The sequence below is a fragment of the Staurois parvus genome, unplaced genomic scaffold, assembly GCF_062004578.1.
Source record: "Staurois parvus isolate SC_StPar_1 unplaced genomic scaffold, SC_StPar_1.0 ptg002910l, whole genome shotgun sequence".
NCBI classification, from domain to species: Eukaryota; Metazoa; Chordata; class Amphibia; order Anura; family Ranidae; genus Staurois; species Staurois parvus.
In genome coordinates this window covers 1-62,796 of record NW_028320706.1, presented here as the reverse complement: position 1 = coordinate 62,796, position 62,796 = coordinate 1, and the positions used below count along the sequence as shown (strand labels likewise).

Here is a 62,796-nt window from a genome sequence, read left to right as displayed (position 1 = left end):
TGGTTGAGGATCTGGTAATTGAAGATCATGTTAATTGGTTGAGGATCTGGTAATTGGTTGAGGATCTGGTAATTGGTTGAGGATCTGGGAGTTGGTTGAGGATCTGGGAGTTGGTTGAGGATCTGGGAGTTGGTTGAGGATCTGGTAGTTGGTTGAGGATCTGGTAGTTGGTTGAGGATCTGGTAGTTGGTTGAGGATCTGGTAGTTGGTTGAGGATCTGGTAGTTGGTTGAGGATCTGGTAATTGGTTGAGGATCTGGTAATTGGTTGAGGATCTGGTAATTGAAGATCATGGTAATTGGTTGAGGATCTGGTAATTGGTTGAGGATCTGGTAATTGGTTGAGGATCTGGTAGTTGGTTGAGGATCTGGTAGTTGGTTGAGGATCTGGTAATTGGTTGAGGATCTGGTAATTGGTTGAGGATCTGGTAATTGGTTGAGGATCTGGTAATTGGTTGAGGATCTGGTAATTGGTAGAGGATCTGGTAATTGAAGATCATGGTAATTGGTTGAGGATCTGGAAATCGAAGATCATGGTAATTGGTTGAGGATCTGGTAATTGGTAAGGATCTGGTAATTGGCTGAGGATCTGGTAATTGGTTAAGGATCTGGTAATTGGTTGAGGATCTGGTAATTGGTTGAGGATCTGGTAATTGGTTGAGGATCTGGTAATTAGTTGAGGATCTGGTAATTAGTTAAGGATTTGGTAATTGAAGATCATGGTAATTGGTTGAGGATCTGGTAATTGGTTAAGGATCTGGTAATTGGTTGAGGATCTGGTAATTGGTTGAGGATCTGGTAATTGGTTGAGGATCTGGTAATTGAAGATCATGGTAATTGGTTGAGGATCTGGTAATTGGTTGAGGATCTGGTAATTGAAGATCATGTTAATTGGTTGAGGATCTGGTAATTGGTTGAGGATCTGGTAATTGGTTGAGGATCTGGGAGTTGGTTGAGGATCTGGTAATTGAAGATCATGGTAATTGGTTGATGATCTGGTAATTGGTTGAGGATCTGGTAATTGGTTGAGGATTTGGTAGTTGGTTGAGGATTTGGTAGTTGGTTGAGGATCTGGTAGTTGGTTGAGGATCTGGTAGTTGGTTGAGGATCTGGTAATTGGTTGAGGATCTGGTAATTGAAGATCATGGTAATTGGTTGAGGATCTGGAAATCGAAGATCATGGTAATTGGTTGAGGATCTGGTAATTGGTAAGGATCTGGTAATTGGCTGAGGATCTGGTAATTGGTTAAGGATCTGGTAATTGGTTGAGGATCTGGTAATTGGTTGAGGATCTGGTAATTGGTTGAGGATTTGGTAATTGAAGATCATGGTAATTGGTTGAGGATCTGGTAATTGGTTGAGGATCTGGTAATTGAAGATCATGTTAATTGGTTGAGGATCTGGTAATTGGTTGAGGATCTGGTAATTGGTTGAGGATCTGGGAGTTGGTTGAGGATCTGGTAATTGAAGATCATGGTAATTGGTTGATGATCTGGTAATTGGTTGAGGATCTGGTAATTGGTTGAGGATCTGGTAGTTGGTTGAGGATCTGGTAGTTGGTTGAGGATCTGGTAGTTGGTTGAGGATCTGGTAGTTGGTTGAGGATCTGGTAATTGGTTGAGGATCTGGTAATTGAAGATCATGGTAATTGGTTGAGGATCTGGAAATCGAAGATCATGGTAATTGGTTGAGGATCTGGTAATTGGTAAGGATCTGGTAATTGGCTGAGGATCTGGTAATTGGTTAAGGATCTGGTAATTGGTTGAGGATCTGGTAATTGGTTGAGGATCTGGTAATTGGTTGAGGATTTGGTAATTGAAGATCATGGTAATTGGTTGAGGATATGGTAATTGAAGATCATGGTAATTGGTTGATGATCTGGTGATTGGTTGAGGATCTGGTAATTGAGGATCATGTTGATTGAGGATCTGGTAATTAGTTAAGGACCTGGTAATTGAAGATCATGGTAATTGGTTGAGGATCTGGTATTTGAAGATCATGTTAATTGATTGAGGATCTGGTAATTGGTTGAGGATCTGGTAATTGAAGATCATGGTAATTGGTTGAGGATCTGGTAATTGAGGATCATGTTGATTGAGGATCTGGTATTTAGTTAAGGATCTGGTAATTGAAGATCGTGGTAATTGGTTGAGGATCTGGTAATTGAAGATCATGTTAATTGATTGAGGATCTGGTAATTGGTTGAGGATCTGGTAATTGAAGATCATGTTAATTGATTGAGGATCTGGTAATTGGTTGAGGATCTGGTAATTGGTTGAGGATCTGGTAATTGAAGATCATGGTAATTGGTTGAGGATCTGGTAGTTGAAGATCATGGTAATTGGTTGAGGATCTGGTAGTTGAAGATCATGGTAATTGGTTGAGGATCTAGTAATTGAAGATCATGGTAATTGGTTTGAAGATCAGGTTTTATTGATTGAGTGTCAGGTTAATGAATTAAGCATCACGTAAATTGAGGATCTGGTAATTGAAGATTGTTATTTGACTGAAGATCAGGTTTATGAATTGAGGGTCGGGTTAATTAAAAATCAGGTTAATTGATAGATCAGGTTAACCGATTTAGGATCGGGTTAATTGGTTGCGGATCAGGTTTTTTTGATTAAGGATCGTATTTATTGGTTGAGGATCAGGTTAATTGGTTGTGGATCGGGTTAATTGGTCGTGGATCTGGTTTTTTTAATTAAGGATCGTATTTATTGACTGAGGATCAGGTTAATTGGTTAAGGATCAGGTTAAAGAATTGAGGATCAGGTTAACTGGTTGCGGATCGTGTTACCGTATTGAGTATCAAGTTTTATTGATTGAGGATTGGGTTAATGAATTAAGGATCAGGTTAACCGATTGAGGATCAGGCTAACAGATTAATTAAGGATCAGGTTAATTGATTGGTTGAGAATCGGGTTATTTGATGGAGGATTCTGTTTCTTTTATTATAAAGACCTCGGAGTGAAGTTGTTTTCGGATACACTGTGCTATAGCAAGCGAAGTTAGGATCGGTCCCTTTTTTGCCTCCCGTGGTGCCCAGGTAGACCTCTACCAATCGACAGCGCCCTTGGCCTCCTGTTCACACCGTTAATGTGATTGATGCTGTGGGAGCCGGTGAGCCCTGTGAGAAAGATCTCCGTAATTCCTCATCCAGCCGCCCTCTCCCCACAACAATCAATATTTACTAAGTTAGGCTTGTCAGGAGGCTTCATAATCTAGATGGATGGGCCTGGCGGAGCCTTCGCTTGTGTTTTCTCCGAAGGCCTCGTGAATTCGAATGTATCGGATGTACAATTATTTATAGATTAACGGGAGCTTTCCGATAAGTAGACGATGAATTTCTGGATAACAAGGCATCTGAGATTTTTGTCCTTCATTTCCCTTTCTTATTGGATAGGGAGGACACAAGAGTTCTCAGAGGCAAAATGTTTTTTTTTGGTGGGGGGGGCGGGTCCCTCCAATATCTGGCGCCTAGCAATTTGCATAGCTTGACAGTAACTTTTACTGCACCCAAATAATGGGCCCCCTCAAAAAAAAATAACTTGGGGTCCGCACAGGGGCGGACTGACAACTTATGGGGCCCCCGGGCAATAGGGGATCATGGGGCCCCTGTGTCCTTGCCCAAACTCAAAAAAGCCTATGAAAAAGATACCAGGGGCATCTCATGGGGCCCCCTACTGACCCCGGGCAGTGCCCGAGTCTCCAAATGGTCAGTCCGCCCCTGGGTCCGTTTTTAGACTGATACTGCCTATTTGTAGGCATCTCATGGTGCTTTCAGGTACTTTTAATACAAGTTGGTACAAATTTTAAAAAAATTTATACAATTTTTAATAAAAGTAATCAAAAAAAGTTTAATAAAAAGTTCATAATAGGAATTTTAATAAAACTTTTTTTTACCAATCTCCTTACACGTTCCCATAAAGATCCCTAATCCATTTGTATCTGAAGCCTTGCCTTCTCCACAATTTGAGCCCCTCCCTGTTATCTCGCTGTCCAATGAGTGTGCTGCTGTAAGCCCCACCCTGTTGCTCTAATGAGCTCTACTATTGGCTGTTGAGGGTCTCTTGCTATCTGCTGTGTTCTGATGATGCTCTTTCGTGCATTTAATCACACATGCACATCTAACTGAATACAAGGAACCCCCTTGGCCAAGCAGATACGGACCCATACGGGTTGTCCACGACACAGCAAAAAAGTAGGGTGGTAGTGCTAGGCTTTCCTTTTGCTCAATATGTGTGCTGATGATGCTCTTCCATTTGTCTCATGACACATAAACAGCCAACTGAATATAAGAAGCCCCCCTCGACCAAGCAGATATGGACCCAAATGGGTTATCCATGACACAGCAAAGAAGTGAGGTGGTAGTGCTAGACTTTCTCTTGCTCAATATGCATGCTGATGATGCTCTTCCATCCATATAATCACAAATACACAACCAACTGAATATATGGAGCCCCCCTTGGCCAAGCAGATATGGACCCATACGGCTTGTCAATGACACAGCAAAAAAGTAGGGTGGTAGTGCTAGGCTTTCCCTTGCTCAATATGTGTGCTGATGTTGCTCTTCCATTTGTCTCATGACACATACACAGCCAACTGAATACAAGAAGCCCCCCTCGACCAAGCAGATATGAACCCAAATAGGTTGTCCATGACACAGCAAAAAAGTGGGGTGGTAGTGCTAGGCTTTCCCTTGCTCAATATGTGTGCTGATGATGCTCTTTCATCCATATATTCAGACACAGCAAACTAAATACAAGGAACCCCCCTTGACCAAGCACATATGAACCCATATGGGTTTTCAATGATACAGAAAAGAAGTGAGGTGATAGTGCTAGGCTTTCTCTTGCTTAATATATGTCCTGAGGATGCTCTTCCATCCTTCTAATTACATATGCACAGCTAACTGAATGCAAGGAACTCTCTTGACTAAACAGATATGGACCCATATGGGTTGTCAATGACACAGCAAAAAAAGTGAGGTGGTAGTGCTAGGCTTTCTCTTGCTTGGTTTGTGTGCTGATGATGTTCTAACATCCTTCTAATCACACATACATAGCCAACTGAATACAAGGTACCGCCCTTTGACCAACCAGATATGGACTAGTGTGGGTTGTCAATAACACAGCAAGGAAGTGGACTGATAGTGTTAGGCTTTCTCTTGATGTCTACTGTGTTCTGACTATGCTCTTCATCTTCTAATCCCACCTACACAGCTAGGTGTATACAAGGAGCACCCTTCAACCAAACAGATATGGACCCATATGGGTGGTCAATGACACAGCAAAAAACTGAGGTGGTAGTGCTAGGCTTTCTCCTTCTCAATATGCATGCTGATGATGCTATTCCATCCATCTAATCACACATACACGACCAACTGTATACAAGGAGCCCCCCTTGACTAAGCAGATATGAACCCAAATAGACATGGACCCAAATAGATTGTCCATGACACAGCAAAAACGTGAGGTGGTAGTGCTAGGCTTTCTTTTGCTCAATATGTGCTGATGATGCTCTTTCATCCATCTAACTGAATATACGAAGCCCCCCTTGACCAAATAGACATGGACCCAAATAGGTTGTCCATGACACAGTAAAGAAGTGAGGTGGTAGTGCTAGACTTTCTCTTGCTCAATGCGTGCTGATGATGCTTTTCCATCCATCTAATCACACCTACACAACCAACTGAATATATGGAGCCCCCCTCGACCAAGTAGATATGGTCCCAAATAGGTTGTCCATGACACAGCAAAGACGTGAGGTGGTAGTGCTAGGCTTTCTCTTGCTCAGTGTGTGCTGATGATGCTCTTCCATCCATCTAATCACACATACACAACCAACTGAATATATGGAGCTCCCCTCGACCAAGTAGATATGTTTTTAAAATCGTAAGCGTTACAAAAATTAAATTGCTATTCTTGTTTCCCTTTTTAAGCTTTCCATACCGCCATCTCTTTATTATTTGCATCTATTTTCTCTTATCACCCACTGCGGGGAAACTGCGTCATGGCCGTAGGTATTGTGTCTATGATGTAAGATGTGTCCATCTGCACCGCTGATAATACATGACCCCTTTCCTGGACCCTCAGCATCAGGAATTACTCATGTTTCCCTCGCTGCCATATTCTGTACGAAGCAATCTGAAATCTTCATTTCTTTGTTTTTATTTTTTTAGATTTAAAGCAAATGTAGTGTTTATGCCCACATGGAAGAAAAATATATTTGAAATATATTGTAAAGATATTGTTTCCAAATATATTGACATACATTTGAAATGCTACAATTTTGACCATATTCAAAACATTTCAAAATATATTTCACTAAATAAATAATAAAAAAAAAGTGTGTGTGTATATATATATATATATATATATAACAAACTGCAATGCCCATTTATTTTTTCAGCCCATAAACTTCATGGACAACATGTTTACCCATATGGAAGAAAAATATATTTGAAATATATTTAAAAAATATTCTTCCCAAATATATTGCCATATATTTGAAATGCTACAATTTTGGTCATATTCAATACATTTCAAAATATATTTCACTAAATAAATAAAAAAAAAAAAAAAAGTGTGTATGTATGTATGTATGTATGTATGTATATGTATATATATATATATATATATATATATATACAGTTGCAAGAAAAAGTATGTGAACCCCTTGGGATTACGTGGAGTTTTGCATGAATTGGGCATAAAATGTGCTCTGAACGTCATCTAAGTCACAACAATAGAAGAACACAGTCTGCTGAACATAATACTACACAAACATTAGATGTTGCCATGGTTTAATTGCACATAACATGTAAACATTCACAGTGCAGGGAGGAAAAAGTATGTGAACCTTTGGACTTAATAACTGGTTGACCCTCCTTTGGCAGCAATAACCTCAACCAAACTGTAGTTGCAGATCAGACCTACACAACGATCTGGAGTAATTTTGGACCACTCCTCTTCACAAAACTGTTTCAGTGTAGCAATATTCTTGGGATGATTGGTGTGAATCGCTCTCTTAAGGTCATGCCACAGCATTTCAATCGGGTTGAGGTCAGGACTCTGACTGGGCCACTCCAGAAGGCGTATTCTGTGCTGTTGCAGCCATTGTTTTGTTGAATTACTTGTATGCTTTGGGTCATTGTCCTGTTGCATCACCCGTCCTCTGCGGAGCTTCAGTTGGTGGACAGATGGTCGTACGTTTTCCTGCAAAATGTCTTGATAAACTCTGGAATTCATTTTTCCATCAATGACAACAATCCGTCCAGGCCCTGAGGCAGCAAAGCAGCCCCAAACCATGATGCTCCCTCCGCCATGTTTCACAGTGGGGATGAGGTTTTGATGTTGGTGTGCTGAGCCTTTTTTTCTCCACACATAGTGTTGTGTGTTCTTCCCAAACAACTCAATCTTGGTTTCATCTGTCCACAGTATATTTTGCCAGTAGTGCTGTGGAACATCCAGGTGCTCTTTTGCAAACTTCAAACGTGCTGCAATATTCTTTTTGGACAGTAATGGCTTCCTCCGTGGTGTCCTCCCATGTACTCCATTCTTGTTTAATGTTTTCCTTATTGTAGATGTGTCAACAAAAATGTTAGCATGTGCCAGAGATTTCTGTAGGTCTTTAGCTGACACTCTGGGATTCTTCTTTACCTCATGCAGCATTCTGCGCTGTGCTCTTGCAGTCATTTTTACAGGATGACCACGCCTAGGGAGAGTAGCAACAGTGCTAAACTTTCTCCACTTGTAGACAGTCTGTCTTACCGTGGACACATGAACATCAAGGCTTTTGGAGATACTTTTGTAACCCTTTCCAGCTTCATGCAAGTCAACAATTCTTGATTGTAGGTCTTCTGAGAGCTCTTTTCTGCGAGGCATGGTTCACATCAGACAGTGCTTCTTGAAACCAGTAAACCCAAAACAGGTGTGTGTTTTTTAAGGGCAGGACGGCTGTCAGCAACACATCCAATATCATCACACTGATTGGAGTCAAGGTTGGCTCACTCCTGGCTCCAATTAGCTCTGGGAGAAGTCATTAAGCTAGGGCTTCACATACTTTTTCCTCCCTGCACTGTGAATGTTTACATGTTATGTGCAATTAAACCATGGCAACATCTAATGTTTGTGTAGTATTATGTTCAGCAGACTGTGTTCTTCTATTGTTGTGACATAGATGACGTTCAGAGCACATTTTATGCCCAATTCATGAAAAACTCCACGTAATCCCAAGGGGTTCACATACTTTTTCTTGCAACTGTATGTATATATATATATATATATATAAAACAAACTGCAATGCCCATTTTTTTTTCAGCCCATAAACTTCATGGACAGCATGTTTACCCACATGGAAGAAAAATATATTTGAAATATATTTTAAAAATATTCTTCCCAAATATATTGACATATATTTGAAATGCTCCAATTTTGGTCATATTCAATATATTTCAAAATATATTTAAATATATATATATATATATATATATATATATATATATATATATATATATATATATACACACTGTATGTTGAAATGCATTTTTATTATAAAATATATAAAAAATATTTTTAAAAATACATTTCAAATATACTGTAAGTCTTTAAATATACAAATCTAAACATTTTTGGAATGTATTTACAAATATAAATAAAAATATAAGTTAAAATAACCTTTTTATATGTTAAAGAATAAAAGAGTATATTTAAAAAAATATATTTTAACAAATCTAATTTTTAAATATACTTTTCAGATTTTTTTTCAACGTATAAAAAAGTCATTTTAACAGATATCTTTACATATGTTTGTAAATACATTTCAAAATTTTAGATTTGTATTTTTAAAGACATACAGTATATTTGAAATGCATTTTCAAAAATATTTTTATATTTATAAAAACATTTCAACATGCAGTGTGTGTATGTACGTGTATATGATTATTTATATAGATAGAGATATATATATATATATATGTATATAGATATATGTGTGTGTGTGTATGTATGTATGTATGTATGTATGTATATATATATATATATATATATATATATATATATATATATATATATATATATATATATATAAAAAAATTTTTTTTAATATAGTGAATATGGCCAAATTGTAGCATTTCAAATATATTTCAATATATTTGGAAAGAATACTTTTTAAATATATTTTTCTTCCATGGGGTGTATTTTTCTTTATTTAATTTTAATTTAACATACAGGTGAAAACAACATTTTAAAGCTCATGTTTATTTTGCATATATTGTACCTTTCTTCTTGCCCCCCCACCCTCCATAAACATAATGATATTTAATTTTTATTACATATTTTATTTTAGACCTAGTGATGTCATCACTGGGTCTCCGTGCATCTCTATGCAATGCAGGCAGATCATGGCTGGTGGGAAGGGCTTTGAATAGCTTCCTGAAAACATCACAGGACCCTGCCTCCGTACTCCTCTCAGCGCCCTCAGCGTTGATGCAAGCAGTAGGAGGGGTGATGCAAATATTAAAGTGCTTTGATGGGAGGAGTGAAAGTTCCATATGCAAGCCGACCGTCCTAGGTAATGCCCACATGGGATGCTGAGCCCGAGAATGAAAGAATTTAAATCCAATGAATGAAAGGGGAGGGACAGTCAGGCTGGGGGGGGGGGGGGGAGGAAAGCACTTAATGATGACGATGTCCTCCAGCCAGGAAATGAGGCGGAGCTCTGCCTGACTTGCTGCAGCTTCTATTCGCACATTGTGAGAAGCTCACAGTGTGCGGTGAAATCACAGTAAGCCATTTCAGTCCAGGAGAGGAGCTGATACACCTGTGCAAGACTGAAGGGGAGGGGTTTAAAGTGTACCTGTCATTTCTCTGGAAACAGCTAAGACTTTGGTGGGCGGAGTTGGGAATCCAAGACCTGCAGATGAAGGGAACAGATCTGGTGTACCTAGAAAATGAGGATATCGAAGAGGAAGGTTAGCTTGATGTTATCAATGCCAGGATTGGGCGCCGCTAATATTTTACAGGGGGCTAACAATATTTAATGGGGGGCTCACAATATTTTATGGGGGGCTACTAATAGTTTATGGGGGTCTGACAATTTTTTTGGGGGGGCTGTTAATATTTTTTAGGGAGACTGACAATATTTTATGGGGGGCTGACAATATTGTATTGGGGGGCTGTTAATATTCTATAGGGGGCTGACAATATTTTATGGGGGGCAACTTTTATGGGGGGGACTGTTAATATTTTATGGGGGGGCTGTTAATATTTTATAGGGAGACTGACAATATTTTATGGGGGGCTGACAATATTGTATGGGGGTCTGTTAATATTCTTTGGGAGGGACTGACAATATTTTATGGGGGGGCTCTTAATATTTTATGGGGCGGCTGACTATTTTTTTTGGGGGGCTGTTAATATTTTATTGGGGGGGCTGACAATATTTTATGGTGGTGCTGTTAATATTTTATAGGGGTACTGACAATATTTTTTTGGGGGGGCTGTTAATATTTTATGGGGGGGGTGACTATTTTATGGGGGGCTTTTAATATGTCATGGGGGGGCTGACAATATTTTTTTTTTGGGGGGGTTGTTAATATGGGGGGGGAATGACAATATTTTATGGTGGGGCTGTTAATATTTTATAGGGGGACTGACAATATTTTTGAGGGGAGTGATAATATTTTATGGGTGGGCTGTTAATATTTTATGGGGGGGACTGACAATATTTTATGGGGGGACTGACAATATTTTTTTGGGTGGCCGTTAATATTTTATGGGGGGGCTGTTAATATTTTATGGGGGGACTGACAATATTTTATGGGTGGGCTGTTAATATTTTATGGGGGGGACTGACAATATTTTTTTGGGTGGCCGTTAATATTTTATGGGGGGGGCTGTTAATATTTTATGGGGGGACTGACAATATTTTATGGGTGGGCTGTTAATATTTTATGGGGGGGAACTGACAATATTTTATGGGGGGGGACTGACAATATTTTATAGGGGGGCTGACAATATTTTATGGGGGGGGATTGACAATATTTTATGGGGGGACTGACAATATTTTATGGGGGCGCTGACAATATATTATGGGGGGCTGACAATATTTTATGGGTGGGCTCTTAATATTTTTAGTACGTTTTTTAGGTCACATTATTTGAAATTGGCAAATGCCGACCTTTTTTTAAATGTTTGTTCTGTGATTGCCATGGCGGCATCTTGTGTTTGGAGCTGCTGTGTGCGTCTTGGAGTCGCATTGACGGCACAAAGTAGGATTTTGCCTTTTTGGCGCCGTGTGCGTCACCGAAGCTTTGTTAGAAATTCTCCCAGCTCAGCGATACCCTCAAGGTGCGGCGGCGTTCTCACTTCCTAATATAGCGCTTTGTAGAAAAAAAATATTGCTCATCTCTCCGCAGACGGCCCCGATAGAACGATGTCTCTGGAAAATACCAAACTTGGATGAAATCTGTGTCCCGCTTTGAGCTCCATCTCTGGTGTCTGTCACATAATCCCACAATGATCTCCTTCCCACCTGTCCTTCTATAGTATGAGGACTGAGGGGGTGTCACCGCTCCTGCAATCCTGCCAAGTTTAAAGGGGAACTCCGGCCTTCAGTCTTGCCTATGGAGGTTTCTATAGACCTGTCCTGTTTCTGTTGTCCGGGAACAGTACAGTGAGTGAGCATTAACACACTAAGACCCTCTCTGCCTCTGGACTACAAAACACCTCCCCCTTATGGAGAAGGTGATATGTAGTCACCCTAGGACCCTCTCTGCCTCTGGACTACAAAACACCTCCCCCTTATGGAGAAGGTGATATGTAGTCACCCTAGGACCCTCTCTGCCTCTGGACTACAAAACACCTCCCCCTTATGGAGAAGGTGATATGTAGTCACCCTAGGACCCTCTCTGCCTCTGGACTGCTGTCAGTTAGCATTGCTTCCTTTGATCTCCACAGACTACAAAACGCCTCCCCTCTTAAGGAAAAGGGTGGGGGTGCTATGTAGTCACCCTAGGGGCCTCTCTTCCTCTGGACTGTTATCAGTTAGCATTGCTTCCTTCAAACTTCAAAGACAACAGAACACCTTCCGCGTATAGAGAAGGTATTATGTAGTCATCCTCTCTGCCTCTGGACTGTTATCAATATTCGATCTTCACAGACTACAAAACACCCCCCCTTGGAGAAGACAGTGAGGTGTTATGTAGTCACCCTAGGACCCTCTCTGCCTCTGGACTGTTATCAGTTATCAATATTCGATCTTCACAGGCTACAAAACACCCCCCCCCCCCCCTTGGAGAAGAGAGTGAGGTGTTATGTAGTCACCCTAGGACCCTCTCTGCCTCTGAACTGTTATCAGTTAGCAATGTTCCGGTCCATCTCCACAGACTACAAAACACCTCCCCTCTTAAGGAGAAGGGCAGGGGTGTTATTTAGTCACCCTAGGACCCTCCCTACATCTGGACTACAAAACACCCCACCTTGTGGAGAAGGTGATATGTAGTCACCCTAGGACCCCCCTCTGCTTCTGGACTGCTGTTAGTTAGCATTGCTTCCTTCTATCTAAAACATACTACAAAACACCTCCCCCTCTTAAGAAGGGCGGGAGTGCTATGTAGTCACCCTAGGACTCTCTCTTCCTCTGGACTATTATCAGTTTGCATTGCTTCCTTCAGTCTTTATAGACTACAAAACACCTTCCCCGTATAGAGAAGGTGTTATGTAGTCATCCACTCTGCCTCTGGACTGTTATCAGTTAGCAATGTTCGATCTCCACAGAATACAACCCCCCCCCCCCCCCCATGGAGAAGAGAGTGAGGTGTTATGTAGTCACCCTAGGACTCTCTCTGTCTCTGGACTGTTATCAGTTAGCATTGTTCTCGGCAATCTCCATGTACTACAAAACACCTCCCCCTCTTATGGAGAAAGGAGGAGTGCTATGTAGTCACCTTAGGACCCTCTCTGCCTCTGGACTGTTATCAGTTACATTGTTCCTGTCAATCTCTATGTACTACAAAACACATCCCCCTTCCTTGGCGTAAGGAATTGGTCACAACAGTCAATACCTCCCCCCCGAAAAAAAAAATATTGCATCTTTAAAACAGCAGGAAAAGCTGATACTGTGCTGTAGTGCATGCTGATTGGAGGAGAGAGCGGAGTGGCAGAGCGGTGAGGTCATCAGTCTGCTGTTCCTCCTTTCTCTGGCTGGGGGGGGGGGGGGGCGGGACCAGACCTGTAACTGTGATTGGTGTTAAATCAGGTCTCCTGTCCTGCCAGATGAAGGCTGTGATGTGTGACGGAGCTGTGTAAAATCCAGGACTGGATGGACAGGAATGCCAATTCAGGTGAAGTTGATGCTGGCTGAATCACCTCCCGGGCCGATCCGCATCCCGAAATACGCAAAGGATTGAGTCGCGATTCGCATAGGACGCCATTCCCCGCGTCCGCCTTGTACCCTCTGAACTGCCAGACGCAATTCTAAATCCCGCCACCAGGACTTTCCCACTTCTTAGCTATAGACTTCATCCATGGAGGAGGAGCAGGAGCACTTTCTAGTGGCTGGAGGTGTTCCAGGCAGTGCAGTCAGCATCCCTTGCTAAACGACTGATGTTATGAAATAGTACACCAGCGTTTTGGCGTCATGAAGGACCCCTTTCACAAGGCGAGGTTTGCAGGGTTTTATTGCTGTCTGTGTCCCCATCGGGAAAATTCTTCCCCGCCCCCCCTTCCTGTCCCAGTGCCAAGGACTCACAGGGACAGGAAGTGATGGTAAATCTCTTTGATATACAGGAGGGAAATCTCCCCAATGGGGCGCAGATGACAAATACCTCTGACTTCCTAATGTGTCCACAGGACAGGAAGTGGAGGGAAATCTCCCCAATGGGGCGCAGATGACAAATACCTCTGACTTCCTAATGTGTCTACCGGACAGGAAGTGGAGGGAAATCTCCCCAATGGGGCGCAGATAACAAACAGAACCTCTGACTTCCTAATGTGTCTATGGGACAGGAAGTGGAGGGAAATCTCCCCAATGGGAAGCAGATGACAAATCTAGCCTCTGACTTCCTGTTGTGTCTACGGGAAAGGAAGTGGAGAGAAATCTCCTCAACGGGGCGCAGATGACAAATGGAGCATTTGATTTCCTGTTGTGTCTACAGGACAGGAAGTGCAGGGAAATCTTCCCAATGGGGCAGAGATGACAAATAGAGCCTCTGACTTCCTAATGTGTCTACGGGACAGGAAGTGGAGAGAAGTCTCCCCAATGGGGCACAGATGACAAATTAAATAAAGCCTCTGACTTCCTGTTTCTACAAAACAGGAAGTGGATGGAAATCTCCCCAATGGGGCACATATGACAAATGGATCCTCTGACTTCCTGTTGTGTCTATGGGATAGGAAATAGTTGGAAATCTCCCCAATGGGATACAGATGGCAAACGGAGCCTCTGACTTCCTGTTGTGTCTACGTCACAGGAAGTAGAGGGAAATCTCCCCAACGGAGCACAGATGACAAATAGAGCCTCTGACTTCTTGTTTGTGTCTACGGGACAGGAAGTGGAGGGAAATCTCCCCAGTGGGACACAGATGACGGGTTCTAATCATTCCCCACACTAGCCAATACAAAAAAGGTTTGGGCTTTAGATATGCCGAGTACTCTAAATATTTCCCCTTTAAAGTGTATTCACTTCAGATGTAAGAAGTCATTTCCTGCGTTCTTAGAAATCCCGTTGAAGCCGGTGAATTCTCTCGTCTTTACAACCCTCCACTGTGATGGTAGCCAGGAAACGCCAGCAGACAATGGAGGAAATCTGATTAGATCGCTGAAAGTGAGAATTTCGGGAGCCATGGTTGACTCAGCATGGCTAGTCTTGTGACTCCTTTGTACACTTTCACTTTTATCATCCAACAATAAGAGGTCATGTTGGAAAGGAGTCAGTCAGTTCAAAAAGTGAGGTCAAGGAGGAGGCACTACAGAGTGCTGTTCATGACCTTTGCTAGCCTGGAAGCCTCCTCTGTGTGCCTCTCTGAACTAGTTTCACTTTGTTACTAGAAACTTGACTTCTGGGCTAAGCTCCAGCCACTGGACTTACGGGTTATGGGGGAGCAGTTGACCTCGCATGATTCACTGCACCTCTTCTCCATCCAGCACACCTTCATGGGTTGGAGAGGGTGACCTCGCATAATGCAGTCCATCATCCCTTCCATATAGATCTCCATCGTAGAGGATAGACGGGGTGACCTCACACAGTGCAGTCCATCAACCCCTCCATCCAGCACACCATCACAGGTTGGAGGTGGTGACCTCATATGATGAAGTGCATCACTCCATCCAACACACCATCACGGGTTGGACAGGGTGACCTCACATAATGCAGCTCATCATCCCTTCCATATAGATATCCATTGTAGAGGATAGACGGGGTGACCTCACATAATGCAGTCCATCATCCCTTCCATATAGATCTCCATTGTAGAGGATAGACGGGGTGACCTCACATAATGCAGTCCGTCATCCCTTCCATATAGATCTCCATCGTAGGATAGACTGGGTGACCTCACATGATGCAGTTCATCAACCCCTCCATCCTGCACATTATCACAGTTTGGACAGGGTGACCTCACATAATGCAACTCATCATCCCTTCCATATAGATATCCATTGTAGAGGATAGACGGGGTGACCTCACATAATGCAGTCCATCATCCCTTCCATATAGATCTCCATTGTAGAGGATAGACGGGGTGACCTCACATAATGCAGTCCGTCATCCCTTCCATATAGATCTCCATTGTAGGATAGACTGGGTGACCTCACATAATGCAGTCCATCATCCCTTCCATATAGATCTCCATCGTAGGATAGACTGGGTGACCTCACATGATGCAGTTCATCAACCCCTCCATCCAGCACACCATCACAGGTTGGAGGTGGTGACCTCATATGATGAAGTGCATCACTCCATTCAGAACATCATCTCAGGATAGATGTGGTGACCTCACATGATGCAGTGCATCATTTTTGTCATCCAGCATTTCATCACAGGATGGAGGGGATGACCACACATGATCCAGTGTATCAGCCTCTCTATCCAGAACGCCATCAAGGAATGAGTGGGGTGACCTTACATAATACAGTCCATCAATGCCCCTCCACCCAGAACACCATCGTGGGATGAACTGGTTGACTTCATATGATGCAGTGCATCACTCCCTCCATCCTGAACATCATCTCAGGACAGACATGATGATGCTGACCTCACATGCAGTGCTTTATCTTTTTCATACAGCACTTCATTGCGGGATGGAGGGGATGACCTCACATGAGACAGTGCATCAATCCCTCCATCCACCACACCATCATGGGATGGACAGGGTGACATCCCATAATGCAGTGCATCAACTCCTCCATCCAGCACTCCAAGGCGGGATCCAGTGCATCAACCCTCTATCCAACACACCATCATTGGACGGACAAGATGACCTCACATGATGCAGTGCATCACCCCTTCCATCCTGCACTCCATCAGAAGGATGGAGGGGGATGACCTCACATGATGCAAAGCTTCACTCCTTCCATCCTGCACACCATCACAGGTTAGACAGGGTAACCTCTTATCGGGAGATGGGTGGGTGACCTCTTAAGATGCAGTGCATCAACCTGCCATTGTGAGATGGAGGGGTTGACCTCACATGATACAGTACGCCACCACTTTCATCCATGGTTGGACAGAGAGGGTGACCTAATCAGCTCTGGGTAGACTTGTGTTGGATGGTGGTGGAGCTCACCCAGGGTTGGTAATGTTACCCCCTCCATTCTGCAGAGCTAGGACTGCACAGGAACAGAATTACAGGGTAGCACGGAGAAGGTTTTTACGAGTGGGTTGACGGGAGTGCTTTCAAAAGACGGTCACTTTGCCCTGTTTGGTTTGGTTGTACTTGAATACGTTTAAGTTTTTAGACTTCTCTTCACATGCCGAGGTTCCTGTGCACAGAAGCAGCCCACATATCATCGAGATGCCCCAGAGGGACACTATCAGTACAGTATTGATGGAATAAAAATCTCAAGCACTAAAGCATTGCTTAGTCAGGGTTCCAGTGCCAATTAATGTGCTACTTTGCTCTGTGTGGTAGAGACAAAGTCTCTTGCGAGAGTGAGAAAGCCTCTTTAATACCTTCATCTGCTTGTTTATTGCCTCGAACCGCTACTTGCAACCCCCTAAAATTCCAAACAAGTTTTGACTCTCAAAGAGCCGAAACTTGCTCAGGGCTAAAGATTAGAATAGTTAGGTTCCTTCAGTTTCAGAAGAGAATGCCTTGGAGGCGACTTCATTATCATTTTCAACTATATCCAAGGGCAGTATAAAGATTCGGCAAATGTACTTTTTATCCCAAGGACTGTACAAAGGGACGTCAGTTGCACGTAGAAGAAGTCATTCCTAGCAGTAGTAGTAGGTCACATTCATCTAGACTTGCTTTGGAATGTTGAAGATATTTTGCTGAGGAAGATATTTTTATGAGTATTTATTCAGGTGGTTTCAATTGTAAAAGTCTGGATGTAATGGAACCGAAGACTACATAGAGCAGCCTTACCCAACCAGGGTGCCGTAGGACCCTAATGTTCCTCCAGAGGTTGTTAGGGGTTCCTTGTGCTGTGAGCAATTTCTTAAGTAAGTAACCATTGAAATCAATGAACTTTTTAGCTATATGAAAGGGGAGCATTCTTCCCACTGACCACCAATGGAAGGAGCATTCTTCCCAATGGCCGGCAATGTAAGGGGAATTCTTCTCAATGACCACCAATGTAAGGAGCATTCCTCTCAATGGCCACCAATGTAAGGGGAATTCTTCTCAATGACCACCAGTGTAAGGTGCATTCTTCTCAATGGCCACCAGTGTAAGGAGCATTCTTCCCAATGGCAACCAATGTAAGGAGCATTCTTCTCAATGACCACCAGTGTAAGGGGCATTCTTCCCAATGGCAACCAATGGTAAGGAGCATTCTTCTCAATGACCACCAATGTAAGGAGCATTCTTCCCACTGATCACCAATGTAAGGGGCATTCTTTCCACTGACCACCAATGTAAGGGGCATTCTTCTCAATGACCTCCAATGTAAGGGACATTCTTCCCACTGACCTCCAATGTAAGGAGCATTCTTCCCACTGACCACCAATGTAAGGAGCATTCTTCCCACTGACCACCAATGTAAGGGACATTCTTCCCACTTATTAACAATGTAAGGGGCATTCTTCCCACTGACCACCAATGTAAGGGGCATTCTTCCCACTGACCCCCAATGTAAGGGACATTCTTCCCACTTATTAACAATGTAAGGGGCATTCTTCCCACTGACCACCAATGTAAGGGGCATTCTTCCCACTGACCACCAATGTAAGGGGCATTCTTTCCACTGACCACCAATGTAAGGGACATTCTTCTCAATGACCACCAATGTAAGGGACATTCTTCCCACTTATTAACAATGTAAGGGGCATTCTTCCCACTGACCACCAATGTAAGGGGCATTCTTTCCACTGACCACCAATGTAAGGGACATTCTTCTCAATGACCACCAAAGTAAGGGGCATTCTTTCCACTGACCACCAATGTAAGGGGCATTCTTCTAAATGACCACCAATGTAAGGGGCATTCTTCCCACTTATTACCAATGTAAGGGACATTCTTTGCACTGACCACCAATGTAAAGGGCATTCTTCCCACTGACCACCAATGTAAGGGGCATTCTTCCCACCGATCACCAATGTAAGGGGCATTCTTCCCACTGACCACCAATGTAAGGGACATTCTTCCCACTGACCACCAATGTAAGGGACATTCTTCCCACTGACCACCAATGTAAGGAACATTCTTCCCACTGATCACCAATGTAAGGGGCATTCTTTCCACTGACCACCAATGTAAGGGACATTCTTCTCAATGACCACCAATGTAAGGGGCATTCTTCCCACTCATTAACAATGTAAGGGGCATTCTTCCCACTGACCACCAATGTAAGGGACATTCTTCTCAATGACCACCAATGTAAGGGGCATTCTTTCCACTGACCACCAATGTAAGGGACATTCTTCTCAATGACCACCAATGTAAGGGGCATTCTTCCCACTTATTAACAATGTAAGGGACATTCTTCCCACTGATCACCAATGTAAGGGGCATTCTTCCCACTGACCACCAATGTAAGGGACATTCTTCCCACTGACCACCAATGTAAGGGGCATTCTTCCCACTGACCACCAATGTAAGGGACATGCTTCCCAATGATCACCAATGTAAGGGCATTCTTCCCACTGACCTCCAATGTAAGGGACATTCTTCCCACTGATCACCAATGTAAGGGACATTCTTCCCACTGACCACCAATGTAAGGGACATTCTTCCCACTGATCACCAATGTAAGGGACATTCTTCCCACTGATCACCAATGTAAGGGACATTCTTCCCACTGACCACCAATGTAAGGGACATTCTTCCCACTGACCACCAATGTAAGGGACGTCTTCCCAGTGCCCAAAAATGACAACTGTCCCAACCTATAAGCAGCCTCAGCAGTAAGGTGCACATGGCTGGTTATAGGTTGGGACGGTTGCCATTTTTGTGTAGTTGGCTACTCTGGACGCACTGGATGCCTTTGCTGTCATTTGTGTAGCTGGATGCCACGTGTGTCCTTGTACCATTTAAGGAGGGATGGGCTCCTCCAGGCACACCTGCCCTTCACCTATCCCTTGATACATGTGCTCCTACTATGGAGGCTTTGAAAATTTTCGTTAGGTCCACAGTATACAGAGGACCCTTGACATGGGACTGTGGCTTACGCGTGTATTTGCAAATGTGTGCACACTAATGAAGGCCATAGACGGGTCCTTTATCGGCCGAATTTTTGTCCGCAGGAAAAATCGTCTGATATTCACGTTAGTGGGGCAATAACGTCGGCCGTTTTTTTCAGATCTTCTCGTTTATTTGTATCGGGAATGCTGGAAAATCCACAAAAAACGTCCGTTTTTTGTGGACATTAGTGGCAGAATCGGTGCCAGCAACGACCGATTTTTTGTTTATCGGCCGAAAATGACCCGCCTATGGCCAGCCTAACCCTCTGTTTTTAATGTAGACGGGGCCATATTGGTTGTTTCTCAAGCTGGCCGGTAAGTGTTGGTGGCATTTTTCCCAGTGGCCACCAACGTAAGGGATGTCGCAGCTGTGGCACCCAATGTGGCATCCATGTCTGGCTGAGAGTTGTGCATAGACAGCCATTGCTAATCTCTTTTTGAAAATGCTAGCTGCCTGGCTGCCACACCGATCCATTGGGATCAGTCAACGGCCTGAAATAATTCTACAGATCAAGGGTTAAGACTTCACTTGCCGCATGATTGTTTGGGAGGGGGGGGGGGTGTGTGCAGAGCTTAAAATATACTGAGGCCACTTGGCTGTGAGACTTGTTGGGTTGAGACTTCTGCTTTCTTTTTATAGGACGGAAACCAAACACATTCTTCTTCATTATTGGATTAGGACAGCTGTGCCTCCCGCATTGATCCCTGAACGCGTTCCGTCCCGAATGTTCGCATCCATCTGCTCTTTATTACTGAATACGGATGGATGACGTTCTATGGGGGGTGGGGGGCTGAACCTTAAATGACTTCACTCCTCTTTCCTCAGTAAGCTGATGGCCCTCTGAAAAGCGATCTGCGGTGGATTGCTTTTTAGAGGGTGACATATCGGGTGTTTCTGGAGCTGCGAAAAAAATAAAATGCTTGCTATTCAAGGGTATATACCCCCCCCCCCCCCTTCCTGGGGAGATCAAGCTCACTGCGTCTTTTGAGTCACATGTGCATGCCAAACAGAAAACGCACTAGGAATCTGAAACGCATCAAAAAATGCATAAGGATTTTTAATGCGTTTTTGTAAGCTCCGACAGCATGCATGCCGCAACCACAGAGGGCAGTGCCTGCTGCTGAACCTGGGTAATGCAGTTTTACGGAGCTGCACTGCAACTGCGGGGCGTTTTGTGGCGCTCCTCCATCCCTTTGCATTTGCAACATAATGGATCGCTTTTTGCCACGGACGCAATGCATCATGACCGCGACATGCGGGGGAGTTGTGGAGAAATCAAAATGTGATGCGCTTTCAACAGAGATTTTTTCTCAGAGAATAGGTGCAAGAACTCCTTTCTGAGTCACCCCTTGTCTCCGCCCCCTATTCACATCCGAGCACCGTCCTGTGGTGTCACCCCCTACCCACATCCGAGCACCGTCCCTTTGTTCTGCCCCTACCCACCTCTGAGCACCGCCAATTGGTTTCGCCCCCTACCCACCTCCAAGCACCGGCCCTTTGTACCGCCCCCTACCCACCTCCAAGTACCATCCCTTGGTTCCGCCCCCTACCCACCTCCGAGCAACGTCCCTTGGTTCCGCCCCCTACCCAGCTCTGAGCACCGCCCCTTGGTTCCGCCCCCTACCCAACTCCAAGCACCATCCCTTTGTTCTGCCCCCTACCCACCCCTGAGCACCATCCCTTGGTTCCACCTCGTGGTCATCTCCGAGCACCGTCCCTTGGTTCCGCCCCCTACCCACCTTTGAGCACCGCCCTTTGGTTCCGCCCCCTACCCAACTCCAAGCACCATCCCTTTGTTCTGCCCCCTACCCACCCCTGAGCACCATCCCTTGGTTCCACCTCGTGGTCATCTCCGAGCACCGTACCTTGGTTCCACCCCCTACCCACCTCCAAGCACCATCCCTTGGTTCCACCCCTTACCCACCTCCAAGCACCATCCCTCGGTTCTACCCCCTACCCACCTTCGAGCACCTTCCCTTGGTTCCACCCCCTACCCACCTCCGAGCACCTTCCCTTGGTTCCGCCCCCTACCCACCTCCGAGCACCATCCCTCGGTTCTACCCCCTACCCATCTCCCTGTACTGCTCCTTTTAGAGAATACAGATCCAAGTATCATTTTGTATGGAATTCTGTTAATTATTACAAGAAAAGCAGTACAATAGATCCCTGTAGCCAACAACAATAGACCCTCCCCCCCCCCCAGCAACAATGGACCCCCAAAACAAAATACCACCCGAGCAACAACAGATCTTCCCTGAACACATAGATCCCTTCCAGCAACAATTGTCCACTATGCAAAAACAGATCCCCCCCGGTGACAATAGATCCCCTAGCAGCCAGCATCAGTAGACCCTCCAGCACACCCTTGCTATTACATACATTTAGGGCCAGTTCACACGACATGCGTTTCAGTTGCTTTTTTTGTGCCTCCAAAAACGCACAGAAAGTAGGTCATATGGTTGTCAATGTCATAGTTCACATCAGTGCTTGCAGTTCCAGTGCGTTCCGGTTGCAGAAGAAAAAGTAGAACAGGCTGCATTTTTCCTGCACAGAACTGCACTGGAACACATCAAAAATGCACCGGAACACATCAAAAACGCACATGTCCATATTTAACGAGAGGGGGAAAATGTACCAGAGCGCCTCAAAAACGCATTAAAGTGCCGAAACACATCAAAACCGCTCATGCGCAAACGCATACAGAATGCATCTGGCCTGTTTCTATAGTGTTAACCGGCCCTCAGTGCTGCGTTCCAGCTGTAAAGAAAGCTCTGGCTCCCAAGGGCCAAGGGGCCCCCCGACCGCCGCTAGTCTACATAAGGCCGTTCCTTCCCTCTGCAAGGGTCGACAACGCACTGCGAGAGACCGAAGAACGCACATGGCCTTATTTTTGGAATGAAATACATTGTGGCGCGCTGCTGCGCGTTGGCATGCGCAATGAATCGCACCGCACTGCCCTCGCACGCACGTTACGTTGCTGCGACGCATGGGCGCAACGGCGCTGTTACAGTAAATGAAGAGAACTTTCCGATTTCTCCTTCATAGAGCCGCCAGCTGACTGCAGGTTGTTCCTGATTGGCTGGAGCGGCTTGTGTGCCGCCGTGCTGTGATCTGCGGCGCGCACAACGCATGCAATCAGCACACAATGCTGCCTCTGGGCTGCTGGGAGCCAATGATGGAGGGTTGTCACGGATTCCCGCAATTATTCCGCCGATTCTGAGCCTCACGCTGAGAACAGCTGGGCCGTTACGGAACGAGGAAGAGCCAAGGAGGGGGTCAGTAGGATGTGGAGGCAGGATACAGAGCGGTCCCAAGAGCTTACTATCTACTTTGGATCGCACTTTGGATCGGGACGCGTTTGGCTCCATTTAAATGTTACCAAAAAAAAATGTTGGCGCCGTTGAAGCCTTCCCTCTACCCCCGACTCCTCTCCTGGACATACAATATTGTCAGCCCCCCCCCCCATAAAATATTGTCAGCCCCCCAAAAAAATATTGTCAGCCCCCCCCCATAAAATATTGTCAGCACCGCTATGAAATATTGTCAGCCCCCCATAAAATATTGTCAGCCCCCCATGAAATATTGTCAGCCCCCCATAAAAATATTGTCAGCCCCCCATAAAAATATTGTCAGCCCCCTATAAAATATTGTCAGCCCCCCCCCCATAAAATATTGTCAGCCCCCATAAAATATTGTCAGTCCCCCTATAAAATATTGTCAGTCCCCCCCAAAAAATATTAACAGCACCACCATGAAATATTGTCAGCCCCCATAAAATATTGTCAGCCCCCCCCATAAAATATTGTCAGCCCCCCATAAAATATTGTCAGCCCCCCTATAAAATATTGTCAGTCCCCCATAAAATATTGTCAGTCCCCCTATAAAATATTGTCAGCCCCCCCATAAAATGTCAGCCCCCCCATAAAATATTGTCAGTCCCCCTATAAAATATTGTCAGCCCCCCCAAAATTGTCAGCCCCTCATAAAATATTGTCAGTCCCCTATAAAATATTGTCAGCCCCCCCATAAAATATTGTCAGCCCCCCAAAAAAATATTGTCAGTCCCCCTATAAAATATTGTCAGCCCCCGATAAAATATTGTCGGCCCCCCAAAAAAATATTGTCAGTTCCCCATAAAATATTGTCAGTTCCCCCATAAAATATTGTCAGCCCCCCATAAAATATTGTCAGCCCCCCCCCAAAAAAAAAATATTAACAACACCGCCATGAAATCTTGTCAGTCGTCCCCCCAAAAATATTAACAGCACCGCTATGAAATATTGTCAGCCCCCCATAAAATATTGTCAGTCCCCCCATAAAATATTGTCAGTCCCCCCATAAAATATTGTCAGCCCCCCATAAAATATTGTCAGTCCCCCTATAAAATATTGTCAGTCCCCCAAAAAAATATTAACAGCACCGCCATGAAATATTAGCAGCCCCCCATACAATATTGTCCCCCTCCATAAAATATTAGCGGCCCCCCATCCTGACAATGATAACATCACGCTAACCTTCCCCTTTGGTATCCTCATTTTCTAGGTACACCTGATCTGTTCCCTTCATCTGCAGGTCTTGGATTCCCAACTCCGCCCACCAAAGTCTTAGCTGTTTCCAGAGAAATGACAGGTACACTTTAAACCCCTCCCCTTCAGTCTCACACAGGTGTATCGGCTCCTCCCCTGTACTGGAATGGCTTCCTCTGATTTCACTGCACACTGTGAGCTCCTCACAATGTGCATCAGAAGCTGCAGAAATCCATTCCCTGGCTGGAAGACGCCCAGCATCATCTAGCTCACGGGTGTCAAACTACAAGTTCCAGGAGGCATTGCAAGATTGACAGTTACAAGCATGACTCCCAAAGGCAGAGGCATGATGGGACTTGTAGTTTTGCAACAGCTGGAGGGCCGCCAGTTTGACACCCCTGTAGCCCTTAACCCCTCCCCCCCACCCTAGCCTGACTGCCCCTTTCATTCATTGGACCGCAGTTCTTTCGAACCAGGTACGCTCTGAATCCAAAGACAGCCTATCCTAAGACCGCCCACTCCTCCAGACTGGACAGGACCCGCCCATCAAGACATTTTGATCTTTGCATAACTCCTCCCACTTCTTGCATCAGTTCTGAGGGGTCTTGTGAGGAGTAGTGAAGCAGAAAGCTGTGTGCAGCACCCTCCCACCAGCCATGATCTGTCTATATTGCATAGAGAAGCACAGAGACCTGGTTATGACATCACTAGGTGCTGTGGAAGTGAAGAGGGGCGTTCAAAAAAAAAAAAAAAAGTTCAACGTTTCAGGATCGGCAGCAGCAAGCCCGCCCAACACGACTCGTTCAAGCGAACAGGGGCAATCGCAGACAAAACGGGCCGCAGTACCGCCCAGCCGCCTGTCACTCACCTCCTGAAAGCAACTCGAACACAGATCCCTCTTCAGAGGAGCGACGGGTTTAGGCAACGGTCATAAAAGCCAAAAAAAGAGATTTGTATAAAACTCCTCCCACTGCTAGCATGGGGGGGGGGGGGGGAGGATACTGAGGCAGGGTGCTGTGATGTTTTCAGGAAGCTATGCACAGCACCCTGCCAGCCCCTCCCACCAGCCACGATCTGCCTGCATTGCATAGAGGAGCGCAGAGACCCAGTGATGACATCACCAGGTCTAAAATAAGGGACGTTTGTAAAAACGTCATCAGCATGTTGAGAGTGAAGGCAGACATTTCAGCAGTCATGTGACATCCTCTGCTTGCAGCCGGCGCCGCCTGTTGCAGCAATCTCGGGCTCTGCGATTGGACGGGAGATCCTGGGACAGGTGCAGGGGCGGACTGACAACTCATGGGGCCCCCGGGCAATAGGGGATCATGGGGCCCCTGTGTCCTTGCCCAAACTCAAAAAAGCCTATGAAAAAGGTACCAGGGACACAGGGGTGGACTGACAACTCATGGGGCCCCCGGGCAAATAGGGGATCATGGGGCCCCTGTGTCCTTGCCCAAACTCAGAAAAGCCTATGAAAAAGGTACCAGGGGCATCTCATGGGGCCCCCTACTGACCCCGGGCCCTCGGGCAGTGCCAGAGTTTCCAAATGGTCAGTCCGCCTCTGCTATGCAGTACTTTAGAAATCGGTGCAGCTCCGACCAAGTCAGAAATCGCACCAATATAACCGCTGTAATTGCGGACAATAGGGTACGACTCGGACTATGATTTGCAAGCCGCCTGGCATGCAAATCGCATGCCAAATCGCACCCGATGTGACCGGGGGGCTAAGTCACACGATTTCAAAGTCGGGTTTGGTGTGACGGGGGTGTTGGTGCGCAGTGCGATTTTTGTGATTTGAAATCGTGCCGGAAATCGCATCTAATGAACACGAATGTCGGCGTCTTAACCCGTGCGATTTGCTGCAGGACGATTTCTAAAGTAGCTCTGGCGTGACTTTTTCTGCAGTTTTGTTGCAATTTCACATTCACAGAATATAATGGAAATCGCACTGCAAATGGCAAGAAATCAATGAAAATCTTCACAAGTAGCAATAGTCCCCGTTCACATCAAGTCCGACTTGGAAATCGTGCGACTTACAGTGAAGTCGCACGATTTCAAAGTCGGGGGAGATGCCGATTTCAAGTGCGATTTGCAAGACATCTGATGCAGATATCTATGCAAATCGCACGAAAGTAGTGCATGTACTACTTTAGAAATCGATGCGACTCCGACCAAGTCGGAATCGCACCAATTTGACCGCTGTATCTGCGGACAATAGGGTGCGACTTGGCATACAATTTGCAAGTCGTCTGGCATGCAAATCGCATACAAAATTGCACCTGATGCGACCGGGGGCATAAAGTCAGAAAACTTCAGAAATCGCACCTAAAATTGCACACAAATCGCAAGATTTTAAATCGCAGCGGTGTGACCAGTGACTTGAAGTAATGCAGGAACTACTTTTGAAATCGCACTACATCAGATCGCACTGATTACGGCCGTGCCATAGAAATACATGAGATGCGACTTCAGGTGTCATTTGTAAATCGCATGTTACATCTGAAGTCGCACCGGTGTGAACCAGGGCGTACATCCTGGTCACATGGATGTAAATTAGCATGCGATTTGAATGCCATGCGACTTGCAAATTGCATGCCAAGTCGCACTCTGTTACAGCAGCCATCGGAGTGGTTCCTACTCGGTCGGAGCCGCACCAATTTCTGAAGAAGTCCATGCGCTGCTTTTGGTGCGATTTGCATAGACCCGTGTCAGCTGTCTTGCAAATCGCACCTGAAATCGGCATGTCATCTGACTTCAAAATCGTGCGACTTCACCGTAAGTCGCATGATTCCAAAGTCAGGTTTGGTGTGACTGGTTAGTGTCCAGTCATAACGGTGCGATTTTGGGATTGAAATTGCATCTAATTAATGTGAATGTCAGCGTCTTAACACGTGCGATTTGCTGCAGGACGATTTCTAAAGTAGTTCTCGCATGACTTTTTCTGCAGTTTTGATGCGATTTCACATGCATAGAATATGGTGGAAATCGCACTGAAAATTGCAAGAAACAATTTAAAATCTTCAGAAATCGCACCTGAAATTGCGATGAAATGGCACATAAATCTCACGATTTTAAATCGCATCGCTGTGACTGATGACTTAAAGTAATGCAGGAACTATTTTTGAAATCGCATTACTTCAGATCGCTGTGATCAAGACCGTGCCATAGAAATACATTTGATGCGACTTCAGGTGCAATTTGTAAATTGTTTGTCACACCTGAAGTTGCACCGTGCGACCCACCCTGGTCACACTGGATGCGAATTGGCATGCGATTTCCATGCCATGTGACTTGCAAATCGCATGCCAAGTCGCACCCTATTGTCCGCAATCACAGCGGTCATATAGCTAAAATTGCACACAAATCGCAGCGGTGTGACCGGTGCCTTCGGGAGTGAGCTTGCAATGCTCGCAGGACCCCATGGCCGCGCTCCCAGCATGCACTGTGCCTGCGAGTCGCTGCGGTGTATTTTTACAAGGTGTCAGAATTGGGACGGGTCCAAGTCCACGAGCCGTACAAAGAGGAAGTCAAGTGTCTGTGGATGGGGGGGCGATGGTCTCTGCACTGATAAGAGGACACAGGAGGGAGGGGGGGGGGGCGCTCTCTGCGCAGAACAAGGCGGCCATTCACTGCGATAATGACTCGTCACCATGGCGCAATGTTCTCTGCGATTTCTTTTTTTTTTGCCCTACATTCAGAGAAGCAATCATCACTGCAATGTGAAACATTGAACCTGCATAGAGGAGCGACACCCCTGCGTTCACACTGTACATCATCGCCTGCGCACCGTACATCATCGCCTGCGCACCATACATCATCGCCTGCGCACCGTACATCATCTCCTGCCCACCGTGCATCATGGCCTGCACATCATCTCCTGCGCACCGTACATCATCGCCTGCCCACCGTACATCAATGCCTGCACATCATCTCCTGTGCATTGTACATCATCGCCTGCGCACCGTACATCATCGCCTGTGCACCGTACATCATCTCCTGCGCACCGTACATCATCGCCTGCGCATTGTACATCATCTCCTGCGCACCGTACATCATCGCCTGCGCACCGTACATCATCGCCTGCGCACCGTACATCATCTCCTGCGCACCGTACATCATCTCCTGCGCATTGTACATCATCTCCTGCGCACCGTACATCATCGCCTGCGCACCGTACATCATCGCCTGCGCACCGTACATCATCTCCTCCGCACCGTACATCATCGCCTGCGCACCGTACATCATCTCCTCTGCACCGTACATCATCGCCTGCACACCGTACATCATCGCCTGCGCACCGTACATCATCGCCTGCGCACCGTACATCATCGCCTGCGCACCGTACATCATCTCTTCCGCACCGTACATCATCGCCTGCGCACCGTACATCATCTCCTCCGCAGCGTACATCATCTCCTCCGCACCGTACATCATCGCCTGCGCACCGTACATCATCGCCTGCGCACCGTACATCATCTCCTCCGCACCGTACATCATCTCCTCCGCACCGTACATCATCGCCTGCGCACCGTACATCATCTCCTCCGCACCGTACATCATCGCCTGCGCATCGTACATCATCAACTGCGCACTGTACAGAGTTTTGCCTGTTTATGCGGCTCTGACGCGTTTTACATCCGTTTTTGCAATTTCAACTTTTGCATTTTGTTTTGGTTATAGAAAAAGCTTTATATACTGTATAATGATCACTTTTCGGTCGGGGGGGGGGGGGAGGCGTATGGAAATCCAGTGTTGGCCAATGTATGAGCAAAGGCAATTTTGTTGCATGTTCGGATCTGCTAGAACCAGGGCTGTCTTCCAGGGGGAATGTGGGGGAATGCGGCGGGACGCAGGGGGAACGCGGCAGGACGCAGGGGGAACATGGGGGAACGCAGTGGGATGCAGGGGGAACATGGAACGCGGCGGGATGCAGGGGGAACGTGGGGAAATGCGGCCGGACGCAGGGGGAACGTGGGGGAATGGGGCGGGACGCAGGGGGAACGTGGGGAAATGCGGCGGGACGCAGGGGGAATGCGGGGGAACGCAGGGGGACGCTGTTCCTGCACAAAATGTATGTCATGGCAAGATGTGGTGGAGTGTACTGGAGAGTCCTTAGTGCTGGGAGGGATCTATTGTTGCTAGAAGAGATCTCTTATTTCTGGGAGGGATTTGTTGTTGCTGGGAGGGATTTATTTTTGCTGGGAGGGATGTATTGTTGCTGGGAGGGATGTATTGTTGCTGGGAGGGATGTATTGTTGCTGGGAGGGATGTATTGTTGCTGGGAGGGATGTATTGTTGCTGGGAGGGATAAATTGTTGCTGAGAGGGATTTATTTTTGCTGGGAGGGATGTATTGTTGCTGGGAGGGATCTGTTGTTGCTGGGAGGGATCTGTTGTTGCTGGGAGGGATCTTTTGTTGCTGGGAAGGATCTGTTGTTGCTGGCAGGGATCTGTTGTTGCTGGCAGGGATCTGTTGTTGCTGGGAGGGATGTATTGTTGCTGGGAGGGATCTGTTGTTGCTGGGAAGTATCTGTTGTTGCTGGGAAGTATCTGTTGTTGCTGGCAGGGATCTGTTGTTGCTGGCAGGGATCTGTTGTTGCTGGCAGGGATCTGTTGTTGCTGGGAAGGATCTGTTGTTGCTGGGAAGGATCTGTTGTTGCTGGGAAGGATCTGTTGTTGCTGGGAAGGATCTGTTGTTGCTGGGAAGGATCTGTTGTTGCTGCCAGGGATCTGTTGTTGCTGCCAGGGATCTGTTGTTGCTGGCAGGGATCTGTTGTTGCTGGGAAGGATCTGTTGTTGCTGGCAGGGATCTGTTGTTGCTGGCAGGGATCTGTTGTTGCTGGCAGGGATCTGTTGTTGCTGGGAGGGATCTGCGGTTGCTGAGGGTGATCTGTTGTTTCTGAGAGGGATCTATTGTTTCTTACTATTGTTTCTGGGAAGGACCTATTGTTGCTGGGGATCTGTTGTTGCTGGGAGGGATCTATTATTTATGGGAGGGATCTGTTGTTGCTGGGAGGGATCTATGAACACACAGCGATGCAATGTTTTGTTTTGAGTAAACCCCGCAGTGACGGAGGATTGAGCGGTGGAGTTCTATTGTCTAAACCAATTCCATGTAATACTCCTCGTGGTCATAAAATAAAAACGGAGAACAATAAATCGGTGTGAATGATCCGACTGCACACAGCAGCAGCACCTCATGTAGTGTGATCCCGGAGAGCGACTTCCCCGCATTCTGCAGAGACTTCTCACTTCCCACGGCGTCTCCAGAACAGGAAGTGACAAGATTGCCGATATCGGCCGCAGACTGAGAACAGAACTGAATGGAACTGTTCCCTGATCTGTCCTAAACAATGAGAGACTGAGATACAGGAGACGGTCAGAGACTGCAGACACGGTACAGGAGATGGTCAGAGACTGCAGACACGGTACAGGAGATGGTCAGAGACTGCAGACACGGTACAGGAGATGGTCAGAGACTGCAGACACGGTACAGGAGACGGTCAGAGACTGCAGACACGGTACAGGAGACGGTCAGAGACTGCAGACACGGTACAGGAGATGGTCAGAGACTGCAGACACGGTACAGGAGACGGTCAGAGACTGCAGACACGGTACAGGAGACGGTCAGAGACTGCAGACACGGTACAGGAGACGGTCAGAGACTGCAGACACGGTACAGGAGATGGTCAGAGACTGCAGACACGGTACAGGAGACGGTCAGAGACTGCAGACACGGTACAGGAGACGGTCAGAGACTGCGGACACGGTACAGGAGATGGTCAGAGACTGCAGACACGGTACAGGAGACGGTCAGAGACTGCGGACATGGTACAGGAGATGGTCAGAGACTGCAGACACAGTACAGGAGATGACCAGAGACTGCGGACATAGTACAGGAGATGGCCAGAGACTGCGGACATGATACAGGAGATGGTCAGAGACTGCAGACATGATACAGGAGATGGCCAGAGACTGCGGACATATTGCAGGAGATGGTCAGAGACTGCGGACACAGTACAGGGGATGACCAGAGACTGCGGACATAGTACAGGAGATGACCAGAGACTGCGGGCACAGTACAGGAGACGGTCAGAGACTGCAGACATGCTACAGGAGATGGTCAGAGACTCCAGACATGTTTCATAAGACAGTCCTAGCCCCCTGTGAGGAGACCCCTGGGTGTCACACATGACAAGAATCCAACCAATGAACTGCTGGAATCCGATCCAAATACAGATTTTCCCTTCTACTGCCAGCGGAGGCCCCGGAGGCTGCACCAGGGAGTGTATTTATAGAAACTGTGCAGCAGGAGAAGTGAGACTACCTGCCGACCCCATCACTGAGAAGTGACACCAGAGCCTGGGAAAGGGGAACTACAGGGAGAACTGACCACCACTGACACCCCCGAGACAGGAAAAGGGCAGCTGGCACACTAGACTCCGCCCATAACCGAAATGTCGCTGTTGGCTGGAGATGCGCCATGTGTGCCAAAGGCTCCATTCACATCTGAGCATGTGCAAGAGCGAGCAGAAAGCGCATGTCACACGTGTCAAAATGTGCAAAGCTCCACCCCTCCCAAAAAAATGTAGGTTCTTCTTTGGCGCATCAGTCACGCGTAAGGCAGCCAATTCACATGAATGGACCGCCCCATGTGTGCAGCGCGCAAAACACGGGGAAAAAAACGCACATGTAGGGCCAGTTCACACGACATGCGTTTCAGTTGCTTTTTTTCTGCATCCAAAACGCACAGAAAGTCAGTGATATGGTGGTCGGTGTCATAGTTCACATCAGCGCTTGCAGTGCGTTCCGGATGCAGAAAAAAAATAGAACTGGCGGCATTTTTCCTGCACAGAACTTTACTGGAACGCGGTAAAAAATGCATCAAAAGCGCACCAAAACGCACTGGAACGCGCCAAAAACGCACATGTCCCTATTTAAATTGAAGAAAAAGAGAGGGGGGGGGAAAGAACTGTGATGCATTAAAAACGCGCATGCGCAAAACACATTTGGAACGCATCAAAAATGGTCATGCGCAAAACGCATTCGAAATGTATAAAAAACGTGCATGCGCAAAACGCATTCGGAACACATAAAAATGTGCATGCGCAAAACGCATTCGGAACGTGTCGAAAATGCGCATGCTCAAAACACATTCGGAACGCATCAAAAACGCGCATGTGCAAAAAGCATTCGGAATGCATCAAAAACGTGCATGCGCAAAATGCATTCGGAATGCGTCGAAAACGTGCATGCTCAAAACGCATTTGGAACGCATCAAAAATGTGCATGCGCAAAATGCATTCGGAACGCGTCAAAAATGCACATGCTCAAAACGCATTCGGAACGCATCAAAAACGCGTGTGCGCAAAACTCATTCGGAATGCATCAAAAACACGCATGCGCAAAACGCATTAAAGACGTGCATGCGCACAACGCATTCGGAACGCATCAAAAAGGCGCACGCCCAAAACGCATTCGGAGAGCATCAAAAACGCACATGCGCAAAATGCATTAAAAACGTGCGTGCGCAAAACGCATTCGGAACGCATCAAAAAGGCGCACGCGCAAAACGCATTCGGAGCGCATAAAAACGCACATGCGCAAAACGCATTCGGAGCGCATCAAAAACGCACATGCGCAAAATGCATTAAAACGTGCATGCGCAAAACGCATTCGGAACGCATAAAAAAGGCGCACGCGCAAAACGCATTCGGAGCGCATCAAAAACGCGCATGCACAAAATGCATTCAGAACGCATCTGGCCTGCGTTTCTATGGGGTTAACCGGCCCTCAGTGCTGGGAGTGCCGGAAGCCCGGAACTGCGTTCCAGCTGAATTAAAGGCTCTGGCTCTCAAGGGCCAAGGGGCCCCCCACCGACACTAGTCTACCTAAGGCCGCCCCCTTCCTTCCGCAAGGGTCGACAACGCACCGCGAGAGACCAAAGAACGCACATGACCCTATTTTTGGAGTCAAATACGTTGTGGCGCGCTGCTGCGCGTTGACGTTTGCAAATGAACATCACCGTACCGGCTGCACTCTTCCTGCACAGATCTGAGCTGTAAAACACATCAAAAACGCACCAGAATGGAGGTGAGAAGGTTGAGCGGCTGTCCTTGTTCAGAAGGTCAGTCCATCGTGTAGGGCTAACCGTACGCTATACAATCTGATTGTACAACCTCCTGGTCACGCTGGGTGCCGGGGGGTCAAGGTGGCCGTGAATGCCCCGACCTGGCTGGCGGCACAGTGCAGCTCACAGCGGTGCCAGGAGGGAAGCGGAACACGTGAACGTAACATCTCTCTTGTGTTTTGTCCGTCTCTCTGTTAATAAATCATTAATGCGGCTCATCGATCTTTTCCAGACCTTCGTTGGCGGTGACACCGGGTGCGCCGGGTGCGTGGAGTGCAGGGATGGCGTTCTGAAATTCACCGATCTGTTGGAGGCGTAAGTAGACGGCCCCCCGCCGGGCGCGCCGAGATTTCTGTTTCTATGGACTGGTCTGTATTCTGTAGGTGGAAACGGCCCCGCCCTCCCGACAAACCAATCACCACAATCCTTCATAGAAAAAAAGTTTTGGCTTCACTTGGCGGCAGTCGCACCCGAGTGTCGCGTTTTTATGCTTTTTTTGGGCGTTTGTACGCTCGGTTTTGCACGTTTTTGTACAGCCATTTTGCAGTGTTTTTTGAGCTTTTGGCATTTTTTTATTAGCCAATTGAGAAAAATATCATCTCTTGCATCATTTGTTGCTAGGTGGTTTTCAGCTTTTTTTTTTAGCTTTTCTATCAGCTTTTATTTCACTTTCGTTATTAAGTATTTATTGTTATTCTGGTTATTATTATTATTTATTGTTGTTATGGTTATTATTATTATTTTTGTTAGAGTCAAGGTTAGGGGTTAGGATTAGAGCTTGGGGTTACGGTTATTATTAATAATACATTGTTATTCATTTTATTAATATTAATAATAAGCACCCCAATAAAAACATAAATAAATATTAAAATATATTATGTTTTTGTTGTTAGGGTGTTTATTATGATTATTAATAATTTGTTTTTATTTATTATTATTATTTTTATTAATAAAAATAATAATTTTTATTATTATGTTTTTGTTGTTCGGGTGTTTATTATGATTATTAATAATTTGTTTTTATTATTGTTATTAATAATATATTATTATTCATTTTAATATTAATAATAAGCACCCCAATAAAAACATAAATAAATATTAAAATATATTATGTTTTTGTTGTTAGGGTGTTTATTATGATTATTAATAATTTGTTTTTATTATTATTATTGTTATTAATAATATATTATTATTCATTTTAATATTATTAATAATAAGCACCCCAATAAAAACATAAAAAAATATTAAAATATATTATGTTTTTGTTGTTAGGGTGTTTATTATGATTATTAATAATTTGTTTTTATTATTATTATTGTTATTAATAATATATTATTATTCATTTTAATATTATTAATAATAAGCACCCCAATAAAAACATAAAAAAATATTAAAATATATTATGTTTTTGTTGTTAGGGTGTTTATTATGATTATTAATAATTTGTTTTTATTATTATTATTGTTATTAATAATATATTATTATTCATTTTAATATTATTAATAATAAGCACCCCAATAAAAACATAAATAAATATTAAAATATATTATGTTTTTGTTGTTAGGGTGTTTATTATGATTATTAATAATTTGTTTTTATTATTATTATTGTTATTAATAATATATTATTATTCATTTTAATATTATTAATAATAAGCACCCCAATAAAAACATAAAAAAATATTAAAATATATTATGTTTTTGTTGTTAGGGTGTTTATTATGATTATTAATAATTTGTTTTTATTATTATTATTGTTATAAATAATATATTATTATTCATTTTAATATTATTAATAATAAGCACCCCAATAAAAACATAAATAAATATTAAAATATATTATGTTTTTGTTGTTAGGGTGTTTATTATGATTATTAATAATTTGTTTTTATTATTATTATTGTTATTAATAATATATTATTATTCATTTTAATAATATTAATAATAAGCACCCCAATAAAAACATAAATTATTATTATTATTATTAATAATAATAATAATAAGAATAATTAGTTTGATTTTTTTATTAGGGTGTTTATTATTAATATTAATAATAAGGTTAGGGGTTAGGATTAGAGCTTGGGGTTAGGGTGTAGGTTAGGTGTCAGGGTCAGTGGTTCATTTTATTTATTATAATATGAGAAATAGAGAAAAACCCCCCCCCACAAACTAAATAGAACAAAAGCTGCACTCCTAACCAAAAAAAAGGTAAAAGAGTGAATAAATCAAAGAGTGCACTAAATATAAATAAAAAATTGTTAGTTATGTCCGCGATAAAAAAATATTATATAAAAGTCCATTTACCATCACAAAGCAATTAAACAGTTCTGAAATCTTGTATAAATCAAACACCGTGCAAAAAAAAATCCACCACCGAATGAAATGGGTGCACTCAAACTGTTTAATTACTTTGTGATGGTGGATGGACTTTTATATAATATTTTTTTATCACGGACATAAAAAATTATTTTATTGTCTTCTTATTAAGCATTTATATTTTATTTATTTTTTTGTTAGGGTTTTATTATTATTATTATTTTTATTAATAATAATTTTTATTATCATCATGTTTTTGTTAGTGTGTTTATTATGATTATTAATAATTTGTTTTTATTTATTATTATTATTTTTATTAATAATAATAATTTTTATTATTATTATTATGTTTTTGTTGTTAGGGTGTTTATTATGATTAATTATTTGTTTTTATTATTATTATTAATAATACATTGTTATTCATTTTAATAATATTAATAATAAGCACCCCAATAAAAACATAAATTATTATTTTTAATACATTGTTATTCATTTTAATAATATTAATAATAAGCACCCCAATAAAAACATTTATTATTATTATTATTATTAATAATAATAATAATAATAATAATAATAATAATATTAATAATAATAATTTGTTTTGATTATTTTATTAGGGTGTTTATTATTAATATTAATAATAAGGTTAGGGGTTAGGATTAGAGCTTGGGGTTAGGGTGTAGGTTAGGTGTCGGGGTCATTTTATTTATTATAATATGAGAAATAGAGAAAAAAACCCCCTACAAACTAAATAGAACAAAAGCTGCACTCCTAACCAAAAAAAGGTAAAAGAGTGAATAAATCAAAGAGTGCGCTAAATATAAATAAAAAATTATTAGTTATGTCCGCGATAAAAAAAATTATATAAAAGTCCATCCACCATCACAAAGTAATTAAACAGTTCTGAAATCTTGTATAAATCAAACACCGTGCAAAAAAAAATCCACCACCGAATGAAATGGGTGCACTCAAACTGTTTAATTACTTTGTGATGTTGGATGGACTTTTATATAATATTTTTTTATCACGGACATAAAAAATAATTTTATTTATTGTCTTCTTATTAAGGATTTATTTATTTATTTTATTTATTTTTTTGTTAGGGTTTTATTATTATTATTATTATTATTATTTTTATTAATAATAATAATCTTTTTATTATTATTATGTTTTTGTTGTTAGGGTGTTTATTCTCATTATTAATAATTTGTTTTTATTATGATTATTATTATTAATACATTGTTATTCATTTTAATAATATTAATAATAAGCACCCCAATAAAAACATAAATTATTATTATTAGTAATAATAATAATAAGAATATTAATAATAATTTGTTTTGATTTTTTATTAGGGTGTTTATTATTAATATTATTATTATAATTAATAAAATGAATAATAATGTAATAATAATAATTATTATTATTAATAAATTGTTATTCATTTTATTAATAATAATAATAATAATAATATTACTAATAATAAACACCCTAATAAAAAATTAAAACATTTATTATTATTTTTTTTATTATTATTATTATTATTATTAATAATGATTTATGTTTTTATTAGGGTGTTATTATTATTATTATTATTAATAAAATGAATAATAACAATGTATTATTATTAATAAAATAAAAACAAATTATTAATAATCATAATAGTAAACACCCTAACAAAAAATAAAACCATGATAATAATAATTATTTTTATGCTTTTATTTTTTGTTAGGGTGTTTATTATTATGATTATTAATAATTAGTTTTTAATTATTAGTAATAATACATTGTTATTCATAATAATAATAAACACCCTAATAAAACATAAATTATTAATAATAATAATTTATGTTTTTATTAGGGTGTTTATTAATAATATTATATTATTATTAAGAATAAAATGAATAATAACATTGTATTAATAATAATAATTAATATTAATAATACATTTTTATTCATTTTATTATTAATTATAATAATAATAATGTAATAATATTAATAATCACCCTAATAAAAAAATCAAAACAAATTATTATTTATTAATAATAATAATAATAATAATAATAATTATTATTAGTAATAATAATAATTTATGTTGTTATTAGGGTGTTTATTATTAATATTATTAAAATGAATAAGAACAATGTATTATTATTATGATTATTCTTAATAACCATAATAATAAAAAAAACTACTTATTAATCATGGTAATAAACACCCTAACAAAAAATAAAAACAATAATAATAATAATAATAATTATAATAATTTGTTTTAAAGTTTGTTAGGGTTTTTATTATTATTTATTATTATTATTAATAATATTTTTTTATTTTTGTTAGAGTGTTAATTTAGTATTATTATGATTGAAAATGATTTTATATGGTTGGGGGTTAATTAACTTTTTTAATGATTATTTTATTTGTGCGTTTGTTTTTTTTAACATCTATTTATTCATTTATTATTAATCCTTTTTTTTCACCTTTTTTTTCATTGGAGCAGAGATATGCTTCCATAAAAACGCTCCAAAAATGCCCGACAAAAACGTGCAAATTGTGCGTTTCCATTCATTTCAATGGAATTAAAAACATTCAAAAATGTGCAGATCTGTCCAGTTTGAGCAACAAAAAAAAGGTCCAGAACTTGTTTTGAGCTTCAGGGGAGATGAGAACCGTCTCCATTGAGGATAGCTTTTTTTTTTTTTTTTTTTTCCCCTCAAGAGTTTTGAGCTACAAATGGCTGAGGTGGGAACTGGGCGAACCGATTCGAAGAGAATACAGAGGGTGCAAAGGGAAACTTTTTGAAAACAGGTCACCTGGCCACATGTGGACTTCCAGTCTTCTAGAACAGATGCTGTAGATGCTAGTCCTGGGCTGGGGACTTGGACAGCCAGGCAACTTGCAGTTTCAAAAGCAGTTCCACAATTTACAAATATACAATGATGGCCAAGAAGGCTTCTCTCTGAAGGGTCACTCCACCAAAAAGTGATATATTGTAGGAAAGGTCTAGCAGGTGATCCCTTTAGGTTTTTTTTTAATTTTTTTTTTTTTAGGAAGGTTTCTTTTTATGGGATATTCCACCAAAAAGTGATATGTTGTAGGAAAAGTCTACTGGGTGATCCCTTTTTATGTTTTTTTTTTTTTTAGGAAGGCTTCTTTTTATGGGATATTCCACCAAAAAGTGATATGTTGTAGGAAAGGTCTAATGGGTGATCCCTTAGGTTTTTGGTTTTTTTTTAAGGAAGACTTCTTTTTACGGGACATTCCACCAATAAGTGATTGGCTGTAGGAAAGATCTAGTGAGGGACTGGCTTTCCTTGGGAACTCTCGTGTGGAGATGGTGGTGTTGTCTTCCAGTACCTCCTGTCCCATTCTCCATAATATAAAATAAATAGTACATCTAACAAGGATGGTGAGAGCTCCTCATAACTCCTCATAGCTCCTCACAACTCCTCATAGCTCCTCATAACTCCTCATAGCTCCTCACAACTCCTCATAGCTCCTCACAACTCCTCATAACTCCTCACAGCTCCTCATAACTCCTCATAGCTCCTCACAACTCCTCATAGCTCCTCATAACTCCTCATAGCTCCTCACAGCTCCTCATAACTCCTCACAGCTCCTCATAACTCCTCATAACTCCTCATAGCTCCTCATAACTCCTCACAGCTCCTCATAGCTCCTCACAACTCCTCATAGCTCCTCACAACTCCTCATAACTCCTCACAGCTCCTCATAACACCTCACAGCTCCTCATAACTCCTCATAGCTCCTCAACGAGCTCCCACCATCCCAGCAGGAACTTCGTCTAGAGATGTCACCAATAGAATGGCCAAGAGGTAGAGGAGACCCTCAAGAACTAAGAATGTATCCATTCTTGGTTGACTGACCGTTAGGTCGAACTTATTGTGTTCAGGGTTCCTCTTTAGCTTTCATACTTGATCTCATGATGGACTCCAGTGGGATGCCTTACCTCTGATGGTGGTGGTGACCACCGACACCCCAGATCCATCCACCTTCCACATCCATGACGAAGGTCTCCAACGCTCCCTGCTGGGTTTTGTCTTGTATTTTACATTATGTAGATGGCAGGAGGAGGAATGGAGAGCCGTGAACACTGGAATGGACGACCCACCTCCCAAGTCAACCCGTATCTGAGATGTCCATCTTAGGTGGAATCCCCTTTTTAGCTCCCCAGTAGACGATCCTCTTAGATGAGGTTCTGGAAAGTCAGGCTAACTATCGATATTTTGTGTTTTCAGCTGTTGGCACAGATTTGCCAGTATGGGGGAAAAGGGTCCTACAGGAGGACCAAAGGTGAGATTGTTCCTCTGTGAGCACGGATGGTGGCTGGGCACTGCTGTCCATAATCAATGGTGGGGCACCCTGAACATGATTTGCTTCATTAACCAATCAGGAGGGTGGTTCTTCCTAGGGGAGGTGCCTGATTTTTAATTCCTCTGATCGCCGGCTTTGCCTGCTTGCTGCTAATGATGATAACTGCAAAGGCTGCTTTGGTAATTAGAGCGCATTTACACCGGGCTGTACATTGTGAGAAGCAAGACGGTATGCACACCCACTGGGAGTGATGTCACACTGCCACCCGCTATGAGTGACGTCATACTGCCACCTGCTATGAGTGACGTCACACTGCCACCCACTAGGAGTGACGTCACACTGCCACCCGCTAGGAGTGACGTCACACTGCCACCCGCTATGAGTGACGTCATACTGCAACCCACTAGGAGTGACGTCACACTGCCACCCGCTAGGAGTGACGTCACTGTGCAACCCACTAGGAGTGACGTCACACTGCCACGCGCTAGGAGTGACGTCACACTGCCACGCGCTAGGAGTGACGTCACACTGCCACGCGCTAGGAGTGACGTCACACTGCCACGCGCTAGGAGTGACGTCACACTGCCACGCGCTAGGAGTGACGTCACACTGCCACGCGCTAGGAGTGACGTCACACTGCCACGCGCTAGGAGTGACGTCACACTGCCACGCGCTAGGAGTGACGTCATATTGCAACCCACTAGGAGTGATGTCATTGTGCAACCCACTATGAATAATATCACACTGCCACCCGCTAGGAGTGATGTCACGCTGCCACCTGCTAGGAGTGATGTCACGCTGCCACCCGCTAGGAGTGACGTCACGCTGTCACCCGCTAGGAGTGATATCTCATTGCCACCTGCTAGGAGTGACGTCACACTGCAACCCGCTAGGAGTGGCGTCACGCTGCCATCTGCTCGGTTTGACGTCACTCTGCCACCTGCTAGGAGTGATATCTCATTGCCACCTGCCAGGAGTGACGTCATTGTGCAACCCACTATGTATAATATCATGCTGCCATCTGCTAGGTGTGACGTCACTCTGCCACCTGCTAGGAGTGGCGTCACGCTGCCACCCGCTAGGAGTGGCGTCACGCTGCCATCTGCTCGGTTTGACGTCACTCTGCCACCTGCGTGGAGTGATATCTCATTGCCACCTGCCAGGAGTGACGTCATTGTGCAACCCACTATGTATAATATCATGCTGCCATCTGCTAGGTGTGACGTCACTCTGCCACCTGCTAGGAGTGACGTCACACTGCCACCCTCTAGGAGCGACGTCACGCTGCCACCTGCTAGGAGTGATATCTCATTGCCACCTGCCAGGAGTGACGTCATTGTGCAACCCACTATGTATAATATCATGCTGCCACCTGCTAGGAGTGATGTCATATCGCAACCCACTATGAATAATGTCACGCTGCCACCTGCTGGGAGTGAAGTCATATTGCAGACAGCTAGGAATGATGTCACACTGCCACCTCCTAGAAAGGCAGGAGAGTGGCACCACCATTGCTCACCCATTTATTTTATTCATTGATAAAGTAGAGACAAAGCCTAAAACTGGCCAACACATGACATTGACATGAGACGTATGAATGTGTACCCTGTGCCTGTGTGAGGGTCGTGTTACCTGCATGGGGATGAAAAGGTGTTGTGTGAAGGAATTCCCTTGCATGCCCCCACCGTCTGTGTTCACGCCTGTACACCTGCACGGGTGTCAAATTGTGTGTGTACAGCCATACATCCCCACGGGAGTAAACCCGAGCACACTGCACAGCACAGCCATCCAAAGCAGTGTGATTACAGTGATGCACACAGACCCCGCCCCCCAGTAAAACACGCCCATCACACAGTTAACCCTTTGATCATCCCTCACATTAACCCCTTCCTTCCCAGTGCCATTAGTACAGTGTCCTTCCTTTTTTTTTTAGCACTGATCACTGTATTGGTGTCACTGAGGATGTCAGTGACACCAAGTTAGTTCCCCCCCCCCCCAGTGTCAGAATGTCCGCCGCAGTCCCGCTATAAGTCGCTGATTGCCGCCATTACTAGTAAAAAAAAAAAATCCCATTATCTATACCGCCATTTGTAAACGCTATAACTTTCACGTAAACTGATTAATTTACACGTTTCGGGATTTTTTTTTTTTTGCGAAGACACGGAGCAGAATACATTTTGGCTGAAATTTATTTTAGTGGACATGTTTCATAGCAAAAGGTCCAAAATATAGTTTTTTTTTCTCAAAATTGTCCGTCTTTTTTTTTTTTACCGGATAGCAAAATATCCAAATTATAGGGGTTTTTTTTCTCAAAATTGTCGGTCTTTTTTTTTTACTGGATAGCAAAAAGTCCAAAATATAGTTTTGTTTTTTTTTCTCAAAATTGTCGGTTTTTTTTTTACTGGATAGCAAAGTCCAAAATATAGTTTTTTTTTTCTCAAAATTGTCGGTCTTTTTTTTTTACTGGATAATAATACAACATAAATCAATAATTGAAATATTATACGTCAAAAATAAAAAAATAGTAGTACAAATCAATATTTAAAAAAAAGTCCAAAATATATATCTTTTTCCTCTAAATTGTCAGTCTTTTTTTTTTTTTTTTACTGGATAGCAAAAAGTTCAATATATATATTTTTTTTCTCAAAATTGTCGGTCTTTTTTTTACTGGATAATAATACAACGTAAATCAATAATGAAAATATTATACGTCAATAATTAAAAAGTAGTACAAATCAATATTTAAAAAAAAAAAAATACTAGTACAAATCAATATTTTAAAAAAAGTCCAAAATATATATTTTTTCTCAAAATTGTCGGTCTTTTTTTTTTAACTGGATAGCAAAAAGTCCAGAATGATTCATACTATTTTTTTTATTGATTCATACTATTTTTTTTATTGATTGATTCATACTATTTTTTTTTATTGATTCATACTATTTTTTTTATTGATTCATACTATTTTTTTTTATTGATTCATACTATTTTTTTTATTGATTCATACTATTTTTTTTATTGATTGATTCATACTATTTTTTTTATTGATTCATACTATTTTTTTTATTGATTCATACTATTTTTTTTTATTGATTCATACTATTTTTTTTTATTGATTCATACTATTTTTTTTATTGATTCATGCTATTTTTTTAAAATTGATTTATCCTTTTTTTTAAATATCGATTTGTACTACTATTTGTTTTATTATTGATGTATAATATTTTAATGATTGATTTACGTTTTATGTTATTATTATTATTGGCATTCATATTGCACAGCTCTTTACATTCTATTTATTTGTATCTGTCCCTGCACCCCCCAAGAGCTTGCAATCTAAGGTCCCTATCTGACATACATACTAGGGCCAATTTAGACAGGAGCCAATTAACCTGCTAGCTTGTCTCTGGAGTGTGGGGAGAAACCCACACTCAGGGAAGGCATGCAAACTCCATGCAGATAGTGTCCTTGCTGGGACTTGTATGGAGGATCCCAGTGCTGTAAGGCAGAATTGCTAACCCCTGCGCATGTTTTGTAAAATTGAATGAGGCTGTTTTTTCTCGCACAGCCCCTATGAAGCGCACAATTGGGAACGTCCCCGGCGTAGTCGCAGTTAGGAATTCCCAGTCACACCCCATCCCTGACAGGTACACATTCAGCCTGGCCCTGGGGCCTGTCTCCTGGCTGAGTGAACTGCCTGACACCCTCCTGCCCCCTGCGCTCAGCATTCCAGGGATCTCAGCCTTCCTACAGTCAGGTCGTGTTTTCTTGCAGAACAGCAAAGACTGGTTTATGGCGTCCACCCACACAGTGCTCCGCCCGCACAGTGCTCCGCCCACACAGTGCTCCGCCCGCACAGTGCTCCTCCCACACAGTGCTCCGCCCGCACAGTGCTCCTCCCACACAGTGCTCCTCTCACACAGTGCCTCGCAGCCTCAGCCTTCTTGTTGTGGACGGATCTGCTGCACCCACTTTGGGGACTACCAGGATTTATTGGCAGATAGAGAGCGTTCACTTTTTTTTTTTTTTTTTAAAGCTACTTACTGGAGTTTTATTAAATCGGGATTATAGTAGAACTGGAGGTCATTTATTTGTTCACTTTGGATATAGTAAGGGAGAGTTATAATCCCTGTTGTTTTTTTTTTTTTCTTTTTTTTTTTTTCTTTTTTTTTTTTCCTATCTGCATCCCATCCGTGAGATTTCCCTTCATTTCCTGTCCCATAGCAAAAACAGAAAGTCTTTTTTTTTTTCTCTTTTTTTCCTATCTGCATCCCATCAGAGAGATTGCCCTTCACTTCCTGTCCCATAACAAAAAGGGTTTTTTTTTTGTTTTCCCATCGGCATCCCATCAGAGAGATTTCCCTTCATTTCCTCTCCCATAACAAAAACAGTCTTTTTTATTTATTTTTTCCTAACTGCATCCCATCTGTGAGATTTCCCTTCATTTCCTGTCCCATAACAAAAAAAGTATTTTTTAATTTTTTTAATTTTTTTTTTTTCCTATCTGCATCCCATCAGTGAGATTTCCCTTCACTTCCTGTCCCATAATGAAAACAGTCTTTTTATTTTTTATTTTCCCTAACTGCATCCCATCTGTGAGATTTCCATTCACTTCCTGTCCCATAACGAAAACAGAAAGTCTTTTTTTTTTTCTTTTTCCTATCTGCATCCCATCAGTGAGATTTCCCTTCATTTCCTGTCCCGTAACGAAAACAGCCTTTTTTTACCCATGTGCATTCCATCAGAGAGATTTCCCTTCACTTCCTGTCCCATAACAAAAAGGTTTTTTTTTTGTTTTCCCATCGACATCCCATCATTGAGATTTCCCTTCATTTCCTGTCCCATAACAAAAAGGTTTTTTTTTTGTTTTCCCATCGACATCCCATCAGAGAGATTTCCCTTCACTTCCTGTCTCATAACAAGAAGGTTTTTTCTTTGTTTTCCCATCGGTATCCCATCCGTGAGATTTCCCTTCATTTCCTGTCCCATAACGAAAACAGAAAGTCTTTTTTTTTTTTTTTTTCTTTTTCCTATCTGCATCCCATCAGAGAGATTTCCCTTCACTTCCTGTCTCATAACAAAAAGGTTTTTTCTTTGTTTTCCCATGGGTATCCCATCACGTGAGATTTCCCTTCATTTCCTTTCCCATAACAAAAACAGAGTCTTATTTTATTTTTTTTTATTTTTTTTTGTCCTAACTGCATCCCATCATTGAGATTTCCCTTCATTTCCTGTCCCATAACGAAAAAAGTATTTTTTTATTTTTTTTCGTTTTTCTTTTTTTTTTCCTATCTGCATCCCATCAGTGAGATTTCCATTCATTTCCTGTCCCGTAATGAAAACAGAAAGTCTTTTTTTTTCCCATCTGCATTCCATCAGAGAGATTGCCCTTCACTTCCTGTCCCATAACAAAAAGGTTTTTTTTTTGTTTTCCCATCGGCATCCCATCAGTGAGATTTCCCTTCATTTCCTGTCCCATAACGAAAAAAGTATTATTTTATTTTTTTTATTTTTTATTTTTATTTTTTTTGTCCTAACTGCATCCTATCATTGAGATTTCCCTTCATTTCCTGCCCCATGACGAAAAAAGTCTTTTTTTTCTTTTTTTTTCATTTTTCTTTTTTTTTTCCTATCTGCATCCCATCAGTGAGATTTCCGTTCACTTCCTGTCCCATAACAAAAACAGAAAGTCTGAGGAAATACTTCCAAAGTAAGGGAGTCCTTTGTTGTCACCAGAACTAGTGTCCCCATTGACAGATTTTCCTTGCTTTTCTGTTCTGGTGACAACCTAAAATTTGGGATTTTTTTTCCTCCTCGGCGATAACAGTAAACAGGACAAGTAGAGAGGGGGAATCTCCCTAATGGGGACACAGGCAGCAATAATAACCTGACGGGTCCTAATCCCTCCCCACCCTATCCAAAACTAAAAAAAAGTTTTGCCTTTTATTTCTACTTTAATGCAGAGATCAAATGCATGTATAGGAAAAATTGTCTCCAATTATCTTGTGTGTGTGTTCCAGTAATTCACGTTTTAACAATCATTACTATCATGTGAGCAAGCCCTTTTTTCAGATGTTTCCCCCATTAGGACTGAATATATTAAAACATTTTTTCATTTTTTTTCTCCATTTTTTTTCTTCATTGATTTTTACTATTAATTTTTTTATTATTATTGAATTATACTATTTTTTTGTTATTGATTCATACTTTTCTTAAATTGATTTATCCTTTTTTTTTTTTAATATTGATTTATACTACTATTTTTTTTCATTATTGATGTATAATTTTTTAATTATTATTGGTTTGCAATGTATAATATTATTTTGTTATTAATTTGTTTTGTATTTTTTTATTACTGATTTATACTACTATTTTTTATTATTAATTTATAATATTTTAATTATTAATTTAGGTTGTATAATTTTAGTTTGTTTAATATAATTTTTTTTATATTATGGAGTTATGCTATTACGTTTTTAAATAACTGATTTACGCTACTATTTTTTACATTATGGATTTATACTATAGTTTTTTTTTTGTTATTGATTTATACTGTTATTTTTTTATTACTGATATATATATTTTTTATTGATTTTTACTGTTTTTTTATTATTGATTTTTACTACTATTATATTTTATTTTTTATTTGTATTTTTTTATTATTGATTTTTACTACTATTATACTTTGTTTTTTATTTGTTTTTTTATTATTGATTTTTATATTTTTGATTTGTATTATTGTGATTTTGTTTTTGGTTATTGATTTATACTGTTAATTGTTTTATTATTGATTTATACTACTATTTTATTTTTGATTAGCATTTTTTTTTATTATTGATTTATACTATTTTTTATTATTGATTTTTACTACTATTTTATTTTTGATTTGTATTTTTTTATTATTGATTTTTACTACGATTATACTTTAATTTTTGATTTGTATTTTTTTATTATTGATTTTTATATTTTTGATATGTATTATTGTGATTTTGTTTTTGGTTATTGATTTATACTGTTAATTATTTTGTTATTGATTTATACTACAATTTTTTTTATTATTAATTTATGCTACTATTTTATTTTAGTTTATTTTTGATTTGCATTTTTTTATTATTGATTTATACTATTTTTTATGATTGATTTTTACTACTATTTTATTTTTGGTTTGTATTTTTTTATTATTGATTTATAATTTTTTATTATTGATTTTTTTTTCAACTGTTTTTGTTGTTGATTTTTTTTACTACTATTTTATATATTATTTTTGTATTATTATTATTATTTCATTTTTTTAGTTATTGATTTATACGGTTAATTCTTTTTAGTATTGATTTATACAAATTTTTTTTTATTATTGATTTATACGGTTAATTTTTTTTAGTATTGATTTATACTAATATTTTTTTTATTATTGATTTATACTACGGTTTTTGTTTTTATTGATTTATATTGTTAAATATTTTTTAAAAATATATTTTTAATTGTTTTATATTGTTTTTTTTTTATTTACGATTGATGTAGACTATTTTTAAAATTTTGTTTTAGAATATATTTTTTTATTTATACTGCTTTTTTATTATTCATTTATAATATTTTTTTTTTCAATCGGATGCACGTTGCAGGTAGGTATTATCTTGTGAGAATGAGGTCATAGCAGTGGCCGCCCCAGGCGATGCAGCAACTATCCCGTCTCTGGTTCCTGGGGGAGATGTGACACACAAAGCTCCTCCGTAAGCTGAGAAGGATGTTTTGTGGCTGTAACACGATTATATTCGTTCTGGTCCTTCCGATCGAACAGGAAGGGGTGCAATTCATCGCTCAGCCTAGGCATGGCTGCTCATGCGGCTCAGGGTGAAGTCTTCGCCTCGCTGACGATGTTATTCCTTCTGCCTTGATATTCACGACGCGCCGCGCGCCTCCGCTGCGCACAGATCGATCCGCGTCGCGGACATCTGCTTTCATTGCTGCGTGCTGTGCCCGTCCTCGCAGGGAAATATTTAGGAATTTATTTTTCTGTTGAACAGTCGAGTGTCGCTCCTATGCGTTCTACAGAACGGTGACCAGTCTGCGCTTCCTGTCCAGGTCGATTTTTTTCTTAATTTTATTTTTTTCTTTTTTTTTTTCCTTTTTTTTCTTTTTTTTTTTTCCTTTTTTCTTTTTTCTTTCTTTCTTTCCATTTTTCTTTTTTTCCTTTTTTTCCATTATTATTTTTTTTATTTTTTTTCACTTTTTTTTTCTTTTTTACTCCTTTTTTTTTCCTGTTTTTCCCTTTTTTTTTCTTTTTTTCTTTTTCCTTTTTTTCTTTTTTTTCTTTTCTTTTTTTTCTCTTTTTCTTTTTTTTTCCTTTTTTTTTTCTTTTTCTTTTTTTTTCTTTTTCTTCTTTTTGAAGACCTTAAAATGTTACTAAACCCCCAACAGTACAATCAGTCTGTAGATGCAGTAAAGCATGCTTGTTATACTTACTGTGGAACCTAAGGGGTTAATCCTCTGCATTGTATAAAAGGCTGTTTGATCCCATCTTCTCTGATCCTCCCTTTGTTCTAATGTCCCCTTTTCATCTGCTGATAAAACAGAGCCTCTGCGGACACTCTGCACATGCTCAGTTTTGGTGTGTACTGTTGGATAGTTTTTTTTCTTTTTCTTTGGGAGAGTGCATGTGATCAGCACTGTCCGGACAGAGGTCAGGGGTTCTGCATCCTCCTAGAGCAGAATGAAAACTCCTCCTATATGCTTTAAACAGTGCTGTGCTGGACACTGATAGAAGTCACAAGACTGCTCTATACTGATGATGAGAAAAGTTATTTAGCAGTTTATATTTACTAAAATAATTGCATTTCCATGTTCTGTGTACTGTGGGAGAGCAGATATAGTGAATGCAGGGTCCGGGGAGAGCGGATATAGTGAATGCAGGGTCCGGGGAGAGCGGATATAGTGAATGCAGGGTCCGGGGAGAGCGGATATAGTGAATGCAGGGTCCGGGGAGACCAGATATAGTGAATGCAGGGTCCGGGGAGACCAGATATAGTGAATGCAGGGTCCGGGGAGAGCGGATATAATGAATGCAAGGTCCGGGGAGACCAGATATAGTGAATGCGGGGTCCGGGGAGAGCGGATATAGTGAATGCAGGGTCCGGGGAGAGCGGATATAGTGAATGCAGGGTCCGGGGAGACCAGATATAGTGAATGCAGGGTCCGGGGAGACCAGATATAGTGAATGCGGGGTCCGGGGAGACCGGATATAGTGAATGCAGGGTCCGGGGAGAGCGGATATAATGAATGCAGGGTCCGGGGAGACCGGATATAGTGAATGCAGGGTCCGGGGAGACCGGATATAGTGAATGCAGGGTCCGGGGAGACCAGATATAGTGAATGCAGGGTCCGGGGAGAGCGGATATAGTGAATGCAGGGTCCGGGGAGAGCGGATATAGTGAATGCAGGGTCCGGGGAGACCGGATATAGTGAATGCAGGGTCCGGGGAGACCGAATATAGTGAATGCAGGGTCCGGGGAGAGCGGATATAGTGAATGCGGGGTCCGGGGAGAGCGGATATAGTGAATGCAGGGTCCGGGGAGAGCGGATATAGTGAATGCAGGGTCCGGGGAGACCAGATATAGTGAATGCAGGGTCCGGGGAGACCGGATATAGTGAATGCAGGGTCTAGGGAGACCAGATATAGTGAATGCAGGGTCCGGGGAGACTGGATATAGTGAATGCAGGGTCCGGGGAGACTGGATATAGTGAATGCGGGGTCCGGGGAGATCAGATATAGTGAATGCGGGGTCCGGGGAGATCAGATATAGTGAATGCGGGGTCCGGGGAGACTGGATATAGTGAATGCAGGGTCCGGGGAGACTGGATATAGTGAATGCGGGGTCCGGGGAGACCGGATATAGTGAATGCAGGGTCTAGGGAGACCAGATATAGTGAATGCAGGGTCCGGGGAGACTGGATATAGTGAATGCAGGGTCCGGGGAGACTTGATATAGTGAATGCGGGGTCCGGGGAGATCAGATATAGTGAATGCAGGGTCCGGGGAGACTGGATATAGTGAATGCAGGGTCCGGGGAGACTGGATATAGTGAATGCAGGGTCCGGGGAGACTGGATATAGTGAATGCAGGGTCCGGGGAGACCGGATATAGTGAATGCAGGGTCCGGGGAGACTGGATATAGTGAATGCAGGGTCCGGGGAGAGCAGATATAGTGAATGCAGGGTCTGGGGAGAGCAGATATAGTGAATGCGGGGTCCGGGGAGAGAGGATATAGTGAATGCAGGGTCCGGGGAGACCAGATATAGTGAATGCAGGGTCCGGGGATAGCGGATATAGTGAATGCCGGGTCCGGGGAGACCGGATATAGTGAATGCAGGGTCCGGGGAGACCGGATATAGTGAATGCAGGGCGCTGCGTTACTTTAACTGACAATTGCGTGGTCGTGCAACACTGCACCCAAATGAAATTTACGTCCTTTTTCCCCCCACAAATAGAGCTTTCTTTTGGTGGTATTGGATCCCCTCTGCGGTTTTTAAATTTTTGGCGCTATAAACAAAAAAAAAAAAGACAATTTAGAGAAAAAAAATTTTTTTTTGACTTTTTGCTGTTAACCACTTGAGCTCCTGGGGATTTACCCCCCTTAATGACCGCGCCTTTTTTTGCTGTTTGGCGCTGCGCTAATTCAACTGATAATTGCGCGGTCATGCAATGCTGCACCCAAACGAAATTTACGTCCTTTTTTTCACACAAATAGAGCTTTCTTTTGGTGGTATTTTATCACCTGTACGCTTTTTTTTTTTTGCGCTATAAACAAAAAAAGCACAAAAATTTTTTAAAAAAACAATATTTTCTACTTTCAGCTATAAAAAATATATAGTAAACTCAAAGTTAGTCATAAATTTAAGCCAAAATGTATTCTGCTCCATGTTTTTGGTAAAAAAAAATCCCGTGTATTAGCCGGCAAACTGGTGCTATCTGGGAGGGGCGCTAACACTATCGGAAGTCACCAGTGACACTAATACAGTGATCAGTAAAAATCTGTTCACTGTAATCAATGACACTGGTGACAGGGCAGTGAAGAAGTTAACTGGGGGGGGGGGAGATTAAGGGGTTAAACGGGATTACTGGTGTACTGGCGGGCAAACTGGCGCTATCTGGGAGGGGCGCTAACACTACCGGAAGTCGCCAGCGACACTGATACAGTGATCAGTACAAATCGATTCACTGATCAGTGACACTGGTGACAGGGCAGTGAAGGGGTTAACTGGGGGGGGCAATCAGGGGGTTAAATGTGTCCTAGGTGTGTTCTAACCGTCAGTGTGTAGTGTTTTACTCACTGTTTGGATGTCTTCTTCTCTGTCTGGAACGGAATGTGCCCAGGCAGAGAAGAATGACATCATATCCTGTCCTGTGTAAATGTCAACACAGGACAGGATAGGACAGGGACCGATCATCCGATTTCAGCCAGAAATCACTGGCTGAAATCTAATGATTGATCCCTCCTGGATCGAATGGTGTCACCCGCGGGTCAGCGGGAGCGCTCGTGCGCGCCCCTGCCAGCGAAAGCGTCAGGAGCGCGGAACCTGTTTTAAAACGTGGTTTTGCGCCCCAGTGCCGGCCTGCACACATATATATACAGTGGCAGGGCGGCAAGCGGTTAAACATGTCCAGTAAAAAAAAATTAAAAAATCAAATTCCATCATACATTTTGGCCAAAATGTATTCTGCTCTGTGCCTTCGCTGAAAAAAAAAATCCCAATACGTGTAAATTAATTGGTTGATGTGAATGTTATAGCGTCTACAAATGGCGGTATAGATAATGGGATTTTTTATTTTTTTTTAAATCCTAGTAATGGCGCCCCCTACCCGGAAATGCAAAATGACATGTTGTGTTTAAATATATATATATTATGGCCAAAATTGTAGCATTTCAAATGTATTTTTCTTCCATGTGGGAAATCAGCTCATCAGTTTGCTTCTCCTTTTACTATATATAATTTTTTTTTTAAATATATATAATATGGCCAAAATTGTAGTATTTCAAATATATTTTTCTTCCATGTGGGAGATCAGCTCATCAATTTGCGTCTCCTTTGACTATATATAATTTTTATTTTTTTTTTAAATAATGAATACGGCCAAAATTGTAGCATTTCAAATATATATGTCAAAATTTTAGCATTTCAAATATACGGCAATATATTTCAAATATATATTTTTCTTCCATGTGGGAGATCAGCTCATCAGTTTGCGTCTCCTTTGACTATATATAATTTTTATTTTTTTTTTAAATAATGAATATGGCCAAAATTGTAGCATTTCAAATATATATGTCAAAATTTTAGCATTTCAAATATACGGCAATATATTTCAAATATATATTTTTCTTCCATGTGGGAGATCAGCTCATCAGTTTGCTTCTCCTTTTACTATATATAATTTTTTTTAAATATATAGAATATGGCCAAAATTTTAGCATTTCAAATATATTTTTCTTCCATGTGGGAGATCAGCTCATCAGTTTACTTCTCCTTTCACTATATATAATTTTTTTTTTATTATATTGAATACGGCCAAAATTGTAGCATTTCAAATAAATGTCAAAATTTTAGCATTTCAAATATACGGCAATATATTTCAAATATATTTTTCTTCCATGTTGTAGATCAGCTCATCAGTTTGCTTCTCCTTTTACTATATATATATATATATATATATATATATATATATATATATATTTTTTTTTTTTTAATATATAGAATATGGCCAAAATTGTAGTATTTCAAATATATTTTTCTTCCATGTGGGAGATCAGCCCATCAGTTTGCTTCTCCTTTCACTATATATATATATTTTTTTTAAATACATATAATATGGCCAAAATTGTAGCATTTCAAATATACAGCAATTTTTTTCAAATATATATTTTTTTTCCATGTGGGAGATCAGCTCATCAGTTTGCTTCTCCTTTCACTATATATAATTTTTTTTTTATTATATTGAATTCGGCCAAAATTGTAGCATTTCAAATATATGTCAAAATTTTAGCATTTCAAATATACGGCAATATATTTCAAATATATTTTCTTCCATGTTGGAGATCAGCTCATCAGTTTGCTTCTCCTTTCACTATATATAATTTTTTAATTTTTTTTTAATATATTGAATACGGCCAAAATTTTAGCATTTCAAATATATTTTCTTCCATGTGGGAGATCAGCTCATCAGTTTGTGTCTCCTTTCACTATATATCATTTTTTTTGTTTTTTTATATATTGAATATGGCCAAAATTGTAGTATTTCAAATATATTTTTCTTCCATGTGGGAGATCAGCTCATCAGTTTGCTTCTCCTTTCACTATATATAATTTTTTTTTTCTTAATATATTGAATTCGGCCAAAATTGTAGCATTTCAAATATATGTAAAAATTGTAGCATTTCAAATATATGTAAAAATTGTAGCATTTCAAATATACGGCAATATATTTCAAATATATTTTCTTCCATGTGGGAGATCAGCTCATCAGTTTGCTTCTCCTTTTACTATATATAATTTTTTATTTTTTTTTAAATAATGAATATGGCCAAAATTTTAGCATTTCAAATATATATGTCAACATTTTAGCATTTCAAATATACGGCAATATATTTCAAATATATTTTTCTTCCGTGTGGGAGATCAGCTCATCAGTTTGCTTCTCCTTTCACTATACACAAATTTTTTTTAATATATTGAATATGGCCAAAATTGTAGTATTTCAAATATATGGCAAAATTTTTGCATTTCAAATATACGGCAATATATTTGAAATATATTTTTCTTCCATGTAGGAGATCAGCTCATCAGTTTGCTTCTCCTTTCACTATACATAATTTTTTCTTTTTTTTTTAAATATATCGAATACGGCCAAATTGTAGCATTTCAAATATATGTCAATATATTTGGGAAGAATATTTTTAAAATATATTTCAAATATATTTTTCTTCCATATGGGAAAATGGACCCTACAAGGCCCCAAAATGTTGACACAATGCCTTTAAATTTTTTTTTATTTATTATTATATTTTCCAACGGCGCCACCTATTGTGCTACTTCAAAGCCCCACCTTGATAGGCCGTAATTAAAGGTAGTGCAGCTCATAAAGGACTGTTGGTTATCCTAACCGGCACGTTCCTATGTGTGTTCCGTATCATTAGAAGGGCGGTGCGTGTTTAATTACCGTAGCAATTTCTCAATATCTCCTCGCTATTATTCCATATGCCGTTTGAAATCCAGTCCAGCGTGTTCTAATTAAATACGTCTCAGCCTCGCAAGGCTCATTATGTCATTATATTAATTAACAGCTCAATCCAAAATTAGTGAGTATGCCAAACAGTTTTTATTCATGTAATTAACTGTTTAATTCTTTTTTTATACGTTTTTTTTTTTTTTCTTTTTATTTGTTGTGTCTCTGGTCTATTAAAAAAAAAAAACACATCAAAGCTCTAATCCGGTGAAATTCGATGAGTAAATATAAGTCATCATGCACATAATAATATCATTCATATATTTTCCTAAATCGTCTTTCAGAGAAATTTGATTTTATAAGGCAATAAAATAAAAAAAATAGTATTTATGATTTATCTTGTTCTTAAAGCGACACGATCACAAGAAATAGGTAAAAATACAGAACTGGTATGCAAGAGGGGAAGTCGTAATTCCTGATCGGCATACCGGGTCAGTTTCTCAGTAATAAATCCAGAAGATCACTATGGCGCCCAGGAAAAGAAGGCATTCGGAATGAGGATAGAAATGGTAGACCAAATGGTTCTCCCTTGGCCAGGGGTGGACTGACAACTCATGGGACCCCCGGGGCAATAGGGGATCATGGGGCCCCTGTGTCCTTGCCCAAACTCAAAAAAGCCTATGAAAAAGGTACCAGGGGCATCTCATGGGGCCCCTACTGATCCCGGGCCCTCGGGCAGTGCCCGAGTTTCCAAATGGTCAGTCCGCCCCTGCCCTTGGCTGATATCTTTCTGTCAGGTCTGAAATCTGTTTGCCAATCGGCTCCTCACTCGATCTAAACAGGTTTGAGGTTATTGCCTATCGGGTGGTGGCTAGAGCAGCCTTTCTCAACTTTTTTTACCCCAGAGGAAACCTTGAAATAATTTTCAGGTCTCAGGGAACCCCTTAAAAGATTAGTCAATCGGGGTCATTGTGAAAAAGCCTCTACAATGTTGGGGGGGGGGAGAATGCCCCTTAAAGTGGTGGCCAGAATGACTCCCTTGGGGTCATGCCACTTGATCTGCCAAGTGGCATTGGACCTGGAACTATGCAAGCATTTTCAGATCAAAGTTCAGTTAGCCACAGCTCAAAGAACCCTTTGACACCCCTGGAGGAACCCTAGAGTTGGGAATTGGTGTGCTAGAGTGTATTCAGAGCAACATGGCCTTGCCTTTGCAAACCCAGAGCTTTCCATTTTGACTTGAGATGTTCAGATGAAGCCTCAGAAATCCATTGTAAAGCAAGGGTCTGCCAAGATTGTGACATCAAAAGCCTGATAGTAGCTCTGGAGGAACCCTAGAGTTGAGAATGGGTGGGCTAAAGCATCTTCAGAGCAACATGGCCTTGACAGTAGCTCTGGAGGAACCCTAGAGTTGAGAATGAGTGGGTTAAAGCGTCTTCAGAGCAACATGGCCTTGACTTTTCAAACCCAGAGCTTTCAATTTTAACTTGAGATGTTCAGATGAAGCCTCAGAAATCCATTGTAAAGCAATGGTCTGCCAAGACTGTGACATCAAAAGCCTGACAGTAGCTCTGGAGGAGCCCTAGAGTTGAGAATGGGTGGGGTAAAGCATCTTCAGAGCAACATGGCCTTGGCTTTGCAAACTCACAGCTTTCAGTTTTGACTTGAGATGTTCAGATGAAGCCTCAGAAATCCATTGTAAATCAATGGTCTTCTAGGATTGTGACACTGAAAGCCTTACAGTAGCTTTGGAGGAATCCTAGAGTTGAGAATGGGGGGGCTAAAGAGTCTTCAGAGCAACATGGCCTTGCCTTTGCAAATCCAGAGCTTTCAATTTTGACTTGAGATGTTCAGATGAAGTCTTAGAAATCCATTGTAGAGCATTGGTCTTCTAAGATTGTGACATCAAAAGTCTGGCAGTAGCTCTGGAGGAACCCTAGAGTTGGGGCCTTGACTTTTCAAACCCAGAGCTTTGTGTTTTGGCTTGAGATGTTCAGATGAAGCCTCAGAAATCCATTGTAAAGCAATGGTCTTCTAAGATTGTGACATCAAAAGTCTGGCAGTAGCTCTGGAGGAACCCTAGAGTTGGGGCCTTGACTTTTCAAACCCAGAGCTTTGTGCTTTGGCTTGAGATGTTCAGATGAAGCCTCAGAAATCCAATGAAAAGCAACGATCTTCTAAGATTGTGATATCGAAAGCCTGACAGTAGCTCTGCAGGAGCCCTAGAGTTGAGAATGGGTGGGATAAAGTATCTTCAGAGCAACATTGCCTTGCCTTTGCAAACCCAGAGCTTTCAATTTAGACTTGGGGTGTTCAGAAGAAGCCTCAGAAATCCATTGTAAAGCAATGGTCTGCCAAGATTGTGACATCGAAAGCCTGACAGTAGCTCTGGAGGAACCCTAGAGTTGAGAATGGGTGGGCTAAAGCGTCTTCAGAACAACATGGCCTTGACTTTTCAAACCCAGAGCTTTGTGTTTTGGCTTGAGATGTTCAGATGAAGCCTCAGAAATCCATTGTAAAGCAATGGTCTGCCAAGATTGTGACATCGAAAGCCTGGCAGTAGCTCTGGAGGAACATCTATCTTTCAGCTAGCCCTAAAATCCTAGGTTACATTGAGAGTAGAGATTCGATCTGTAAATTCCTAGTTGTTCCTCTACCCAGTTCTAATTGAGTTCTACTACTGGAGGTCCAGAATATATCAAAACAAACTCTATTCTCATGGGAGAAAAAAAAATCTTGATCCCATTATTGACAGCTTGTAAATACTCTACTATCCGCTGTGTACAGTGGAAAAATGGTCACATTTTCCATGCTGTCATGGGACAACCGTGAACACAGCTGTGAATATTGAATGGAGAGGGTCTTTGGACAGCTTCTCTCACCTGCAGTACATGACCAACAAAGGGATTGAGCAGCACTGAGACACCATAAGAAATGCCCCTATTCAAGAAAGCTCTTGGACTTGTACACAAGGGATAGTAGCAGGGCTGCTGTTAGAAACCACGGGGCCCCATACAGCCAACCTGACAGGGCCCTCTAAAAAAAAAAAAAAAGTACAGTTTACTATGCTTCAGTTATGAATGAACACAGTGAGTAATCAGTACAGATCATTAACTGTGTCCATTCAGGGAAGGAAGGAGCTGGTAACTGACATATTTTACCGGACACTTCGCCCACTCTCCATTCTGAGGGATCCTATTGTGTGCTTGCAGCTGCTGGTGGGAAGGAGAGGAGGGAATCCGGCAGCACTGATGATGTGTGGGGCACACAGGGAGGCATGGGGCAGCAGGGGGAAACGTATGCTGCACAGGGAGGGTGATGGGTGTGGCGGGGGGGGGGGGCAATTACTAGAATCGATTTCCTGCATGGCTCTCTCTGTAGGAGGGAGAGGAGACAAAGCCAGCTTTCAGCTGCTGTGGAGAGAGCCATACAGGGGATCAGTTCCAGTAATTACCCGATCACACTCCCTGCCCACATCCAATTCACCCAACTGCCTGGGCCCCCCTGCTGACCGTACAGGAGGACTGGTGGTACCCCCTTATCAGAGCAGCAAACAGTCACTACGTTCCTACACTCAGGTCTGTACTCACAATATTCCTAGATAGTTGGATGCCTCCTTCCAATATCAACCAGACATTTCTCCGATGAACTCTCCAGATCAGATCCTCAGTACAATCCTTTAATCTGGTCCAGCAAGATTCAGAACAGCCCCCCCCCGCCAGCTTTGGCATAGCTGGGACCCCGATGAGCACATGTAGGAAGGACACCAGCCCATCTAGAGAAGAACAGGGCTGCCTCAGGCCCCAGACTATTTATGTTCTTCAATCATCTACTGGACATCCTCCTTCAGGGATTGGCTGAGACCACATAAATATTCAGACTGCATATCTGTCTCTTCGAACCCACTACATTCTAGATTCCTCCAGAAGGCAGGGGGTAGCAGTCGAATCTGCAACGAGCGAAGCCTAGAGCAGCCCAAAGCAATCACAAACTTCTCCACCAGTTACAGAGGAGCCAAAAAGAACTAAATTTACCCAACCTTTCCAGCAACCCACCTAGGAGAGTGCTACAACTAAACACTAAGCCAGGGGTGGACTGACCATTTGGAAACTCGGGCACTGCCCGAGGGCCCGGGGTCAGGGGGGGGCCCATGAGATGCCCCTGGTACCTTTTTCATAGGCTTTTTTGAGTTTGGGCAAGAAAACAGGGGGCCCCATGATCCCCTATTGCCCGGGGGCCCCATGAGTTGTCAGTCCACCCCTGCACTAAGCTGTTATTTCATTACATTGCCATATAATATCTAATATTCCAGAAAGGTGTTTTGTAGATTTGAAGGTCTTTCGATCCATTTCCACATAGTTTGAACCATTGGAACATCGTCCTCCTGAACTGTAGTTGCTGTAAATGTTTAACATCTGCTGCTGAGTATGAGCTGCTTGTTGTTTGATAATGGCATCAGGGTGACATGTGGTTCTAATCATCCTGTGGTCGTTTATTGCAGTGTTTTTCAAGAAACACAAATCTACCGAGATTATTCTGCTGCATCAGATACGAGGAATCCTAAAAAGCTACTTGGCTCTGTCCTCTCTCCATAGCTCTATCTTACCCGGCCAACAAATTAACCGATGATGAGCTAGTGTCGTTATTCTAAATCCAGAACAAGCAACGGCAGTGTTGGGTTTCTTGTGCTAATTTTGTTCCTTTTTTCCCTGAAAGTCTTCTGAAGGGGAGATAAAGCTATCGGGAGATGAGGAGGATCTTCTGAATCTGGAAGACGAAGTGTTTAACCCGAACATGAGCTCGTTAAGGCATGAGAACGTGGAGGACCTCTATGAACTTCTGGAGAAGTTGGGCAGGTAAGGCTGATGGATCTTCTTCTAGACTTGAGTCAAATCTTTGTTTTGCAATAACTTTTGGTAGTTGGGTAGATCTTTTTTTTTCCTCAAAACTCCTAATGTTATAAGTTTCTTGTTACTGAGTTCTCAGTTTGTATGTGTTGGAAATCCCTTTAATTCAATCATTTTTGTTTCACACATCGTAACGCCCTGATTTCCGATTGGTTTCATCTTGTGGGTATTGTAAGTCTCTGAATGTTTACTGACATCAATGATAGAGACACATCAATGTTGTGGAAGTGTCAGGCTAATTGCTTTCTGGAAACCTGTTCAAATTTTTAGTAATTCACATTCAGTAAAAAGTCAACACATTTTGGTGGTTGTAAAGGGCCTCATTTTTCTGGGTTGCAAAATTTGGAATGGCTGTGAAGCTATACTTATCCTAGGTGTAGAATGTGGAGTACGGGTGTCTGCTGTAGTTGTAAAGTAACTACCCCTATCCTTGAGGGACCTTTAGAACTGTTGGATATCCATTGGCTTTTTGGTGAATGTGAGTATTAAAATAAATAACTTTCTCCAGTGATCTTCTAGGACGTCAGGCCTTCTTTCCCTATTGGCCTCACTGGCTAGGTCTAAATCCTCCCCTTCCTCTAAGAAGCTATAACATGAACCCTTGGCTTCAGGTATAGCGTGTAAATAAGATAATTTATTAAGGACAACACAAACATAAACGCAGTGCAACAAACCAAACCCAAAACTAACACAAATACAAACAACAAGGTGAAACAAACCCAAACCTAAACTGATATATATATATATATATGTATGGAGCACAACGTAGTCAGGTGGGCCGGGTCGGTAGCTAACGGGCAAACTGGGTACCAGGAGCGAGCGGAAGAGTGGTCAGGAATAGCCGAGGTCAGGACAGGCGGAGTTCGTTCAGAGTCAGGTTCAGAGTCAGGATCAAGCTGGATCAGGCAGGAAGCAGACAGGATGCAGGTACAGGGGCTCATGGGAAACATACACCAAGGCCCTGATCACAGGCCTGGTCCTGCTTAAATACACCTCCTGCAATCAGCCTCAGGTAATGGCCTGATTGCAGGAGTGAGATTCTGGCTGCTGAGAGCACCCGCTGGCCAGCCTTGGTACTGCAGCCCACAAGGCAGGTGAGTCCCACAAGGCAGGTGAGTCCCACCACCATTGGCGAGTCCATTCCTGACAGGAGGGAACTATCACGTACCTGGTGTTAGAGGCCAATGGAGAGACGGCTTCCCTTGCGGCTAATATCCAGACTCCCCTGGATATGGGACAGCAGGAGTCGGGCCCAAAGTAGCATAGGTCACCTGTAGGAGTGCTTGTCAGAGGTACACCCAGGAGCACAGCTGATGCACTGGAATGGTGTCTGCGGACAGGTGGCGCCCGTGAGAGGTATGCAAGCCTTCAGGGAAACAGAGGACCACAGGATAGTTGGTTCAAAGCCAAGGTCAAGTGCCAGGTGGAGATTGGAGCAGACATAGTCAATAGGATAGCTGGGATCATGCACAGAATATAGCGGGTGAGAATATCCGTTAGCCAAGCCAGGGTCAGGTCAGGAGTCAGGCAGAGAAGACAGGTCCAGGAGCAAGCCGAATCGGTAACAGGAAATCACAATAGCAAGAGAACACGGACAAAGGTACTGGGGAGCCAGCGATCAACCAGAAATTTGAGGGAGTGATGGGCCTCCTAATAAAGGCCATCTGGCGCCAAACTGAACCAATGCGTGCGTAACTATGCCCCAGTGCGCATGCGTGTTCTGGCTTGCGTCTGTGTGCCAATGCGCATAGATTTTCACCAACATGAACTTCTGCGGCCATGCAAGGTACTGGCAGGGATGCCAGGTCTCCTAGTACCCTGCTGTGGACAGAGCCCTGGTAGGAACGTTATCACAAAGGGGGACACTTCTCGGCCCTTTGGGGGTTGCAGGGGCCTTCTTCGACTCAAAATGTAGAGGACGAGGATTTGGAAAAAGCCAAGGGTTCATGTTATAGCTTCTTAGAGGAAGGGGAGGATTTAGACCTAGCCAGAGAGGCCAATGGGGGAAGTAGGCCTGACGTCCTAGGAGATGACTGGAGAAAGTTACTTATTTTGATACTCACGTTCACCAAAAAGCCAATGTATATTCAGCAGTTCTAAAGGTCCTTAGCTTCTTAGAGGAAGGGGAGTATTTTGGCCTGGCCAGTGGAGAAGTAGGCTTGCCATCCCGGAAGATTTCTAGAAACATTGTTACCGATTAGTCTAACTGGGAATTTTCTTGAATTCGGTCAGAGTGGTGCTTTCCTCCTGACACTTGTGGTCTCACTTAAAACCAGATCTCAGTCAATGATTCCACATCAGATGAATACTCAGTTGGGGATTCTTATACAGACCAAGAGATACATTGCTCCACAAACCTCTATCTTCCTATTAAACAATAAAACCTGACAGAGATTCTAATCCCTCCCCTCTGTAGCAATGCAAAAAATGTGGGCTGGAGTGATACTTCATCTATCTTCAGTGAGGTTCTGGGAACACTTGAATCTCTAGGATTAAACACAAGAGTGAAATGCATCAAGAGGGATCTCCAAGTGGGTACTTGCTACATGGGTCGTATGGCCAAATAAATCCACTTAAACTGGTCACGTCATCAATATGCAGCCTTTCCTTCTCAGCATATGTACATTGAGCATGGATGGGCTCCAGAGAATGGTTCCTGGCATGCCTGTACTGGATTGAGATGTTTGAAGCTTGGAGTGACGGGTCCCATAGTCAATTTTTTTCTATTTCAATGGTTTTTATTAATTTTTAAAAAGTATAAAAGAGAGGCAATAAAACACACCCACGCAGGGGCTATCAATTGCACAGATAAAAAAAATGCAAAATAAAAAAAAAAAGAAAAACGGTGCTCTAATGCCAACAGGGCAAAAGGTACGCCCACGCAGAGGCTATCAATGGCACATAAGTTACAAAATATTACTGTAACTGACTATAACAACTAAATGCAGCTGTCCAGTCACACCAAAACAGAGAGAGAATGAAAAAAGAAGAAAGGGGAAGAAAAAGAAAGAGAGAGAAAAAAAAAAGGGAGGGGCAGCGGTCCAAGAGCGCCAATACCGAACGCCATTACATCCCCAGACTAGCCGGGGAGAGAGTGGGAAAGGTATATTGCAACCACGGCTCCCATATTTTAAAAAATTTATGTTGGGAGTCGTTGCGGATACTCAACATCTGTTCGTTGAGCATCATAGTGGTCATACGATCCCGCACCCCCTGAAGAGGGACAAACGGACTCTTCCAGGCCTGAGCAATTGTTCTAGTGGCCGATAAAAACAGATAGGAAGCCAACTTCTGCTGATGAGCCAAGAGGCCCGGTATGGGGCAATGAAGCAAAGCATACCGAGCATCCCGGCGGATGGAGAGATGGAACAAGGTGAAAAGGAGGCCAAACACACGAGACCAAAAACGAAACAGTCTCGGGCATGACCACCAGATATGCAATACATCTCCACGATGGCCACAACCCCGAAAACACTGATCACTACAGGCAGGGTTAGCCCAGGCCAACCGAGCTGGAACCCA

At 42.1% G+C, this 62,796-nt stretch overlaps 1 protein-coding gene across 1 annotated transcript; it reads left to right on the top strand.

Moving 5' to 3' along the window:
• Nucleotides 1-33,611: 33,611 nt before the first annotated feature.
• Nucleotides 33,612-59,223, top strand: LOC149428936 (uncharacterized; the record flags this gene model as incomplete). Its single annotated transcript, XM_089666918.1, has 3 exons — nucleotides 33,612-33,814; nucleotides 40,077-40,131; nucleotides 59,084-59,223. Coding segments are annotated over exons 1-3 (302 nt in total), but the record flags the coding sequence as incomplete, so codon positions are not given.
• Nucleotides 59,224-62,796: the final 3,573 nt, after the last annotated feature.